This window comes from Mixophyes fleayi, chromosome 1, assembly GCF_038048845.1.
Source record: "Mixophyes fleayi isolate aMixFle1 chromosome 1, aMixFle1.hap1, whole genome shotgun sequence".
Classification (NCBI taxonomy): Eukaryota; Metazoa; Chordata; class Amphibia; order Anura; family Limnodynastidae; genus Mixophyes; species Mixophyes fleayi.
The window spans coordinates 231,700,431-231,772,519 of record NC_134402.1 but is presented as its reverse complement, the minus strand read 5'-3'; the positions used below and the strand labels follow the sequence as shown (position 1 = coordinate 231,772,519).

The window sequence follows — 72,089 nt, the reverse complement described above, 5'->3', positions numbered from 1 at the left end:
GTAATGTCTTGATTGCTTCCTTTACTGAGGGATGGTGGCATGGTTATTGTAATCACTATTGCAATTTTGTCTCGTCCCATAATCCTGGCTGACTGAACATTTTGTGTGTGCACAAGTACAAATAGAAGGGTCACACTACAAAATTGTTAGTATTGAAGATTACTGCTAGGACTTTTTTTTTTTTTTTTTTTTACATGTAATAGGTATACACTCCAAATTATACTGCAGAAAACTATGCTGGAATGTAAATCTGTTTGTAATACAGGTTTACCCTGATTGGCGAGGGGAGGGGACAAAACATTCATGCTACCTGAAAACAGACAGATTGTAGAGAAAAATCAAGTATTAAATAAGCAACTTTTTTATTCTTATTTTTCTTTGTTATGACACAAACCATAAAACACAGGCAAATAAAGATACAATTCACAGTACCAAAAAAAAAAAAATAATTAAAAGAATTCAGTCCCCTTTATCCAAAAATCAATGACAAAAAAAATAAAAATATTTCTTTATACAGTTAGGGATTGAAATTGCATTGCAAACACATCAAATGTTCACTAAAAAGCTTTTTTTTTTGTATAGGACACATTTATTGATCATATGTACATACAAGGTAGCGCTTATTTTATATACTTTTATATACATAATCTGCCAATAAATAGGATCATTCGACATATAAAGCCAGTGTTTTACTTAGTCGGGGTAAGGCTTGGGGGAGCTTTAAGAAATGATGGGCCCAAGTGTAGCATGCACACACACACACATACAATCTTCAGGTCTGAAAGCCGAATATATCACGGTCATAGAACCAGAACAAATTTAAAATAAATTTACATACCCCATTAATTGCTATGGGAGAAAAAATAAACAAATAGAAAAAAAAATAATAAAACCTCTGAACCTTCAAGATGGCTTTTTAACTGTCTTTATACAAGTACTATATGGGAGGTTTTTTTTTTAATTCAGTGTAATTATTAATAAATGTTTCTTGTGCAGAACTCTGTTTTCTATAATTTAGTGTTATTTTACGGACAGAACTACCAAACACTCTACAACCATACACCAAAGTTCACTGCATAGGACAGTGGTTTCCTCTACAGTCAAACAGTTAATTTGGGGAAAAAAAACAACAACAAAACCCTATAGGGCCAAGTACATTTTTCAAAGTTAATAGAAAAAGTTAAGAGCATTCTTATGGTATAGGTCAGTGTTGGCTAACATGTTATACTCCAGGTGTTGTGAAACTACAAGTCCCAGCATACCCTTCCAGCAATAAGCTGCTATATATTGGTAAAGAATGCTGGGACTTATAGTTTCACAAACACCTGGAGTGTCACAGGTTAGCCAACACTGGTATAGGTGGTGTGAGGACATATGCTTAGTAAGAGATATAATCTCATGCATACGTTTTATTGCTTTATAAAAGAAAACCAAAGCCTGACTTTCTATAGCACATGAATGAGATGAAATGTACCTTATTGCAGCATTGGAGTGGATCACTTACAATTAGATAAGATCATTACTATATATTGTTGCTAGAACTTATTTGTAGCCACAAGTGACATATCTATAAAACTGTTTCCTATGTGGTAAACCACATTCTAGCTGCAAAAAAAGCAATTTTGTAAAAAATATGTAAAAAAAAAACCCCAAAAAAACAAAACCGATTTCAAGTTTTACAGAGGCAACCTGCACATGCAATTAATTGCTGCTATTACTACTACTTACAGCTTTTATTATAAGAAGTTATCTGGGGCAGCTAATCAAAAACCTTTAAATGGAATTTAGGTCTTTTTATTTTTCTTCCGACACTTTTAGTATTAAGGCTACGTAAACATCAGTGTTAAAATTCTGTTTTTAAGATGCATTTTTAAACGCAAGATGCATATAAGTTTGTGAAAATACAGAAAAGTCATTGTACCAAATGGGACTGTACATATTTATATGCGTTTGTCTTGTGATACACTGGAGTGTTCTTTTGAATGCTTCTTGCTCCATTTCAGTACATCCGAGGTGCCTCGTAGTTGAAAACGTACATTCATCTCAATGGGAGTGCATTGTAAAAGCAATGAGAAGTGGTTAAGAAATGTTAATGCTTTTCGTTGTGTTCTGCTTTGCCACGATAACTTTCTATTTTGTCACATGAGAAAGTGGAATGCAGTCTATGCTTTTATACATGCACTCAAATATGCTTTGTAAATACCAGTGTACAGCGCCTAAAAAAAGGTTAGCAAACCACATCCAAAAAACAATTACAATACAGTCTAACATTGTGTATTTTACAGATTTTGGCAGCCTGCACTAACTATTCTTCCTTGCTGACTTTGGCAACTAAATTCAGCACTATAATTTTGTAATTGCTACTTTCCAGGGTTCCTGGTGCTATGACTAAGCAAATAGGACATAGCTTAATAAAATGCAATACAAGATTAAAAATAAAGGGGTACAGTATTCGTTTCTCTTTTTACAAGACTTAAATATTAATAACGTTAATAATTTCAGTGGATATTCACTTCATGCATCTCTGCATACAATAACTGTATGTAGTATCCCAACATTACTCACGATCCACACAAAAACACAATAAAAACTTTGTTCATTCTTCCATGTAGTGTAAGGGAATTATTTTTACTATTTTCTTAGTCTTAGATCTTATACCACCAAAAACATAAGTAACCTTTTCAGTATTACTCAAGCAAATTCACAAATGTATCCTTTAGATTACCTCAAATTGACCCTTATTACAATACGATTTCATAACGGAATTCATACTAGCTACACACTAGTTTTATTTTTTTTAAGCAAGTAATTATTCAGTTTCTCTAAACCTGCAATAGCAGCTGCTTAACTACATGGATGACACTACTTGGACAGCACTGTCCTAGAACTTGGACTAGGTATACCATCCATTCACCCTGCCATACAACATTCTACTCCTCTGTACACATCTCTCACACTACAACGCACACAATTATGTTATTGATCGCTAAAAACAACACGGGTGGGACATTTTAAAGGCTATTCCAATGATAAAATCCCTTTTAAGCAGAATATGGTAGCTCTGACCCTTAACAAGGGATATCAATATCAGGTCTTTGTTCTTTAAAAAAAAAAAAGTTTCCTTTTCCCTGATTAGCAGCAGCGGTTTGTGGGGATCACTTCCTTGGGATACCCACTGTTACTGAAATGCAAACCAAAGATTGTATTCTCCAGTTTTTGGTACATGGAAAACTTTGAAAGGAAACAACTTGTCCATATGATGCTGGCACATGAAAGGGAGGATGTTTCTCTCCTGCCAACACAGTCGAGAGACATGGTTGGAAAAGACTGTTTTGCAATAGGACCCCAAACTTAAATGGGCGGGAAGGGTTGTAAGAGGCAAGAAGCACCTGGAGGGGTCACCCGATTCTGTCAGTTTGTTCATAAAGAAAGTACTGGCCACACTGCGTCTTATGACTAGTTGTGACAGAGTTCCATGATATGCACAACAGTCACTGAAGGCAAAATCTACTTACATGAGAGTCATCTCAAACAAGCATCTTTTATGTAGCAGCATAAATAAGTAGCCATCCTTACTTTGGCTGATTTCCACTTACACTACACATATACAATATGGAGACTAAAGCTCATTTAAACAGGCGTTAAACATTATTTGTAAAGCCTATCCACCGAGGCAGCTCATAAGTATAAGCTCACATAGATGAAACAGTCTTCCTGGCTCATCTGTGCTCAAGCAGAGAGATATGGACATATTGTACTGCTGCACATAATGAAATTAATGAAAAAACCAAGTCCCTCACCGAACCGGCATAGGGGGAGACAACACTAAAAGCAAGCCTTTACTTTTGGAGATTCGTGAGCAGTTAATACAGGCAAAAATGGCGTTCATCAAGAGAAAATTCCACTATATCTAAAAATCACTAATCGATATTTGCGCACTTTGTTAAACCAGAAAAATGCATAACCACGTTAGATACCTATTTATTCAGCTTGAATTTATCCTTTCATTTTTCTAGGGCAGTTTAGAAAATGAAAGCAAACGTCTGATTGGTTGCCATGTTTTCTTTACAGTCATGTGTAACAGTTTTAATAAATATTCCCTAGTCTGTTTAAATATTTACATTCAATACAGTCTAAAAAATTGTGCCCAAGCTTAAAAGCAGGCTTTCTTTGCACAAACATTAAAACTAAAGGTTCTTTAGTATCCATTTGCCTCTGTTTAAAGAAATAAAAATAAATCTCATCTGAGTTTTATAGAATATTTTGAAGACATCTAGAGCAGGCCTGTCCAACCTGCGGCCGTCCAGGTGTTGTGAAACTACAAGTCCCAGCATGCTTTGCCAGTAGACAACCTGTTGATAGCTGGAAGGGCATGCTGGGACTTGTAGTTTCACAACATCTGGAGGGCCGCAGGTTGGACAGGCCTGATCTAGAGTGTTCAGTGTCCATACAACACCACATGTAGCTTATTTCATTACATGTCAACAGCACAATTATTCTGTACCACCCTGCAATCAGACATTTTCTTTCACAGTTTATCTTGCCCTAGACCAATCAGAGCTTACATTTGACAGGTCACACCACTGTATTATTTAAGCGCCAAGGTCTTTTCTTTCAGGAGACAATTGTGCTCGTTTCTATGTGCAAAATAGTATGGGTAAACATGTAACTGCAAAATGCAAAAAGTCGTAACCAGTATCAGTCAGATGTTCTAGGATAACGGTAATTAGAATCAAATTGGTTGCTATTTGTCACAGCACCTTTTTGCAGTTAACGGTACATTGCCACAGAAGACTTAACACTACACATTGAACACTAATTGAAACTCATCAGTCTAAACACCTGGGTTCAGGCAGAAATATGTTGGGATACTCATGACCACTTTGTGTACATTTTTAAAATACAAAAATGAGCCACTATCTGGCTTTTAATTTGTTTGGACATTTGATGTGCAAAAAAAAAGAAAAAAAAAAAGCTGCTACATGATGACCAGGAAAAGGAGTAATCTCTCTCCCTCTCTCCTTAGGAGGGCAGGAGACGATTAGAATCTGCAGTCCAACATTATCTTACAGGAACACGTGGGAACCAGTCTGAAGACAAAGACTTGATCATGACCCATAGATTTTCTTCTTGTAAGTCTTCTACATCACAAGCAACACCATATACTTCACATCAACCAATGATCGGAGGGGGAGGCAAATCGGAGGTTATGAGAGATTTTGCCTTTTTCTTTTTTTGGACTGAGTGATGTGAAGCAGGAAGGGGGAGGTGGGAATGCTCAATAGGTAGAAATATATGGATATGGATGCTTCAGACATCATATCTGTTGTGTGCATTGGGGTGACTCTGTCGACTATACTGAAAATGATCCGTCAGTACGTTGGTTCGACCATACTGGTAGTCCCTTCCAGGAGTGAAGGAAGAAATGCCATTCTGTAGCTTTTCAGGAAGCTCACGGTGGTGGTCCAATCCCTGGATTTCTCCTGATGCAAGAGGGAGTAACTGCTTCTTTGCTTCTTTGTTAGAATCATACTTGGCCTGCAAATATATACAATAATTATGTCAACCCATGATCAACGGGGCTTGTTAAGTCACCAACTCCACTGTGGAGAGGAAAGTAGATTAGGAAAAGCAAGTCGTGTTTTATTCCAGCTGCAGAGTATTAATGGGAAGAAAATGCTAAATATTAGTTTAGAAATACAGCCTCCTACTAAACTTACTGTTCCCCTCCATCCTACGTCACCATTTTTTTCTTGTGGGACTCTTTTCTGAACGTGGTGCAGCACTGCTAACTGCATCTCACACCAAAACATAGGTGAATGAAAGATTCCAGAATTTTAGTATGGTGTTTTACACCACAGCTTATGTGAACAGCAGAACTGCACTATCACCTGGATCAATCATCCCTGTGCCTGCTGTATTTCCTGGGTGTCTTTCCCGACATCTTGTTCCATAAGGAATGCAGCATGAAAAAATTATCTGAAAATACCTGAGCAGGGCTGACTTGATTTGTCCAGGGCTGGACAGATCAAGTCACGCTAATGTTAGTGTCCCCAGATTGCAACACCTTTAAATAGAAATCTATCATATTGGACCTCAGAAAGTTTTTTTAAACGAGTGATAGTTCTTGAAAATGTTGAAGGTTTTACTCCCGACTTTTCCACAAGATCTTGACTGGTATGTGAAAGCAGCACTCACCTTATTATACAGAAAGACCCCAAGAATTGCAGTCATCATTCCCAGAACATTGGTGCCGGTCACAGGATTACGAAGCATAATGAGAGACACTGTAATGACCATGATCCTTTTGGTGGCATTTGCTACAGAATAACTGAGAGGGCTTATAAGATTCAAGATGCTGAAGGCAATGAGGTTCTGAGCAAAGTTGCATGTTCCGCTGATCACTAGGAGGAGAAGTGTCCATGACCACTGGGATACAGAAGTCTGGATAGGATGACAACAAGCAGAGGTAAGTGCTGGAAAAATTACATACATGAAAACAAGTAGAGACAAGAAACAGGAGAAGAAAACAAGGTGGAAAATCTTTTATCCTGTGCTAAAGGGACACGTTACCATTGTTTTACAATTTCAAATATAGGGTATTGGGCCTGTAACATACATATCATATTTTTTTTTAAATTAAGTTGGACATATTTTGTGCTCCAAAGAGTGTTGTAAAACAGACAGCTCTCATTTTAAGTTCTTTTTCTCTTCACAGTCCAAGTGAATAAAGTACCTAGCCTATAAACAGCACTAACAACTACAATACAGCTGCCTATTGCTTGCAATGGAAAATGACCAATGATTGGAAATGTGCACTGTAAATTGCAGTTGTATCCGTTAATCTCACTCACATAATCTTTGCCTTGTAAAAGATATGATGAAACGTAGATCTAAGTTACACTGAATCCTACTATTCTATTTGTCATTTAAATATTTCCATTACACAGAGAGGATGTGCTTTTTTTTAGCTCTAAAATGTGCCTTATATGATGTTACACATCTACAATGAAGATGAAGTAAAAAGTGATGGGTGTTTTTTTTTTTATTAAGCCAGTGAAGTGATTAAGCAACTATAAATGATTACAGCATGTGACCCTGCATCCCACTTTCTGCTGCATAACACCAATCTTTTTCCCTAAAGTCCTCCTGTCAATCATATTAAAGGGTAATAAATGTTAGGTCTAGTTTGAACACAGTAATTTAGCAGCTTCAGCAAGTGCTCTAAAGAGGTCTATTCATAGACCTAATTTGCCCACAGATCACTGTGTATGAGCCCATAAACAACTGTCCATCCATCCCAATCAACATGTGATCATGATCATTCATATATCAATTGGGAGAGGTGGAATGTAGAAGCTGACCAAGTGCAGCCTTTTAGCATGTACAGTAATTGTCTGACCATGCTAACTGTGACCTAAGCTGGACTGGGAGGAAATCATCTACATCTGCAGTCAGACTGTGTCTGCTCATTTATAGGAATAGTAACTTTCACTAATTGGAAAAAGGCTGGACACCTATTATGCACTGTGCATTTCTAAATTCAGGGCCAGCGGCTGATTCCCAGCTGCTCCAAATAGTTCCCAGTCCTACTATATATCTATAGCTATATATACCAACACTACATAAATGTAACTTACCAGGTCACTCTCCACTAAAAAGGATGATAGGTCTAGTAGCACCCATGTGGGTATCATGAAAAAAACAGCATGGCAGCCAAGAAGGTTGAGTAACCGCAGATGATGTATACGAGAGTCCCTTAAAACCTGTAAAGTTTGACATCCGTTATATTAATAAAGATAACGCTATAAAAGGAAATTATGTCAAATTATGGGGCATATTCAATTAGGTCTAAAGATCGCGGATACGTGCTCCCACTGACAACGCGTTACCGCAACGTCATGGGTTTCCGTGCGCACCCCATAGGGTTGCAAAGGGAAATCCGCAATGTTGCAGTATTGTATTGTCACCTTACATGTGCAGCCACGCGTTATTGCAATCACCGGACCTGATCGAATATGCTCCCTACGTGTGTAACAGTAGATTTTTGAATAGGAATTAAAGAGATTATTTCAGTAAGACATGGTGAGAAACTAAAATGCACAGAGAACCTTACATTTCTGCTTACCTACAGCAATATAATTGAGAACTGCAGAGCAAAGTTAAATATCACCCATATACAGCAATACATCGGTGCCAAACAGCATGCAAATTGTTTTGGGAAAAAGTGCTATTCTACAGATGCTTATGTATTTCTCCAATTTCTACAGTCATCTTATAATGGGGCAGTAAGGCGACTCAGTGGTTGACTCAGACCAGGATGCCATCTGTGTGCAGATTGTATGTTCGCCCCAGATTTGTGTGTGTTTCCTCCCAAAGTCATACTAGTAGGTTAATTTGCTTCAGACCATAATGGCATGTGTCAGAATAAACTTCTCTTACTGTACATCACTGAGGAATCTGCATGTTCAATATAAAGAACGGATAATGCGTTTATTCAATACTGACCTTCTTGGAGAAGATGTTTTGCAGAGAAAAGCAGAGGGTGGCAGCCAAAGCACTGATCAGACCCCACATGTCAAAGGAGATCTCTGTTACTGTGGCCAGCAGGACCCCTCCTATAATTGGAATTAGGGATACGTACACCTAAATGAAGAAGGAATACAGGTTGTATCAAGGGACACATCAGATAATGCCCAATATGTTGATTTATGTGTGCTCTCGTGTATACTCACCTTGGTGGTCTGCTTTTCCTTCATTATTATCCTTGACAATAGCACAACCCATATTGGCATGGTGGCTTTCACTGGAATATAAAAGCGGTGGGGAATACAATTATGATTGGGCCACCAATCTCAAATTGAATATACCAAATATGTTCTATATTTGTGGATAATTTTTGCACAATTATGTTTTAAGATTTATTTCATTTTCAGTAATGGTTTTAAGTTATCAGGCCAGAAGATTGTACACCATTAACTTGCTCCACCTTACCCGCCATGGCTCAGCCACATGATCACACACACAAAAAACTCCTTCACAAACTGCCCAATTATTTTTATGAATACTGCCCAAAAAAAAAAATCTGATACAAAAGAGAATTATAAAAAAATAATAATAAAGAAGTAAAAAAAATATAAATAAATCAGCATCTACTTATTTTCTACAGACAAAATAGAAGCTTGAATGTTCTCATTCAATTGCAACCAAAAGTAAATAATTTCTCTAACAAGACAAAGTCCCTATAAACTTCATAGAAATATCCAGTTACTTGAATGGCATTCATTATACTTCTCTAAATTAAAGCCTGCCTATGCAAACAAGATTCAGCTCATGTATGTCTGTGGCATAATTTGTATGTGGAGAGAAATAAATGGAATTATTTCAGTTGTTGTTTACAACTAAAGCCTCCAATGGGAAAAAAAATGCCTCTTAAAAGCATAGGCTCTTGCAGTTTGCCCTCTTTGAACAGCATTTAGAGCATGTTCAGCATTGTATACCACATACTAAATGATATTTCCCTTAGAATACAATAATATTGTACCAAGCCTTCTCACTTATGAACACAAACTGATGCAGGGCAAAGCAGACAGAGGTCTAGATTTACTAAGCTGCGGGTTTGAAAAAGTGGGGATGTTGCCTATAGCAACCAATCAGATTCTAGCTATCATTTTGTAGAAGGTACTAAATAAATGAAAGCTAGAATCTGATTGGTTGCTATAGGCAACATCCCCACTTTTTCAAACCCGCAGCTTAGTAAATCTAGCCCAGAGTGTGTATGAGTCCATTTGCTTACATTATTTTATGGACCATCAGTTTAAGAGCACTTACCAGGCTTTATGAAGTCCTGCTTAATGGGTAATATTAATATCCATATGTAGGAACCCTAAAAGTTCGCAATCTAAAAATATTTCATCAGTTTTCATTTCTAAGCACTATTATCTGCAGCACAGGTATTTAAACTAGCTAAACACAAGAAGCTGCAGAAAAGAAAAACAGTTTTAGAACCATTTCTTGCACTGCAGGGCTTTACATTATCTACTCTTAGTTTATAACGAAAGGATAACAGTCATGCTATCAAAATATACTGGGACTCTGGGCAAGACAATCATATAATGTGGAGGAAACCCACATAAACACGGTGACAACATACAAACACAATCAATGGGTATTTATTAAAGTAAATGACAAATTAACTTTTACACGATTATGATGCCACATCTTTAAAATAATTAGCACAGGAACCTTTCATTTCCTGTACCCCAGTGTGAAAAGGTCTATCTTCCCTGGAAAAGGGCCTGATAAGGCCCAAAACATAATAACATAATATTAAGTAGTTGTATATTAAGTAGTAAATGCTACCCCCCAAAAAAAAAAAAAAAAAGCTTGCCCTATGTAATCAATAGAGTTAGGATTAGACCAGTGTTGGCTAACCTGTGACACTCCAGGTGTTGTGAATCTACAAGTCCCAGCATGCTTTGCCAATATATAACAGCTTTTTGCTGGAAGGGTATGCTGGGACTTGTAGTTTCACAACACCTGGAGTGTCACAGGTTAGCCAACACTGGATTAGACAAACCCAGGGATTCAATAAAAAAACGTAAGAAACCTAAGCAGGCACATTGAAATGACTATTGAGACGTGTAATGATTCCAGCCTATCAATCAGAAACTTTTCCCACTTACCAGGTGCTTGAAAAGTCAGACACAATGCATTATTTTAAAGTGGCCATATTGCCAAAAACAGGCTGTTGATGTGATTAGCAAAATTTCGCATAACAACAGACAGGTTAAAAATTCTGTCCTAATCCATCAACGAAGTGTCTAAAAGTAGATCTTACTGTGCAGTAGTGTTCCCTGAACCATATATTCCAGACCAATCCTATTGCTAGAATATAACTTCTGTTGCCATAAACTCATATTTAAAGGAACTAGTGACAGCTCTATGAACTAATCACATCTGTAAGTGTGAGCTTCAAGCTCCATTTTGGGATAATAGAGTCATCAGACGGAGCAGAAGAGACAATTTCAGGTGTTAGGGAAGAGTAGTAATGGGAATAGAATTGTGAAAAGTTGTGTTATGTAATACAAACCAGCATCAAAAGACAGGATGCAGGAAACAATATCTTTGAGTAACATGTGTTCTTATATGTTTATCTCTATTCCTCTCCTGTCTGTCACAGTCATCTTGGCTGTAGAAATCATTGTGGCACCTAAAAGAAGCAATTCTGAAATAGCTGGCACTGAAAATAAACTACAACTACCAACCTACTACCCATTTTGCAGGTTACCCAACTCTTCCATTTTTTTGGAAAGATGGTCCCTCCTTTCTATTCAAATCCCTCTGATTCTTCAGCCTCTCTCTTAGGTCTGATATTTTCCAACCCCTTTGTGATACTGTGCTGTCCGTTCAAATATATTAACATTTCAAATGTCGAAATAAACTTAGAGCAGTTGTCATTCCAAAATACCCCGGAATAAAAACATTTCTCTTACCGCTGACTTAGCTCTTCTTGATAACCCATCACATTCTCAATTGCAGTTTCAGCATGTCTCAAATGTACATTTTGTGAATGTGTACCATATGGTGTGGGGAATGCAGGACACAGTTGTCTGCACCATGTAAAATGAAACTTTCTATTAAACATCTTGTGGACATTTACCAGGAACCATCAGGTACACAACCTTTCCCCCATTACAAATAAAAAGCAGTTATTACTAAAGAGCTTTTTTTTTTTTTTTGTAAGGCCATGATGAGTTGAGAATTTTCTCTTCTCTCACACCTATGATAGTTTTAATGTTTGCTAGTTAACTAACTCTCTTTGTAGTAAAGGCCAAACAAGACAAAACATTGCAAACTTCCAGGACAAGGAAATCAAGTAATACAATCAAGTAATAGTAAACTATAAAATAGCCATCTTCTCAACACAATATTCTAAAGTAACAAATCAGCCATAGAATTGTTACTTCTTACAGTAAACTACAGAACACTACCGTAACTTCTCCCCTGACAGCTCACTCACACAATCATGGACCTACCCAACATAATTCAATGTCATCGCACGATGTGTACCTATTCAGATCGATCCAATTCCCATCTCATGTCCTGACTGATGCCATCTCATTGCTTACCATCATAGGATCACTAATAATCAGACTATGGCATTTACAGAGCAGCAGACACAAGGCCAGCAGACACATAGACACCTGCACGTATCCGACCATACTGCAGCATCTTCGTACTTCTGACCCCCAACCTCCCGGGCACACGTCCTACCCCTGCCCAGTCGGACACTTACCGGTATGTGCATAGGACACGGGCACTTTCCAGATGCTGAAATGTGCGGACACGGAGGCGAAGTACTTTCCAAAGGCCAGCGGGATGATGTACCAGCGGTAGTACCTGGAGGGAAGCTGGGTGTGGGGGACCCCCCAGGCACGAAGCATCGGGGGCAGGAAGCAGCAGATGGCCAGTATGTGAAAGAGAGACACAGTCACCGGGTAAGGGAAGTTGTTCAGGATGATCTTATTCACCACGTTGCCGCCGGAGCTCACCGAGTACCAGAGGATGCAGAGGACAGCCACCCGGGCGCCCTCTCGTACACCGGGCACTGGCACTGGTCCTCCGCCCCCTACACCTGACACCACCGCCATGACCCCGACCCTCCTCCTCCTTCCCCTCGGGGAAGCCGCTCACCGGCCCGGGACACACACACACAAGAAAGACGTGGAATTGAAGACGTCAAGAGAATGGGTGGGGATAGAGCCTTTTCACAATGACGCCACTTCCACTGGGATGATCCATTTAAACGAGATCGTCATTTCCGCCACACACACATACACTTCATTATTTAAGTTTGGTGGCAATATAGAATACAATTCACGAACACGATTACAGCGAGGGTGTATGTCTATCAGCTTTAGTACTGGATGGTGAACGTTTAATTAAAAATTATATAGAGTATATGTAGTGATCCATATTAATATAGCACAATCACGATACATGTGTTTAAAAAAAAAAAAAGGTGATCATGATTTATGTTTGTCTTAGGAACATCTTAAGTGGTCAAGATACACTTCGCAGATGCTCATTTCGTTCTGGGTGATGCAGAACACCAAATAGAAGTCAACGAAAAAGAGTTTATTTTGTTTGCATAGGGCACTCTCATGTTACATCACTTCCTGGAAATGTTAGGAATCGGCATAGCTCCCCATGGGCTACACTATGACAGCAGGTTATATCTAATGTGTGAAAAATCTCGACTGCCCACTTCTAATATTAATATGTACAGGATCAGTTCCCTGTAGCATCAAGGAACCGTAATATTAAATTCACATTTGACTTGATTAAGGCATGTGGATCATTATTTGGCTAGCTTCTTATTTACTTCCTATTCATGCTCCAGTATCTTATTCAGATTAGATTGACACAAAAGGGTGTTGCTTACACAAATTACAATTGTATTTAGCCTATCCCCATATGGGTTAAGGCAATCGGGTCACAAAGTGGGCACAGGCACCATATTTTATCATTTTGAATAAGTAGCTGTAGTTTCACAAAGGTTAAATCCCCGTTGGACAGCAACTTTGATAATGGGAAACAACAAAGGATAATCATTCTCCTACAACTCACTTGTCTATAGGCTGGCCCAACACCATTTTGGGCAGGACATCAGGTGGCAAAGTGGGCAGATGTGCAAACGGTCAGCATTACTGACACTTTCTCAATGTTAACTTGCTAAAACAGACATGTAACCTGTTTGAGACAAATGGCTAGATTTACTAAACTGGGTTTGAAAAAGTGGAGATGTTGCCTATAGCAACCAATCAGATTTGGTTGCTATAGGCAACATCTGCAGTTTTTTAAACCTGCCGTTTAGTAAATATACCCCAACGTATGAGATCTGTCTCAACTTAGAAACTGCCTCTACATTAAAGTTCTGGTCAACTTCTAAAATGGTCAGGTCCGGGGTTAGCATATGGTAAAGTGTAATTTATTTGAATAGTGGTAAGTGTGCATTGACATTGTTCCATTGGTGGCAATCTGAGAACGTACAGCCACAACTTTGCTGATATATGGAACTGCACCATGTGATAAATCCTGCCCTTATTTTGAACACTAAAGTGAAGCCCTCTGCCTGGGCTAGAGGTTAGATAATCCTTTAGGCACTTCCTTGAAACCCTTTTGGATGGAGGTTGGGTTAGGTCAGTGGGGTGGGTGAATTTAAAGAATGAACTAGGTTTTTTAAGGAATGAGTAGTTCAGAAGAATTAGTTAAAAAGTAATGAGCCTTGAGACGGAAACTAGATTTCCAGATCTCTGAAGGTTGAGATAGTGGGGAAATCTCTCCGGTGAAAGCCTAGATAAAGGAGCACCAATATGACAAGTATGCCTCTTTGGTTTTAGAAAGGTACTATGGTAAGTACCACTCTCTGGATCCCTACCTTACCTGTAAGAGTTCAATTGATGCAAATGGTAGAGGGGTTCTCCAGAAAGACCAAGGGAGTATCGTTTAAGTCATGCACTCATTCTACTCTAGCCTTTTGTCCTACAAGATACGTATGAGAGAGGATGGAGCAGTTTCTGAGGGAGAGTGCCAGGCTTGTTGGCCATCAGGCTTCTCTTGGATTTTGTGATAATGGAGGACGCGGTCAGGAGGGGGGTTGATAGTTTATCAAATAAGAAATTCTCAGACCTGGATGGTGTAACCTCCAAGTTTTATAAAACCTTTGTGGATCTCCTTCCCCTGGTGGATAGCAAGGGTGGAGGGTTACACCTTCCTCCACCCTTATTTTGGAGGAAAGACCGATCATCTTTCTCAATTCAGATAGATTCCAGAAAAGGTCATTATGGAAGATTTATGCCTATTGTTTTCCCCTTCTCAGCACTGTACTGTGAAGGGTTGAAGCATCTTTAGTGCAGTCCTTGCTATCCACATCTTGAGAGGTACGGTCTGCCAGTGAGGGTGGTTGATTGGTTACGTACCATTTATAGACAAGCAGAGAGCTTCCCTCTAGTGATTGGATTTAGTGGGCCCTACTTTTGGGGTGTCATCCGGAGTCAGACAAGGTTGTTCCTTAACATTTTAAGCATTCCATTTGGTTCCGATGATTATGCCCAGCGAAATTGGGAATTTAAACTGGCAGATGCCACCCTGAAGGTGGAGAATTGGAAGGATTGATTTCATCAAAACTTACTTGATCCCAGTTTTTTTTACACATCAGTTATAGGTCTGTTGCCAGAGTCAAGGTCAGTTCCTTGATCTTTTAGTTGTTATGGGGGAACAAGATGAACTTCAAGAGGAGTATGACATTAATACCGAAGGATGAAGGTGGCCTGGGAATGGTAAACCCAGCGCTGTTTAGTACTGCCTTCTTGAAGCTTAATCTTGGGAGTTACCTTTTAGAGTCTCCCCATCTTCGAGTAGCTGGCTTTGTAGTTCAGGCGCGTCCTTTTCTCAACGCATGGTTGTATACAGGTCCCATAAAATGTCTAAGAGTTAAGCATAGATACCTGTGGCCCTTTGATTCAAGGTTTGAAAAGGACAATGAAATGGCAGCTTGACCCCCCCCCCCCCCCCCAAACTCCTCTGACAGTGTTGGAGAGGATTCTGCGTACTCTGATGTGCACAAGTCACTAACGTAGTGCCCTGGGGATATGTACTTGACGGGTCAGTCTTTAAAGTTCAGAGAAATTTGCTTGGAATTCATTAGAATGGGATGCTTTATGTTAAGGGGGTCCTGAACCACAGGGGTGTTGATGGTTGTCCACAAGAGACATGTCAAGGAAAGGAGACAAAGAACTACTTCTTGCTTCAGTGTCCTTTTAATATGGAGGTTTACACGGTAGCGGCCCACTCTTTAGGCATTGTAGGGCTTAGTTAGCCAGAGTGAGTGTATGGAGCACTCAAAAGGTGTGGGTATTTTGATTTAAGCACTAATTTTTTTAGTTAGTACAGTTGTTCGATTTTACAGATTTTCAGTGTTTAGTGTCCATTAGGGGCAAAAATCCTTCCTTGTAGTGAGGTGGTGGCTAGTATTGTGAACAAGGTTTGGGAAATAGAGAGGGTCCAGATGGATGCTACAAGCCGGGGTTGGCTCTGGCGTGAGTTGAGACCTTCCTAAATTGCAGACAAAAACTGGCAGTCTCCCCTTTTAGCTATTTCTTCTCTTCTTTCACAATTAGATTTTGTGGATTTTTTTTTTTTTTTATTGTTAGTAAGTTTCCATACATTTAGGGGGGAAATTCAATCCCCCCCAAAGTAATGCAGCGTTAAACCTATTAACATTACTACGGTAATTTTAACCCTGCTGTCAGCTCAGGGAGCAAAAAACAGGCAGTGAAATTACCATATTAATGGTAATTACGCACACTATTACCGTAATATCGGTAATAGTGCACAGGCCACGTTACTTTCAGCAGTAACACGGCCAATTGAATTCCCCCCCCTCCCCCCCATAAACTTAGTTTTCATTTAGTCACAGGAAAAGGTGTATTGGTGGTTTTATAGACAATAGTTATTGTAATGCAGAGTATTGGATTAAGGGATAGCATTGCTTCGGTGTGTTATTTAGTAAGTGACACAGTAGTTTTTAGGGAAGGATTGTAGTAAAAGTGGGTGTTATAAGGAGAGTTTTTGTTCCTGTTGGTCCTTTTTAACCAAAATCCTCTGCTGATGTATATAATCTATTTTATTTTGAAAGTGATATGGTAATTTTTTGTTGCATTGTTTTAATAAAACCATTAACCCTTACAAAGCTAAAGCTACTTATTAAAAATGATCAAAATGGCACCCGATTTCATGCTCAAATCTTGATGTGTCAGGCAAAACACAAGTGCATTGTATGCAAATGACCACCCTCTGTTGATTTCTACTATCACATTTGTAGCCCAATTCGGTTCAAACCTTGCAAAAAGTACAGCTACTTATTTAAAATGATAAAATATGGCAACTGTGCACACTTTGGCACTTAATTTAATCCTCAAAACATTGTTGGGCGAGGCTAAAGACAAGTGGGTTGTATGTAACTGACAATCCTCTGCAGATATCCACTGCCAAATTTGTGTCCCAACAAGATTTAACCCTTGGGAGACTAGCTTGTACAAAATAAAAATGTGGCATGTATCCGCACCTGATTTCATGCCCAAACCCATGTTGGGCCAAGCTAACAACCACAATTGCCATTTGGGTAAAAAAACACCCTTTTGTGTTAATCTAATCTTAAAATCATTTAAAAATAACTTTTTCTAGGGCCGATTCAATCCAGCCACGTTAGTCTAGGAGGCACTATTACGGTATCTTTAATACAGTCATTTTAACCCGGATTTTTGCTCGTGGCTCACAAGCAAAATCAGTGTTCAAATTACCGGACTAACATTAATACTGCACACTTTTATGGTATAAAAACACGCTGAATTGAACCTGCCCCTCTGAATAAGCTAATTTCAGCCTTGCCATTTTTTACACATCTGTCAACTTACTGCACATTTTCTGTATCTTCAATAAAGATGTTTCTCAAACTAGGGCTTTTTTTTTTTTTTTTTTTTTTTTTTAACATACACAACTGATAGGGTGGGGCAAATAACACATTTTAAAGACTACTCAAGGCTACTGCTTGGACATCTTATAGAGTACTGTTAGACCTGCACAGAGCCCATAGCAAATGCACTTAGTAACAATCACTTATATGGCACATTTTATTTTAAGAGGCGCTTCAAGTGTTCTTTTATGTTTAAAACGGTACTGGTATGCATTTAAGATCAGTCTTTTATTTTAATAGAAGAACCACTGTGATGTGCAACATTTACTATCAATTTCTTGCTCTAATAATCTTTTCCCCAAAGCATTAACTTCATACCAGTTGGAACGCTGAGTGGCCTAGCCGAAAGGAAACAAACACATCCTTTCATTACAAACAAAAATGATATGCTTTCTATAGCGAATTAAAACAAAGTTACAGAGTGTTTATAGCCAGGCACAGAGCATATATGATTAAAATGTATCCTAGCCTAACCCCCCCCTCCAAATATATTTTGGCATTTAATGTGAATCTTTCCCTTATTTACATGGCCTGTCAAGGGTTTTCAAAAAGATAATGGTCAAGTTTTGGTATTAAAATGAGCATTGTGAATAACGAAGGAGCAAGAATGAATGTAGCCAAACATAAAACAAATAATGCCCCTTCTTCTTTGTGATCAGGTTAGTGAGAACAGTCACCCCTCAACCGAATCTGTGGCATTTAGCTCTACATGGATCTGAAACCTAGTTACGTGTTGATTAGTACAAGCGATCCACTCTGCCCCCAATTGGGCAGCGCTAAAGATGCATAGTTACTGACTTTCTATATGCACAAAAAGGGGTCTAGAACACCTTGCCCATTGCAGGAGTGGGGTGTGGGTGTATCTATATCAAAGCATGTCATGCATTTTTGCCAGCCTACACATGCAAGTAAACCACTAGTGGGTATTAAGGCCTTAAGTTAATTAATAGGCATTATAGCCAGTAAGGTGAAGCTATAAAGCTGCCACCTAAATAATTCAGAGCCACAGAATGCAGCCGACAGGAGGGGGGAAAAAAATAAATAAAAAAGGAAAAACAAAAATAGAAAGATACATTCATTATACTGGCAACTTGCAAATGAATTAGCTTTTCAAATTACATACATACATTGTGTTTGATTATGTTAAATAAGAAAAACCAAACAAAACAATGCTCCCCACATTACATTTACCAGAAAACATGACACAATAAACCAACAAATAGTTTCATTATGGATTTTTCAAACCTAACACTCTTCCATTACAGTGAAGTCACTGCATTACTCCATATGTACTAGAGGGTGAACAGTTATTGCAGGGAAAGAATTAAATTCTGCCTCCTCCCCCCCAAAAAAAGTGTAAATTTCCAGAGAATCTTCTATCCAAAAATAAACTCATGTCTTCCTTGCACTGTAGCATCATTAAGACACACGTTATAGTAATATTCCTTATTTAATTGACTAAACTTGGGAGTTTTCCATCTCCGAACTTTATTTCACCATCAGTTGTAAAAGTGAGGTATGACTTATTGGGACATTACATAATGGCACCACTACTGTTACATGGGGACATGTAGTTACACAATTATCAATTTTGAGGTTACAGTCATAACTCTAGTATCCTGCCTGTAAGCTACAAGTACCAATGCACTGCTATCTAGTTCCATGGTGGATTCAGAACTCTAGTTTGTTAGAGCTCACAAGAGGCCATTCAGGGGAGAGGTAGCAAAATAATTAAATGGACCACCCCCCAAACAAAAAAAACAAACCCATCTCCTTAAAGTGAGCCAGTTACTTTAGAGAGCTAGTGACAACCCTGAGGAACTCACAAGACCCAACTTCTATTTCTGAAGTGCTGGCTGCTAGTGGTTAGGCACCAGTGTCAAATATTTGTTCAGTCCATAAAATAACTGCCTCATGTGTAGTGCAAGATACCAGTCAAATGTTTACCTTAAGGAATGGGTCATAGCTTCAATCAGAAGTCTATTTTGCACTTGGATTTTTTTTTTACTATGGTGAAAACAACCGTAACAGAATGACTTATATAGCCTTTTTTGTTAGCCCAATACAGACAGTCCTTTGATATCCAGCAAATTATCCATTTGATTTGAGCAGAACACCTATCAACAAGTCTAAAAGGATAGTGTGCCCTCTTTCCTTTTCCCCTATTGTTTTATCACCAGTGTTGCCTGCACACATATACATACCAAGTCCAATTTGTATGTTATGTTTTTTCCCCCATTAAAATAGATACTGAAAATGTTATGCATTGTACACCCCGATAACTGCTCTATTGTCGGTACAAACATTAAAAACCAAAAACAGAAATCAAAGTCAAAGAGTGTAGACAAATATGGTTCTCTCAACAGAATGCTTGTACCGTTTGGATAATTATACAGGAGAGTGTGTATTGTCACTTTTATATAATAAGTATATACAAAGCTCCTGAGGAGTTTTGCATTTATATAAAAGAATAAGGCAGTCTATTCAATGGAGTCAGGGGTAGGATAACCTTTAGAACCCAGAAATGATGTTCTTGCTAAACATGTATAAGCAAATGTCCAATTAAGTACAGCCATCAACAATAGCGTCAATAGTATGGATGTCTTGTACACAGAGTGAATATTCTAGACTTTGCATAAGACTTGATTGTGGCGCAGCAAATACTGCCTTGGTTTATTAATAAGCTGCTTCTTAAGTACCATTATCCTAAACATATTCATGTCAAGAAGCTGCTTCTTTCAAAAAGTGACTAAACTGAATGCGAAGCACTTACCTATTGTTTATTTTATGGTCACTGGATGATCCTGTCCCCTCAATGTATAAATAATTTTATGGATATGCCTATATATAGCAGCTCTGCCTCAAACACATGCAAATGTGTATAGAAACAACTTCCTGTACATAAATGTAACAATAAGACTATATTTATAATCACGCCGACCATAGAAAAATTAATGTAAGCAATTTTGGGTTATGCTTCAAACAATAAATTCATATATAGACACACCTCACCATTTGAATTTATTTTCATTCCTTTCAATACCCAACAGGAATAATGAAAATGGTGCAAACATCATCATTCATCCAATTTAAGTAATCTGTCTAGACAGCTTTCACACAATTCAAATTTTTCAGTCATGCAAAATTTTGGAGGAGATCATGCCAACTCCAGAGAGAATAATTATTATGTTTTGGGAATTTTGGACTTTGACAAATCTAGATGATGCTTAGTAAATCTTCGCAAAATAGTAAATATGTTGCAGGGACCTTCGAATAAACATGAAACTACACAAATTGTATTTTTTTTTTATTATGGTTTCCACATTTATATCACAATTTGTCCACCGAGAGGACCAAAGTTAGCAAAGTTGCTCTCTTCTGCATATCAGAAATACAGAAGTCTTACTGTACATTCAACTAAGGCTTTGTTTTTGATTTTTTGATGTTTTATTTTTTTTGCAAAAAAAAAATAAAATAAAATAAAAAAAATAAATCGCGTTTATGATGAAGATCCCATAAGGCAGATTACATCTAGAGGAATGGTAGCAAGTAGTTTAAGTTTTATTTTATTTTTTTCCCCAGCATACAAACCGGCCCTGTCTTCTGTGTCTGGACAATTTAGAAGCTGGTAGCACCATCCGTCACCTTGAAGTTTTGGAGGTGAAGGTCATTTGAAGAAAGTGTGAGTAGGAGTAGAATGAATACAGCTCATGTTAGAGTTATGGAACCTGAAAACACTGAAGTAGGGTAATAAATTGCAGAATGAGGTTTTTAAAACTGGGTGAAAAAAAAACGAGAAAATAAAAACAAGTTTACTTAGATAGTGGGCTTTTGAACATTGATGTAATTAGTGATTAGCAGCAGCTTAGGGATCTGATCATATACAATGCTTTTAGATGGTAAATGAATAGAATACACCTTCAGAGGAGAAAGCAAACACTAACGTTTTGGGGAGGAGGGAATGAATGATTTCTAAGACTCTTCCCCTACTGACAATACAGGGACCAGTTGTGATGCTTGGAATTGTACACTTAGATTTTGCGCCTCTTAAGACGCTTTGCTGTCAAATTTTCAATGGAAATAAAAACAAAAAAACAAAAACAAAAACATTACTTCAAATAAATAAATGCATACTCTGTTATGGTAACTTCTTCTCAACTTAATTAAATCCTCTTTCACATAAGTTTTAGGTACCTGTCATATAATTTTTTTTATTTTATTCCAGCCCTTTTTCAGGTACCGGAAAAAAAAAATTCACCTTTTTTGCGATTTAAGGGTGGGTTTAAACTTAACACTTGAATTTTTCATGTATTTTATTATAGCTCGCTTGCTATAGGAGTTTTGAAAACTCCACATTTATCCCCTTGTACACCCCGTCCATTGCATTTCTTGACCCTCTTCTGTATTCCTTTGAGTTATCAGGTAGCAGCATTTAGCACAAAAGAACGGGTGTGGCAGACACAGGGGGAGCTCCGGCAGGGGAAGGCAATTCCCAGGATGTAGTGGACACAAAGCTTCTCTTTCAGGTTCTCTACAACCCCACCCTCCACATCCCCAGAAACACAGATTTCCTCTCTCCTTTAAATCTTCTGTATTGAGCAGTGGTCGCACTGCAACCCATGGTTTGCAGTCAAACCGCAGATATGAGAAAGCAGATTTGGGATAGGTGCTCAGTCTAGGCAGACATAAGGCAAGATATTTAATCTACCATTATCACCATGAGGGTCCAAGGAGATGCACTGCGTCCAATCATACCAGTTGCCCTGTGTATCATGACAGCCATTAACACCTGGCCAATGTTGGTCATGTAGTCTTTCTAAGTCAGCACTAGTTATTTCCCTGTTTCTTCCAGGCAGCTCACTGGGGAGGGCAAGTGGCACTAAAACATGAGTCTTTCTAGCTTCCCGCTTAGTGCATTCCTCCTGTTTTAAATATTCTGACATATAATAATGTGCACTCTGTGTCTGTACACCAGAGGAAGACAACAAGCTGCTCTGACGATTGAGATAGGACTGGATGATCTCATTTCGAGACAACTCCTTCCAGTTTGTCTGTTCAAAGGGACTTGGCAGCCCTAATTTGGGGTCCTGTTTGTCCGTCTCAGTCCTGTGCTGTTCTGAAGGGGCAGAACTCTCAGCCTGAGCTGGATCTTTGTGTGTTAAGGGCTTTATTTCCCTAGTATTGACATCAAATTTTAACTTACGATCCTTTTTTACTCGTGTCTGCTTGCCAGTCCCATCTACTGAATACCCTTCTTGCTCACCCCGATTACGGGATCTCTTTTTCTTTTGGCTGTCTGACCCAGATGCTGCGTCATCGCTGTCCATTTTTGAGGGCTCTTCTGAAAAGCCACTACGGGGTGTCTGAGGGTCAGTATGAGGATGACTGCTTCGGGGTCCATGTGGGGTGTGCTGCTGTGGTATCCTCGGAGACTGCTGGTGGTGGCAGTCAGTTGGGAGTAGGTGCTCCACAGACCTGTGAGGTGAAGAGACTGCTGCATCCCTTTTGGGAGACTCAAGTCTTTTTGCTATGGCAGGAGGTGTTGAAGGATGCACAGGGGATTGGTTAGAGGGTGTATGTGCAGTGTCTACACCCGGCAGCCTGTTGGAGGGGCTGGGCGCAGAACCCTTTGGTGCATATGTGGTGTGCTGCCTTGCCACTAGTTCTGCTCTAGTGCCACGAGGGCTGAAGGAAGAGCAGCGGGGACTTCGTGGCTGATGAGAATGGACATCTTCCAAACCTACACTGTGCTGCTGTAGGACGGCCACTTTCAATAAAGAGGAAGTGCTTGGGTGTTTTACAAGTCCAGGGGAATTGGTGTGAGGCCTGACAGCATTAACTGGGATTTTGCCATGTTTATCATTCTCAGCAGTCTCCAAACGATTAGTCTGTGAACCACCATCAAGCGGACTAAGTAGGCTTTCAGGGGGACTACCTCCAATACCATTTGTTGGTAGGGGTGAAGAGTTTTGGAACAGCTCATGACTGGGCTTGGCCACTTTGCAAGCAGGCCCTTGGGTACCATCTTTAAGATCCCCCTTCCTTTTTCGACTGGTCACCTTTTCACCCTTGGGAGAGTGCGCCTTCTGGATGTCATTTCTGACCTTGAGGTCCTGAATAGGCTTCCCACTTAACAGTGCAGTTGGATTGGTTTCCCCCTTACAGTTGTGGGCACCACCTCCATTGGCTGAACCTGGTGGATTGGGAGCGCCCCTGGCAGACTGTTCATTCTGTTGCACTGGCTCTATCAGCTTTTGCCAGCTACGCAGCAGTTTCTTTGCACGTTTAGCAAGTTCCTCGTTGCTGGTCTTTTTTCTAACATCGTTGATCAATTTTCCTAGTCGAGTTTCCTAAAGATTAAAGTAAATAAATATTAAAACCTTACATGAATTCATCTTATCTAACCTTTACTTGGAAGGACATACAAGAAAAAAACAAAAAACAAAAAAAAAAAGAACCCAATAAATTTTATTTATATTAGAAAATGTGTAAGAAACAAAACAAAGTACTCAGAATTCAAACTAAACCCGCTCACCAAAGCTTGGAATACAATGGTCTATACATATACGAATGTCCAAATGCCAAACACACCTCCAGTGCCTCTTTGGTAATGGGATACTTCTCCAAACTGGAGATCACTTCTAACACAGCCACCATGTTACGAATCTGCAGAAAGAAAGTGAAGCAAATTTTAGATCAATTCATAAATTTAGGTCACAAATGGAGCAAATTAATCCTGACTAAAATATTTTCAAGCCAAAGCCATCATTCTTGCGCACATTTTATCTGCAATTGTCCAGTAGAAAAACAATCGTGTGTATATGTTATAAATCAGTTATGTACCATGTGAGATCTGCTGGCATTCAAGCCTAACCAGTTAAGCAAAAAAAATTGTGAATTTTTGCTAAATTCAGTAAACCAGCTGCAATGCACTACGAGTCAGTGAATACCCAGTTTTTGAACCCTTTTAAAAAGGATTATAGAAAAGTATCTCATCAATATACCAAAGCTGTAATGCAGGAGATATAGCAGTTTTTAGTTTGTAACAGCAGTGCCCGTAGTGCTCTATGGCAACGGTGAAATTGGGTACTTTAACGGAAACCTTTGTTTCCTGCATCACGTCTCCAATTAAGAACCCATTCTGCAGATAGCCACTTCCCAATAGCAATAACCTAGTCACCGAGGGTACTTTTGATACTTCCCTGGCAGTCTGTACACTCCTTCCGATCTTCCTAGAGGTAATATATTTGTGCGCAAACTGCATTATGTGATATTCCAGCAGCAAAGAAAAACTTCTGAAGGCAGAAAAAAAAAAAAAAAAAAAAAAAAAAAAAAAAAAGAGGGATTTAAATCCTGCATCTTTGTCTAATGTACATATTAAGGGATGGATGCATGATAATCTGCTGGTTATAGAACTATATCATCATCATCATCATTTATTTATATAGCGCCACTAATTCCGCAGCGCTGTACAGAGAACTCATTCACATCAGTCCCTGCCCCATTGGAGCTTACAGTCTAAATTCCCTAATATATACACACACTCACACAAAGACAGACAGAGAGGGAGACAGACAGAGACTAGGGTCAATTTTTGATTGCAGCCAATTAACCTACCAGTATGTTTTTGGAGTGTGGGAGGAAACCGGAGCACCCGGAGGAAACCCACGCAAACACAGGGAGAACATACAAACTCCACACAGATAAGGCCATGGTCGGGAATCGAACTCATGACCCCAGTGCTGTGAGGCAGATGTGCTAACCACTAGGCCACTATACCTAGTTTCTATGATGAAGCTAGTAAATCTGCTCACCATTGTTGAGATACTCCTTCAATACTAGTTTATAAGGCCTCTCCATTGACTCATACATAGTTGCCCATTAGACTTCAGTGGACACAAACAAGATATCAGATGCAGAGCTAGTTCCCTGCTACAAACAGGTAAGCCATAAAAGATCCTGGGCCCTCTGTATCCAATAAAAGCTGTAGCAGAAAAGGCTGTTAAACTTCAGCTGTTCATTTGATACTTTACAGTGTCTGCTTATTTATGGCAGGGAAAACAATACACCAGGGAAAAAAGAAAACTAAAAAGTTAAGCCTGTATGAAGTAATTTAAGGGTGTTTATTTTAAACACATTAAAGAAATGTGCCTTAGACTAGTTTATGCATTGCAAATGTATCACAATATACTTTAAATATTACTGTACACCTAAACCCTGTCCTATGGTTATATAAAGTTTCAACTTTCTGTAGACACCCTTCCAGGTTTGGAGATATGAAGAAATTTTCCTATACCTCACGCACACTTACAAACTATGTTCCCTTTACGCTTCAGCAGCACAATTCTAAACATCTTAGCTTCGTAAACAAATACACAACCGTATTCTGATAGTTTCCATTAGAATACAGCAAGTGTATGTTTGGGAGCGTCTACAATGAATAACAACTGAACCTACACTGATGTTTATAGTTTCCAAGAAAATTGCAGCTTTAACATGTGCCTGTCATTCAAATACAAGAGAAGGAGAGCGCAACCTGATACACTTAAGGGACCGCAAAACTATAGAGAGCAGCCCGGGGTGGGGGGAGGGCAAAATTGAAGGCTTAGCGGGCCATTGTTGTCCACCACTGATCTGGACACTCATTTATGTGCTAGTTTTGGGAATTGTGTTAATCCATACACAACATGCCAAAACTATTCTGGCATACTTGTGCACATAAAGATTAGGAGCTAAAATTGAGCTTTGATAGGAAGTGTGGAGTATTTTACGGTCATGTTTCAAATATGAAAGTTTACATTTTCAAACCGAGGGGTAGATTTATTAAACCTCCCAACAAGGAAAAGTGGACAGGTTGCCCACAGCAATGAGATTCTAACTATCATTTATCTAGTACTTCTAAAAAAAACAAAAACTAGAAGCTGTTTGGTTGCTATGGGCAACACCTCCACTTTTGCTTGTAAGAAGGTTTGATAACTACCCCCTCCCTACCTTCTTTCATGGCTGCACACACATATATATATATATATATATATATATATACACACACACACACACACATACATATATATATACACACATACATACACACACACACTGAGGTGGCAGGGGTTAAAAAAAACAAAAACAAAAACCTTTCCATGATTCTGTCTTGTTATTTTTATGCAATTTATGTTCCCACAATTACAAGTAACCGATTGTGTAGTCAAGGCCTCATTTAATTCTAATGTTCAAGAGTCAGACTTGCACTATAGTTGTTTAAGATTAAATTGTTTACTGATGGCATAACGTGTCTATCCAGATCAGTCAAGAAACAGTGTGGTCACCATCTTTTCATAAACCATTGTCCTATTTGTCGCCTATTTGTTATGTGAAGTGATGCAAACAAATGGAGACTGATAGCGTTTGTTCCGTAAAAGCCACCCAATGCCAGATCATTATAAAAAAAACAATGACAAGGTACACTGAATGCCTGCTTTTAACCCCCTTTAACGCTTGTACACACATTTTCTGACAAATGTTCCCTTTACATAAATTGCAACATTTCCTGCAGCATTCACCTGTGTTAGCACCAAATACTTAGTACACTGTACTGCAGAGAGGCATTGAGAACACACTTTCAATGCTCTGTTAAAAATAAAGGCGCTTTATACACCTGTGGGTACAGGGCCACCGGGCAGTAAATTAAGCACCCTCCGCCCATTTTGCCAGTAAGCCTAACTCCAATCCCTCCTACTGCAATTACCCTCCTTGTGCAAATATCATACTGTTAAATATCCCATTCTAAAACAACTGCCACTCATAGTTCAAAGTCTTTTCATACACAGAAAGTCATCTAGACATGTTGTACAGTATACTGAATAAGTGCATCTATAATTAGAAAAAAAATAAAAAAAAATACTAAAAAAAAAATTGACGTAATACTGTCAGTACAAATGGCTGGTGTAAAAGGCAGAAGTGGGATGCTAGACTCAAGTTTTAATAACAGAGTACAAACTATAATCAATGCCAGCTAGCAAGTAAATTAAACTTTAGAAATTAATAGACTTGAATATGCAATATACACAAAACACTGGGCTTGTGGGCATTCATCGGGACATGTTAAGGAGACTACCATTGTCCATAGGCAGTAGCTAGAAGGCTAAATAGCGAAATTAAATAATGAGTGTGCGCAACACTTGTACATAATTTAAGTACAGTCATGTTGGTGGTGCTGACAACAGTAAACAGACTCCCCTTTAGTTTTTGTACTGCAGTTTAGAAAATTAAACACTGACAGGATGCGATAATCAATCCAACCAATTGCACCAGTTTTTTTAAATGCCCACAAATGAAGTCACATGCAATTCTGCCCAAAGAGGAATGAAATTCACTCTACAATACTTTCACAAAGCCAACCAATTGCATCAAAATCTGCACTAATGCAAGAACACTAGTTTCCTCAGCAGTGAATGCATTTCGGAGTAGGGATTAAACCCAACACAAAAAAAGTAGACCCTAATACTCTATGAAAGGGAAGGGGTTAAGTCTCCACATAACAGTGCACCTTAGTCTGTTTACAGTTCACGGCTGCTGTCCCATCATGCCCTGGGTCAGACCTCTATTAATAGTGAGCTGAACGCTATTTATAGGACCGATCAAGTTATAACTGATTAGCACAAACCAATGACAAGGGACAGTGCATGAGAGCTTGTGATGTCCAGATGAAAAGGGATATAAAGAACATTAGTAAAGCAAACAAGTTTGCAGTAAAAGTAATGCTCATTTCACTATTAGTACATGCCTCAGTCCACTAAGCTTATTAATCTAAATGAATTTCCTTTTAAAGATTGCAAAGAGGTACTAAAAATAAAAACCTTACCACATATTCAAGGAAGCAAACATATACTAAAAAAAAAGCAGCCAAGTCATATTATAATCACAATAGACAACAGTAAATATATGGGTACATTTGCCAGTCAAATTCTAACTATATCAATTTAAAGATCAAGGCAATAGAAAAATAAACCCTGTTCACGTTCTCTTTAGAAGGGCCACAGACTCTTGATCAATACCAGTGTGACAGTCAGATGTGTGATCCTGACACCCTGCACTACTGTACAGTCTACACAAACAATCTTACCAAGTTTCTCCCCATGCTAGGCGAAGCCCCGAGGGCTGCCCCATGCAGCATTTCTCCCCATGTTCTGAATACAGATCTAGCAACTTGATTCTGATTGCTACTTTCACATGGTAATCTCTTGACTGTGGCTTGTGATTGGTTCTCCAGCTCACACTTCTCACTGGTGTTTGGATAGAGTTCTAATAACCAGAGGAGCCCTGGGAAACAGGGCTGTATGCTAGGGTAGGAAGAAGCTTAGTAAAATGTATTTAGTAGATGGTAGTGCAGCTTTCATTTTCAGTGTGAAAAAAAAAAAGAAAGAAATAAAAACAGATTTGAAAATCAACGTTTCTGCCATAGAGCCAACCATAGATAACCATGATCTCTCTCTTCCACAAGTGGCCATCACTGGATGGGAAATTCTGAAATTAAACTTGTAAACGGCCCATAATGATAGACTATAAATGCTCTGCTTCAATAGATCACAAAACAGAAACCACAAACCAAATTAAAAATCCTGAGTGCCCATTCCTTCTTTTATGAGATTACAAAGCTATGAAATATCACGAACCTGAAATATTATTTCCATACATTTATAAAATCAGACATTCTGTAGCATTGCCAGAAAGCTCATGCTTATAAGCTTAGCACCTAAATGACAAGCATACATGACACAGACTAGTTGAGGAGGGTAGGATATAAAATTGAGGTTTTGGATAATGATAGGTAGTGATCGCATCCTGTGTCCACTATATCAGAGTTTCAATTATCTCCTTGTATTACTACACCAGGCCATTTATGGATTTCCTTAATCATGAAAATAATTTTCTTAACGTTGGCCAATTATCACTGTGGGAAATCATCTTACCTTGACATATGAGGGTATTTGAGTAGATGAGAAAGTATACCAAAAGTTAAGAGTTTTGCTGCAGCGATTTAAGCTGCTGCGACAGCGCTAGTTGTGCCCAAAACTGCTTGTTAGAGAAACACTGCCTCCCTAGCATGGTAACCTGATGGAGAGAAGTAAAATACCACATGGATAGTCAAGTAGAAACCCAGTTTGCAGGTGTATTATTCAGCTCAAGAATTTACAGTCTTTTAGATATATTAAAATCTTGCCTTTACTTGCCCTTTAAAAAAAAAAATAATAAAAAAAAATAATGAGACTGTTTTAGACAACCACTTTTACTAAAACCTCACCCCCCCCCATATATTAAATAATGCTTCCCTCAGGGACCACCCTTTATCTGAAATCCGCTTGCTTATGTTCACTGCAACTCAAAGCCAGATACTACAATGCAACCAGTCCTCTTTAATAGAGCTATATAGAGTGATCCAGCATCATGAGCATCCAAGAAAGTGATTGTTATTTAGAAGGAGGCCATATGCTTTAGTATGAGGTGAGTTGTGCAAAAGTGGATAACCCTATAACAACGGGCAATCATTAGATGCACAACTTCAATGCCTACACAGCCTGCAAGTTGTTATTTACTAACACTTTTAATCTGGGACGAAATTTTTTTATTTGTAACCATATGACAAATGTCAGACTCTCCAGCACCAGCTTGAAGCATTTGCAACTGCTGGCAAGCAACAAATGTAGCTTGCTCCATTGATAGCTAGTTGCTTTAAGTTGTCCCAGTATGAAGGTTGTCACTTTGGTGGGCAATTATGTAATGTGCATGATCACAGTTCAAAGTCACCCATGTAGTCCTTGCATTACATTTCAGGTTTTATAGATATCCCTCAAACCGTTTCACAGCTTCTTGCCTTTTTACCAGCCCTGGTGGGCTAAAGAGATTTTAGGACATCCTCTGCGAAATGTTTTTTTCTACACCTCAATTAAGACAATATACATTATGGATATGCCAAGTATACTATTTGTCAAAGAACCATGCTTTTCAGACTTTTGGTTAAGATCAGGTGTCAATGCCCATGCGCACACTCCCTGTAGGTGTTGGTCGGAGCAACAGGTGACAACCCACGAGCCAAATCACTTAAAGCCCCTGGCAATGCCCAAAAATTTCACCACATGCACAAAGTAAGGCACTTTGTACTACAACACTTCCATTTTTAAGTGGTACCACAGTTTTTTGCTCTAACCATGTGCAAGGGCAATTTTTATATTTCCAACCCAAAGGACCGATAGATAATGGCACTGTGTGTGTCTAGTGTATACACAAGGTTCCTGGGGCCGATTTACCCAAGTGCACAGGGCAATAGTGTGCCACTAGAATAAGACATCATTTACCATTTGAAACTTGAACTTATTTGGTTCTGATCACTGATTTACACCTTCATTGTGTCATCTCTACACTTGGCACTGCAGCGAGTTTGCTCTGCATACGGGTGTCTTCAATAACATTCTGCACAAACACTATTTACACAGTAGAGCAAAGATTGCAGCCCATATATTTTTCTCTAAATTTACCTTTTTACAAGTCTGCCTGAATTTAACCATCTTGAGGCCAAGTATGAAAAATTATTAGAGCATGAACTACAGCAGGAGCATAATCAAGAAACTTTGTGCCACCAAACTGAAGGCTCTTATTGATCACAAGACTGTGTAACACTAAACAGATAAATCCGTAAAGCATTATATCCAGTGCTAAAAAATGAAACTATTTTTGCAACATTGGTATGTTTTAATAAAACTTCTATTTGACAACTCCATGGCGAAAGCCAAATGGAGAGAATTTTTCTCCATTTGATACACATTATTGCAAAAAATGGCATAAAATAGGCAGGAGGAAAACAGATCAGCTCTTTATAACGGTAGAGTAGATAAGAATATGCATCAGTTTAGGGGATAAGGAGGAAGGTATAAATATATAATGAGACAGAACATCTGTGTGCTGTGGATATCAGTTGGGCAACATCCTGATATAGAACAGGAAAAGGCAAGGTGTGTTAAAAGTGGTCTACTGCGCTTTGATTAATCAAATTCTTTCCATAAGCCAGGTCAGGAGAATGGCAATATCTGGCCCCCAATTTCCTCAGGAACCTCCATATGGCATTTTATTAATGGGAACATGCCAAAGTACTTTCATATGAACAACTGAGATGGCACTGTGTTAAGACTACAGATATAGACCCTTGCCATCGGTTCACACATTGGGTGGACATTACCAATATCTTAAAATGAATACCTGCATAGACTTCATTTCTACAAATCGGGAGTACATAATGACTTCAAAAGATCTATTCTATTTTCTAAAACACTTGAACAATTCATTTCCCATCCCATTTAACTGAATTTGCCATACCTTAAAGGGCCTCAATAAAGGAGTACCTGATTTACAGTCCTTGCTGCAGGGGAGTGTACCGACAGGCCTAACTTTAGATGCTTTCGCTCACTGATAAGATTAGGAAAGCCCCAGCTACCAGTACCTGCAATTATGTCAAGTGACTACTGTAGAGGGAATGCCACAAAGCTGGTGGGTCTGACATTACGTTCTTGTATCAAGTTGCACTTGTCATGTCCTCTTTTGTGACGGAACAACTTCATCAGGAGTCTCAACGGTCAGGTAAGGGGGCAGGTGTTAATTTTGAAAATGGAATTAGCCTCTAAGTAAACAGTTCAACAGTGTTTGAAGATCAACATTACTGTTGGAAATCATATATAAGTATTTTTTCCAATGTAGCATAAAGTAAGAGGTGGCAACACAAATTAGATACATTAGGAGACCTTTGAACTGCTATAAACTGAATGAGATTTTTTCCATCTCTTTGGATAAAAGATCAAGGGGTAGATTTAATAAGACTTCCAAAAAAGGAAAAGTGGAAGCAATGCCCATAGCAACCAATCAGATTCTAGTTCTAATTTTTCTAGAATGCATTAGATCAGTGATAGGCAACCTGGTTAACTTTGTGAGCTGCATGTGTAATATAAAGAGATATTTTCATAATATTTATTTTCCACTATTAAGTTTCATATTCAAACATCAATTAAAAACATTTTCACATGCATGAATGAATGAAATTGTGCTCTACTGCTGGCGTTCTGTATTACAAACTGAAATGCTCTCTAATTAGATCAGTAAATATTGAAACTGTCCTCACCTTATGCATAAGATCTTAATAATGAATGCATTTTCTAAATTGCATAAAACCAAGAGAACATTTTCCCATTTTCTACAAGGTAACTATATAAAAATCTTAAATATATTTATAGAAATATTAAATTTCAGTGTTCTCCCCAGAAAAGTTTTCCAGCTGGGTGGCATTTAGAAGTAGCCGGGTGGGGGCAGTGTAATTTTTTGCAATAATGTTGAAAAATGTATTGCCCACACCTGCCAGGACTGGTGGTCAGTGGTCTAACACACACTGCTGACTGTAGTGCTCACATAATGCCCTGTTATAATAGGAGAAGCAATTGTTTATTCTATTATAGTAGGACTCTGATGGGCTCCCCAAGAGCCGGGTGGCAAGTAAAAGCACCCGGAAAATAGGCGCTGGGGAGAACACTGAATTTTTAAAATCTTAGCCCCTTCAAAACCTGACCAGCAATCTTTCAAATAGTCATGAGGAAATAACTGCAGAAAGGTGGAAACCTTGTCCTCATCTCTAACACTCGTGCATTCACTCTAGAGAAAACAAACCCTCAACTAAATGTATTAGTGTAGTCATTTCTGCTCACTTGTGACTTCACAGGAGGAAAGAAAAACATGCCCAGTTTTGGCCTGGACACAAGGTGATTTTAAACAAACAAAAACAATGTATTATCGCTAAGCCTATAGCAAAATGCCTATCATTTAGTGTTTTCATATGCTGGCGACAGGTTTACTTGTAATATGCACTACAGATTTTAGGCACTTTAAAAATAAACAATAATATGTGGTATCAAATGCTCTAGTTCAGCGGTGGCCAACTGTGGCTTTTTGAGCTTTGAAATGTGGCTTCTGCCCGCGAGCATCAACGAACTATAGTTGTCCAGGGTAGAATGGAAAACATTCAACTGCTCAACTGACCGAGAGCAGCCAAATCTTGCAACCTCCTCTGAGCAACGCAGGGAGGTCACAGACAATCGAAAGAGGAGAGAGTGTAGTGTGATCTTGCTCCTTCCTCTGCGTGGGCAAGTGAGATGTGATGGCATTAGGGGAGATCTGATGGAATGTGTGTAGGTCTGTTGGCATGTGGTGAGGTTGATGTGCATGTAAGGGGTAGGCGTGATGACATGTATGAGGAATGTGGGGAGACTGATAGCCATTAATGGGGCATGTGGTGAAATCTGGTGGCAAATGGTGAAATTTATAGGCATGTAAGGGACATGTGGGGAAGGTGTGATAGCATGTAAGGGACACGTGGGGAGGTTGGATGTGTGTGTGGAGAAGTATAATGCATGTGGGAAGGTCTGGTGGCAATTAGAGAGGTCTGATTACATATGGCGAGGCTGTGGGGCATCTGGGGAGATTTAATGGGTATGTAAAGAGGTCTGAGGCAGTGTAGCAGTGTGAGCTACTGTGAAGAGACAATAAGTAGCCCTTTGAACCCTCCTCTGCTGAGCAAGTGCAGAGCTGTGCTAATTTTACGATTATTCTGAACATTTTGGCACTGTTGGATATTTTCTTTTTTGCTTCGGTTATACTTTCAATGTATGGGTGTGGGGTATGTAAGCACATGTTTATATTGAGTGCATGTATATGCACACACATATACAAGATAGAGTTAGTTCTTTGCAGTATCTACAGATATTTTTTGGCTCTTGGTCTCTGACTGGTTGGCCACCCCTGCTCTAGTTAGATTCAGTTTAGTATAAAGTAGAATATTTGTCTTTTCCATTGCTTTACAGTTGAAAATGTATACTACAGCACAGCTTCTGTAACTTTCTACACATCGGGGCTGTGCATAGGCCTAAAAGGTAAACATTTTGTACAGGTGGATCCAAACACAAGATAAAACGAATGAGGTCAGTTATTTTGCCTTCAAATTTGCAGGGACAGGAAATGTTTTTCTGTATATCCCAAAGCAACACAGCTTCTGTAAAGGTCTAGGAACTGTGGGATATATCATTAGCAGATGGGGCTCTAAAGAAGAATACAAATAAAAAAAGGAAGAGAGGCTACAGTGAAAGAGTATAACCAAACAGTACAATTTTACCTGCATGGTTCGTATAGAAAAACATAAAATATAGGATTTCGGTGTCATGTTCTAGTCCCTCATGGTAATATTGAAGAAAAACAAGTAACTGAGGACAATGATGGCCTTGCTAAAACTATCAGAAATAGAATACCCATATACTAAGTAGTAATCGGCAAAACCCACAAAAATCTGCCAATGCACGTGTGGAACATGAAACAAAAAGTAAACGAGGGAGACCTGAAAAAACAAAACAAAAATCAAAGTTTTAGGAAACATACATCGGAGCAGAGGGCAATATCACTTACAAAGCAAGCAACATGTCACTGTAAAAATATAATGTAAGTTCCTAAAAGATTTAATCTCTTACTTTTGTCAAAGTTTAAGTAAGTTCCCAATAACATCTATTAACAGGCATAAGAGATATATGGGGTAAAGAATAGTTACATATAGTTAAGTCACAAAAATAATGGTTTATTCATTTCAACTACACTTCTACACACACTTGTTTGTCATTGATGCCACAGAACTAGTAATTATATAAGTGAATATGATATGCTGAATATCTACAGTAATATAGGAAATACAAATAAAATATTTATCTGAACAGCTGATCAAACCAAAGCTGAGAATAGAAACGCATTGTTTCCAACTCTAAATGGTATCATCATATGCCAAAAACATGAGATAAACAGACAGTTTGTTGGACCTGAAGACAATCTCAGAAGTGACATTATGCTACAAATTAACAAAAAGCTCAGAGTAAAGATGTCAAACACATAGAACAGTAATGACTTTCTGAGATACACACAGTAAATAGACTCAGAGTATAAAGGTACAACACATCTACACATCAGAAGATAATCAACTTTAAATACACTTTACATACAGTATTAACAAAACCAGGTGTTGAGCAAAGTCTTACATATACATATGTGGGTCACTTGGCAAAATATGAATTAAAGAAAATATAGTAAATACTGTAGTGATAATAAATATGGAATTGAAACGTTACACTATGCATTGTGCCCATTTATAAAGTGTCACACGAAGCTATAAAACACCAGGGCACACTGCTTAGATGGCCTCACATCATTTCGGGTCTCCTGGCAGCTGGGCTCCACCTCCAAGGACAAGCTGCATCTGACTGGCCACAGTTAGGCCTAAGCCTCGGTCATTCCTCTAAGTTACAGATCACCAATACCGGGCGTGGGTAATGAGCACGACACGAGGGAGACAACACTCACCCACTCTCCACAGTGAGTGCTGTATGGGTTCATGGCCGGGTCTTCTCCCTCAGCACACCAACCATACCCCGGTGTTGTAAGGGCAGGCTATGTACACTCTTCCTAGCCAGGCCGGCACCTCACATGTCTGACACTTCCTGTCACTCACTCCTGCCAGGGTCCCGGTGTCACTCACACTGCCCCTCACTCGGGTAAGTCCCTTCCCAGGGCCCCGGCAGTCACGTTGCTGGGAAAAGTGTGGCCGGACACCGCTGACCCTCTGCCCGGGGTGAGCGGCCACTGCCAGCATATGTGTGCCAGGTACACTGGGTGATGTGCTGTCCTCCGACCTCTCCTGACCCCCGGGGTCTGCTCCCGCTACCCTGCCGCCGAACTAAAGCTGATGTGCTGCTTATTGGTCCCCATGCACCCCCTGCCCCGTCACTCACATTGCTGTGCGGATCGATGGCCTGCAGCAGCCTCTCCCTGATCTCCCGCGGGGATACCGGAGCCGCTGTCATTGCCTCTGTCCGGGGATCACTGCGGAGGGCGGCGCGGCATGTTCCCGGAGAGGGAGGGACACAGTGGCCCGGGTACCAGGAGCCCTGGACACCGGAGACTCCCAGACGCGTCTCTCCAGCTGGAGTTGAGCGACCGGGAGCCCCGAGGCACGACGGGAAATCCGCCGCCGCACGCTTTGTGACGCCAAAGAGGCGACGTCCTTGCGTCACAATTCCTTTGGGCAGCACGCACGTCACGTACGCGCGTAAGCACGTACAGTCCCCCTCCCCCATACAGGAAGTGTCAAGAACAGCATTGAGCTGTCAAAGGTTCAAGCTTAATGTGCCCATCTACTTAATGTCTCTCGTTACTCGGGAGATGTAGGAAGAACACGTGCTGGGTGGAATAACATTGACATTGTCTAAGTCATTTTTCTTTCTTTTTTTTTTCCTCTCTCTCATATATATATATATATATATATATATATATATATATATATATATATATATATATATATATATATATATATATATATATGTTTATATATATATATATATATATGTTTATATATATTACACATACATACACACACACAGTGTTGAAAGTGGAATTTTTGGGCTGTATTGGAAACGTAAGTGAAAAGAATTTCAATGAAGGCCATAGGATAAGAGGCAGTATGGCATACCGCTGTTTACATCCCCTCTTCAAAATGTGTGTCTCTCCATCTCTAGATATATAAAAACTGGCAATTATACCTAAATACTTACATATCCAGAAAATACAAATTTTCAGACAAAATATATATCTTTTAAACACATTCTGCAGTTGTATGTTTGGGTTTATTTATACAGTTTTAGATGCTGGAAAGTAGACACATTTAAAAGGAAAATCAGTCTAACATTTCCAGTTTATATTTGCCACTCTTCCCTTGTACCATCGCCATTATGTAAAAAATTGCCACAAATATCAAATCATTAGTTTAGTTAATTCAGATTTAGCTTAAATAAGTATTCATCATGGTCAGGTATAGACCTTACAGAATCTTTTAGCTGCTAGCTTTGTAATATGTAAGTAATTGTATAATTTCCTAAAATAAAATATTAGCAGAAAAATACACTACAATACCAAATAAACAATATATCAATTTCAACAATAATAGCATAAATATAAATCTACAAATAAAATAATTTTCCTTTTAATGTAGAAGTCCATTATAAGAGCATGCTGCTCCCAAAAGGATCCAACCACAACCAAAAGACCCATCTAATATGTATAAAGTAGGATTTGTCTATTTTACACCTAGTAGCAGAGTTACATCTTGTTTGTATTTTAAGACAATAAGTTTTAAAAAATATTTTTACCTTGTGCATAATGGAATACGTGGCACATACATGGGTTTTATAGAATGTAATGTAAAAAACTTTCAGAAACTACCGCCATTATGTCCCATAAGGGAATAAATACAGGCCAAATGAATAGAAGGTATTTACTTGAAGAGGGCATTAAACACCTGAAGCACAAAGAGTATATAGTAAAAAAATATAGCATATAACTTTGCCTCCCATTAAAATCTAATTAGATTTTGGGGTTCTTCTCAAACATTTAAAATCTTTTTGTTAGCATTTTGCAGCTATAACAACATTGTCAACCTTATTTCAGCTGTGGCTCCAAGTTTCAGTGTGTAATTTTTCTAGGACCCCAAAAGGTCTAGTGCCCAATAGAATGTCTTTCATAATTGAAAACCAGGAGACCCCAAAAACAGGTTCTAGGATCCTGACAGGGGTGCTTTCCCACAGGTTGAGCATGTCTGACCTACACAATAATAGGACAGAGATTAGAAGTAGCCACAAAACATGGGTTTTGTAGCCCTGTGTGGCATCATCATAGGGGGCAGAAGTGAGTAATTGGGATGCAGTCATTTATAAACAGATACATTTGGGTGAAGATTTAATCATGCTTTTTCTGTAATTAAGAAAAACAACAAAGCAGCTGCTTTCTATTTATAGGTGTTGGAAAAATGCTATACTTCCAACATATACAAGTACTAATGTGTTGTCTTTATACTGATGACAAGCATGTGGTCATTCTATATTGTAGGAGTCCACAATCTGAGCTTTGCTTGTTAAAATTATTGACCTTCTTTAGAAAATTGTGATTTATTGGCTTGTTTACATTTGTTGCCTCAATCACATAATGCTAATTAGAGTAAAGCAGAAAGCATTTTAGGTTACTCTTGCAGTCTAGCTAAAGAGACCTAACCATTTTCGTTATATAAAGTGAGTTGACGGTCCTCCTGTTTAATCTGTTTGTAATGTACTTGTCAGAAAATATGTGAAGAGAATAAGTAGCAAAGGCACAGTTAACACACACTTGGATGGATATCAAATTCACAAGGAAGAAACCAGGCAGAGGAAATACATACAAGGAACCTTCTTTATTAATTTACTTTACAGGAGCTTAAAAATTCATCACTCACAAGGATTTCTCTTCAAGACATGTTGGCATGAGGACATTTTGGTTCATTTTGTGTTGCCTATCCTTGAAAGATAACCCTTACCTCACTAACAGCATGAGTTAGTGTTAACATACGGAAGATGTTCATTACTAATAAAGAAGCAGGGCATATTCAGGTTTTGAAATATTATTTAGCATAAAAGTAATTTCACATATCATATTATTTCTGATTGTGGCTCAAACAATTCTATTTAACATTCCTGCTCCTGCCAAGAATTCATAGGTTTGTTGACAGAGTCTTTAGTTTTACACTGCAGAATTCTGCAAGTCACAAAATAGTCCCTTATATACAAGTATACAGGTTTCAGGTATCTGGAAATAAGCTAGGCCTTGGCCCTATAGAAATAGTACACTGGTATCAGAGGGAGGAGCCGAAGATGACTGTGGTTTACAAAATCAGCATAGCCAAACAAGAACTATTCACGGAGTCCATCGAGTATATTCATGAACCAAATAACCTGAAAACATAACATAAGAAAATTAATACATGCCCATCAAAGTGAATTGTACAAAAAATGTCAGGCTACATCAAGGCCATATTTCAAACATGGAGAATAGACATAGAATTCATGCATGCTTAGTGATCAAGTAACATGAAAGCCTTAGCAATACTGGGCTTATATAATTTGCACTAGCTACAAATGGACATAGATGACAGTATGATATTGTAACCCAACCGGAAATTATCAAGACACTACATAATACGGCAATTATACAGGTGGTGAGCAATAGCACAGTCAATTTCACAATATTTTATCGTGCTCTGAATTTTGTCACTTGATGAAAACTATTTTTGTAAAATATAATCACAAAAGAGAACTTTCTATATAACATCAGTTACACATCTAAAGAGTTTGGCCTGAGTTTAATGAGAGACTATTTAGAATACATGATATTTTAAACACATTAGCAGCTCATTCCTGCCAGCAGCCAACTTAGTGGTCATACATGTGGAATGTGTTTCATTCGAACCGGTTATCAACAAAATTGTTTTACTGTATTGTAAAGAACACTTCATATAAATTTATAATAAGGCAGTTCATTTTTTAAGATCGTTTAGAGCGATTTTTGGTCTTTACATTCACATACTTTTGCACAATTGAACAACGTGCACACAAAAACTGGGGGCAAAGTCTTGCCACCATGTGAGCAGAGAGTTGAAAGAAGTTTTTACCTTTTATTTCTATATTCTGCATGTTTTTAGACCTTACAAATCTCCTTTGCACAGTATAATTTTGTAGAACCTAAATAATCTGATCTTTAATCCTATGGCAGGCAGCATATAAAATTCTATTAGATCCAAGATATATTGAATCTTATAACTACACAAGCTGAACCTGTTGCTTAGGCTGAGCACCAGGATCTGTGACCAATTTGGCTACATACAGATTTAGCCAATGTTGACGAGATACAGGCATTCTGTACAGAGGTCAAGCAGCCACATTTCTTACGACTTCACTAAGGCCTGTTAGTGTGGTTGGAAGATGAAAGCACAGGTAGGTCAATAGCTGCCATCTTTACAACGCATGTACCAACATGCCTGATAATACTCTAATTGATTTTGATTGATGATCAGGCTCCTATTGGGGTTCAAAGCAATGCAATGTCAGGACAAATGCATAGTGTAGCTTAAGGACAGTGTCGTACTGGCCTTTGTTTTGCCATTTTTTCTCCTAAAGAAAAATAACTTAAATATACTTAAAACTTCAATGGTATTGAAAGCCTTCAAAAGTTTTCCTGTCAGACTAGCATTTAAAAGAAGCACTATCTCTAAACAGTTTTTTGTACTAAAGCTACTGTGAGGAATTTGAGTAAAGTAATCCGTGTACAAATACTCGACAATGTATGCAAAGCTCTGTCAGCTACTCTATATATATATATATCCAAGGGAGAACAAAAAAGGCTTATACAATTTTCAGTATAATCTAAACATGGCATTTTTTAGCTGCTTTTAAAGAGTTCCTAATTTTGCTACAGGTTTGTTTAGCACAGCTTTAAACTGCTGAAAATGCGGGCTTGCAATAGGCCACTGAATAATATATCCAGTGTTCTCAGTCTGATCACGCACATCCCAGTTATTCTTTCGTAGAGAAAACAACCTCAAACATAGTATCTAGTCATACTTACACAATCATACAAAACATCATAAAAATGTTCCACAAAGCGATAAAAATCCTGAAGTAGCGGAGACTGAGCAGGAACTCCCGAATGTTCTCACCTGAAATGGACAGGAAAAAACCAAATATAATTATAGTTGGAGAGAAAATGTGACTATTCCTCTGTACATAGATACCCACATTACGCATTTGTGAACTGCTCCTGTAAATCATTGTGCACCTACGTTAGCAAAATAAGCCTATTACTGCTTTAGGAGCATCCCCCTCATTGAATTTAACATTTTGATATGGTCTTCATAATTACACTCAAAACTAAAAATGTTTTGCGTGAAGTTAGGCAAGATAAATAAAATAAGAAAAATGTACTTACCTCACCTCTGCTCCCATGATCCACTTGTGCGGCGAGTGCCCCTGCTGGTTATAACGGTCCAAGTAGGTGACTCTCGTTTGGGGTGGCTGTTTTGAAATTTCTAGCAATGTTTTCAAGACCTTCCCTGACAGCTTCCCATCCATACCAGCAGGTCTGCTTTGACCTTTAAGGCTATTGATGTACCCACTGGATTGAAGGATTGAGGGGAATGGAGTGAAGTACTTTTTTCTTATTTTTATTTATCTTGCTTTACTTCACCCAAAAGTACAATTTCATATTAGGTTGAGTTATCCTTTAAACCATGCCTGTCCAACCTGTGGCCCTCCAGATGTTGTGAAACCACAAGTCCCAGCATGCCCTTCCAGCTATCAACTGGTTGTTTACCAGCAAAGCATGCTGGGGCTTGTAGTTTCACAACACCTGGAGGGCCGCAGGTTGGACAGGCTTGCTTTAAACCCTCTCAGGTGATGGGTCCACACGTCTAAATGTTTATTTGCTTACTTTTCATGCCTCCCTGAGAGATGAGGAGGGGAGGTACGAAGGAGAAGGAAATGGGTGAGATGTGATTATGCCACTGGCATCATCAAGTGCGTGGAGCAAGGCATATGACAATGATAATTTTGTTATTATGCCCTTGTCCATCCAGTGTTGAAAGCAGGAAGTGACCCTTGTGGAAGAATTGCCTGCTCTCTTGGGAGTCTGGAAGGTCTCTCACCCTAATCTGGGAGTTTGAACATTCCAAGGGAGTAGACAACTATATCTAAATGACATAAAGGATAAAAAAAAAAAAGCAATGTGCTTTAAACTACCCAAACCCACAAACAAATGCCCTGTAAATAGATGCCTTATAAATAAGATAATGTACACAATTATCAACTACAACAGTCCCCACGTGTCTGATCTTAGTTTCCTGGTTATTTTAAACCACTGCACTGCAAGCGAGATGCAAATTGGAACTTTGTACAATATATTACCTTTTGCTTGCTCAGCGACTGTTGTGCCAAAAGGAGCTAACTTACCCACTGTTTAGAAGGATACGCCACATACGCACATGAAGATTAGCTAAGTGGGGCCATTATAGTTCTGGCACTTTGCACTGATTTAGAAGACCGTATATTTGAGGCTCCCCTTTTTGTGAGTCGGTAGTTTAAGCAAAATATTTTTTTTCCATATACAGTAATGTCACTTTTATGTGGCTCGTAACATTTCAATTCAATCCATCGTAACATTTCAATTCAATCCATCGTAACATTTCAATTCAATCCATCGTATTTGACTGTTGACTTCCAAATACAGATATGGTATTATAGAAGATGCCTCAAGTAAGGTTGTGGAGCACACAGGCCAGAAAGCACACATACAAGTTTTACTGCTCATAAGATTCCTACAAATGTAATGTGCACATTGTCGCATTCACAGGGCACATCCTGACACATGTGAATACTTTACAGTGCTTTTGCATGTTGTATAAATATAGAAAGTATTAACCTTGCGTTTTATTACAAATACGGTTTTCATTATACATATTAAATACTATTATATTATTTTTTGACCTTTCTCTTCAAGACATTTGTAATTGTTTTTTTCAGGATTTTTCAAATTACAATGTATAAGGAAAAAAACATGAATAATGAGGGGTGTTAATAAGACCCAATACATCAATCTAAAAAAAACAAAACAAAAACATATATTATTAGCATTCTCAAGGCCCTTCAAACATTTGATATCCCCCAGCTTTCCTGAAAGCACTATAGAAGCTAATGGATAACAATTTATTTTATAACTATTCTACCTGCAAACACGTAGCTAAAACATAAATACTGCCATCTTCATAATAATATCTGGACAGCACAGACTTAATGCACGCACTACAACAGTGCAACTGAATCAAGTTAACTAAAGTGTTATGTTGTAGAGCAGGCTGAATCCAAAATTAGGCACCCCTGTTCCTTCAAAGAAGAAGGAATTAATGAAAGGTAATAGCAGGGCTGTTCTAGCTATGGCACTTTTATAGCATTTTACTGAGATAGAGGGAACCCCCCAAAAAGGTTGTTCGTCTTCTAATAAGCTAATTTCTTATTAACTGATGGCATCCATTATCATTCTGACCAGAGAAAGAGGTAAATACCTTCTTATAGCTTGCAGATGTCACAGTTGGACTACCTATTTTTTGCATTTGGCTGATCCATAGACCTTCCCACTGACAACTGTAGAAACAGATTCACCTCCAGGCTACAGTACACTAAATGGCAAATAAAATGTTTTACAGACTCATGACTTTTTAATGATACAGCACTCAGTAATGGGATTATCCTTCCCCTAATAAATATAAAGTGCACTACAATGGTATATGTTAAAATAACAATACTGCAAAATACCGTTTCTGCTTTTTTTAAGCTTGTAGATACTGATTGCAAAAGCACAACATATTTGACAGTCTTGTTTTGTTTTACCACACACCAAATGTACATTTGATAAATATACAAATGGTGCACACAGACTTATATCTGGGTAGTAATAACAGCCCAATGTACAGTCTCACATGAGCAGACGAGGGATATTTCCCCAATAGGATTATGTTAAGCATGCTTACATCTTATCTACTGAACATCCACTTAATGATGCAAGAAAAAAAAATGCTTTTGAACTGGTCCATTGTGTGAAACAGCCGGTTAGAGTCAGTTGCAAAACTGCAATCTCCAACATCAAATTCAAAGAGACTAATTTGGTAGGAGAAATGATGACGATTACATACTGTAATTATAATATTTATCACCAGTGTAGAGTGCTTTTGGCATGTTGCGCAGGGAATGCTCTAGTAAAATTGACGGGGAAAAGTATGGAATATCAAACACTGGATAATTTGTTCTATAAGTGATTAGACGCTCTATTGCTCAGTGGTTTAGATTAATTTTCTAGGAGAATGTATTTAATGGTGGCCACAAGTGTTTCAAGGTTGTGTGCATCACTTTGCATACATTCTGCAAATAACCCTGTACCACCCCCCCCAACTGAAATGATCAGCATGACAAATTATTCTCACCAGGGATTTCACTGTTGACGTCAGGTGGATGGTAAAAGTAGTGGACTGACGTAGGCAGAGGACTGCATGTGATCCTTTCCTTGGACGACAAGATACACTCTTTCAACAATGCACCATGGATTGACATGGCAGCGTGAAGATACTCCCCTTAGCTCCCTCTTCAAATGTCGAGGTACTTACCTTAAATCCCTTAATTATTGGAGAAATAAGAAGTCTTCTGTGGAAGGATTAGGAAATTGGTTAATATTTCATGAAGAGGGCTGTTGATGTGGAGCTGCAACGTGCCTCCACAGTGGTGCCAGACAATCTCTCTGGACTGTGGGGGCCGGAGCAATACAAGAGTACTTGAGTTACTTCCGCTTCAAATTCTGAATAATTTTCCGGGTCACATGTATTGTTGGCAAAAATAGCCCTCTCTTATCCATGATAGCTACACCGAGAAAGCTCTGCAAATCACATTTCAAATCAAGCAGCCTGTCTAACGGCTCAGCGGACACAGGAGCAGAGCTAAATATTAGAAAGTATCTTAGATCATTGCCTACCAGAACATACTTTGAGGCATTTGTAAGCAGAGTGAAAAATGCACACCGCAAAGATTAGAAAATGTGCAGATGAAAGAGTGAATGAGATTGAACAGCCCCACATAAAACTGATTTTGATAGTGCCATGGTTAGAATCCTACCAGACACCTTGCACATGCACAGGGATTTGAAACTGCTCCTGAACCTAGTTAAAAGTGAAGGTGCTAAATATCAATGAGGTACCTTTTAATAAAGACCAATGGGGTACCTTTTAACAAAGAAGGATTGCTGCTCAGCCATCTTATGTACCCAGGGATCTTCAATTGTTTTCTCATCTGGATCTCCTTCCCAATGATGCCCAAATTGGCTCTCTGTGTTATGTCTACACCAATAGGCATCTCTCAATATCTAAAACACTGCAGACCAACAAGAATGGCTTTGCATCTGCTCCTCTGACTGCAAGGACCTGAGAGGCTCTCATGCTCATCTATATATCATACCCAGACTATAACAAAGACTGTATGTCATGTGCTTCTAGATCTTTGAGCACCTCATTTTTACAGGAGAGGTAATGGTGTACTGTAATTCTTTGTTTTAATGGCAACATCTGGCCACCATCTTATTCCTGATTATTTGTTGAGGGGAATATGGAGCTCATCTTCGTCCCAGATGGAAGAGAATAAAGAATATCAATGATAAAGAGTAACTTGCCAGGCCACAAGCCCTAGAGTACAAGTCTATGGTATACGGTTTCAAAATCTACTATTTTGACCTGAATAGAGGTGCTCATCCACAACCTACTATCTACCCATCTGGTGACATCATTAGAAACCTCCTGTCTCAGGGACATTGTCACAAAGTTTGTGACAACTTGCAGAGCAAAATCTGGAGCTACCCAGGGGCCTTAATAACATGGAATGGGAAGCTGAAACCCCTGGGCACCATAACCAGTTAAGATCTGCCTTAATCAGTTGATTATGTTTTGTTGGTGGAGTATTATTTCTCATTTATTCTTTTCTCTCTTTTCCCTTTACATACAAACTACTGACCCTCTCCTTCCATAGGCTTCTGGGTAGAGTGTTCTATGCATACACTATGGGACTAGCTATGGTATGACATATAATTCACTCCGATTTATATTGTTTCAATAATAGTCTATTTCAGATCAGGTGCACATCTTTTCATGTCCCTCACTAACTCCCCAATACGTTTTGCCCAGCTACAAGCTTGAGAGTATCTCATTTTATACAAATTCCCTTGTAGCAAAGCTTCCTTGGCCTTCCCCCTCCCAATTGTACAAAAATACTGTGACTATGGCCCTATTTTTCTCTCCCTGATTCTCTCTTCTCCTCCCTCCTGGAGATTGAATTACTTACTCTTGCAGGACCCTGTATAATATAGGCAAGACAGTATTTTATAGAGACCACCACTCTTAATGGCACTCCTCTTACAATCTAGAAGGCGGATAAGGGCAGTATTAGGGGTACTTTAATAAATATGATGCAATCCTTAAAAAGTAGAGAAAATAAGGGTTTCTCGAAGAGGTACAGTAACAAACCCTAGTGAGAAGGGCATTGCCTGAGATTCCCTGATCGGCAAGAGCTCAATTAATTTTTACACTAATAAATCCTTATCAGTGTAAGCATGCCTTTTATAAATATGTTAACAAATATTGTTGTCTCCTGGTCAATGTTTTGAAACAATATATCACTTTCTAGATTCTCATAACAATAGACACTTCACTTCTGAGAGGGTCATCAATATTGTTCAACAACATTACACCTCACTGGATAATATTACATCTTCTTAGCTCCTCACATCTTTAGGTAGCTGGAATGCCTTTCCTGTTGAATGTAGATGCCCTGGCCTTAGGAACGTCTATTACAGAAATGTAGTGTTTGGCGGTCATATAACAGTTACACTGCCTTACTACAAAATCTATAAAGATCTACTCGTCCCTCGCTTCTTATACATTTGGACCAGTTGGGTCGTGTCCCCTTTAGAGAGGCAAGAGACAATACTACCAAAACGTTATGTCTCATACAAAAGATCCCACAATGCTGTTGTCAACTGATGCAGAGAATACATTCAACAAGGTGAACTGCGCTTTCATGGAAGGTGTTCTAAGATTCGTGGACTTTGGTGACAACATGATGAGAAGGGTCCCTGTCCCCTATTTATACCCAAATGCTGGACTTCTAGTTATTGCAATCCTCTCACCCCATTTGATAATATCTAATGGGAAGAGACAGGGTTGTTACCTATCCCCAGTGATTTTTATTTTCACTTTAAAACCCTTCCTTAGACGGACACATTTGAAGACAGATATACAGGCTACCTAACTTGGGAATTCTCAAAATTAAAGAAACCGCATTCACGAATTACCTATGTTTCTTTTATCTCTTCCCCTTCCAATAATAACACAGGCATGTAGCAGTGTTGTTTATGCTCCCCCAATTTGAGGATTAATTGCAATACTTCCAAGATCATGCATCAGGCCATAATATCAGCCTCCTTTTCATTTACTTGTGCAAAGAACTCTATAAAATATTTTGTAGACCTATCCAAAATATTCCCAGTGAATTATATCCTCTTTCCGGCAACAGTTATGGTGGACTTAAGATGGTGGGCCCAACCACTGTTTTCGTTTGAAGGCTGCAATATCATTAAGATGAATGTTCTCCCCCAACTCTTATACTTATTCCGAACACTTCCATTTTTTACCTGCCTTCCTCATTTCAATTCACTGTTCAATCTCACTTAACTGAATTATATGGCTGGCAATGTGTCCTATACTTAATAGAAACTTTAGGAGTACTCCTAAACTGTCTGTGGGCAACAAGGAGCAAGATACTATGCAAATGAAAGGCACCATTCACTTCAACCTGGCTCCCATGGCTTGATTAAAAAGAGCCACTATCCTAAAAATTCCTTTACAAGTAATGCCTAATCTTTCTAAACTAACTTACTTTAGAAACGGACATCTTGTTTCCTCCTGCCCATTTTGCTTTTATAAAAGATGATTAGAGGAAGTGTAATTGACAATTCAGGAGATTGGTGGCTACTTCCTTGATCTCTTCTATATTTTTGACATGCCAACTATAGGCATCGAAAGAATGTGCTAACAGTCTACTAGTTCTGTTTAGGATGGATGAAAGTTACCACAGTGCCCACTCCTATTCTACCCTTTCAGCTTTCCCCTTATAACCCCTTTAGGCTTTCCCCTTCCTGAAGAATCCCCTTTCCTACCTTAGAAACACATCTTTGAAATCATGAACTGATTAAAGTATTACAACAGTGTTTCCCAACTCCAGTCCTCAGGCCCCTAACAGTGCAGGTTTTCCAGGTCACAAGTGAAATAATTATACCACCTGTGGATCTTTCAAAATGTGTCAGTCAGTAATGACTACACCTGTGCTCCAGCAAAGATATATGGAAAACATGCACTGTTAGGGGTCCATGAGGACTGGAGTTGGGAACCAGTGTATTACACCATATAATGTATTGAGATTTTTTTATTTTTTTTTCACATCCTCATTTTCCTGTTTGGATTTACATTATAATGTACAAAAAAAATAAATAAACAACATGTCATTGTTAAAGAAAGTAAAATCTTAATTACAGAAATATAAGTTGTAAAATACTCAGCTTGTTTTCTTCAACTATCCTTAAAAATTGCGCTCCTCCTCAGCATAAGGCAAATCGGTGAATTATTTATCACCAACAATATTTCCTTACTGACCTGTGGTTGCCTCAGCAGGATCATCTCCAAATCCTTGAGATTCTCTTTTCTTCCTAAGAATATAAACAATGAAAAACTTGTAAACATCCATTGAAGTAAAAGGTTACTGCTATTTCTCATTTAATTCTGTAACTCCAAACCAGCAGGTTAGGACACATTCATGTGTCACAGTACAGAGCTGCAGGTGTCATTAAAACATAAGTGCGATAGATGAAAAGCTTGATAAGAAATTAAACATACCAATATATAATTAGGGTATGTGAAATGGATTTTAATTGAATTGAAGTTTTATCACAATACTATAACATGTTACAAAAAATTAAATACATGGCTGGTATATTGCAATATGAATACTTTCTAAAAGATACATCCTACTGCCATATTTATAGTGCCTCTCCAAATTAAATCATCATCATCAACATTTATATACCGCCAGCAAATTCCGTAGCGCTTTACAATTGGAAACATCTGGCAGGAGAATTTTAATTCCAGCACTTCCAATATATTGATTGTTCTCATGTGTCTAGAGCACTGACTGAATGGCTGTAGCAATCATTCAGTCAGTGCCCTCAACCCAAAATAAGCCCCAATTTATTGGAAGCACTGGACACCTGTCATTCTGATAAATAGAAAGGGGGGGGGGGTTATTAAATATTTAATTTTGTTGAACATCTCTTATACCATCAGCTTTTATATATTTTTTAGCTTAAAAATATACTGTGCATCTGTGTATTCATACGTACATACTCCTAGAAAGGAAGGGTAAACCGTAAAAAGATCTATCCAGGCTAAATAAACAGAAGACAGAGAAATGGAGAGGCATAATACAGAGAAAGGCTGCCACAACTAGGAAGATAATGAGGTCAACGGCTTCTAACGGACTGCTTTATAAGATCTGAGCAGGAAACTAGCACAGTGGATGAAGAAGAAGAGAAAAGATAGAAAAAATATATTTCCATTTATTTAAACAAAATTGAATTTGAAATGTTAACAATATTTGGAAATGCATACAAAAATATTTTTATAGTTCAGTTCCCCTTTAAGAAAGCATTTTGCACATCATATAGACCTAAAGATCACGGTACACCACACAACTCCTATAAGTTCATATGGAAAGTATATCCTACTTATTTTAAAGAGTATATATATCATCAACATTTATTTATATAGTGCCAGCAAATTCTGTAGCGCTTTACAATTGGGAAATGTGTGTATATATATATATATATATATATATATATATATATATATATATATATATATATATATATATATATATATATATATATCTATCTATACACACACAAGTTAACCCGTGCATGATACTCATGCATTCTAGTCAAATCAAGCTACTTAGGGTGTTAAAAAGGTTCTTGTCATGCATTTGGGCCATAGCCCAGGCCTCCTCAGGGGAAGAGCGTTACTTCCCGACGCAAGCGCCCTTTTTTAACGTGGTTTTGTCCACATGTCACCACCTTATCATTTTTCTCCATCACCTCATCCTTCATCAAGCTACTTAAGGTGTTAAAAACTCCCCACTGTCACCCCTGGCAACCACCAACCACTTCTCCTTCAAGAAATATATAGGTCAGTGTATAACTCTGCCCAGCAGGTGGCGCTGCAGCTTGTTTTGGTTTTTTTTCCCCACACGCCACTAGGCATTTATATAGTAGAAATATAAATATACATACACACACACACACATACATATACACATTTACACAATCACATATATATATATATATATATATATATATATATATATATATATATATATAAAATTTGTTGCCAATTGAGCCAAGAGCACTATAGAATATACAAATGTAATGTATACGTAACAGTGTAATTAGCCAAGCAAATGGAGTAGGGACTGATGTGAATGCATAAATATTTTCTGCAAAGCACTGTAAAATGATGGTACTATAGAAGTAAATAATAATACTGCAGCCATTCTTCACAAAATGTTCTGATTGGATAGTACTATTCTATTGATGTGATTCCATCTAATATCATCAGGGTGATCAATACGGTAGCTTACATTTATTTAAAGCAGATGTGAAGAGAAATAATAAGTGTGCAGAATAAGGTATGTTCGTGTATTTAATTTGAAATTATAATAAACACAGAACAAGGATTCTCACCCCCAGATCTTAACTACCCAAACAAGCTATGTTTTTAGGAATTCCCTCCTTCAGAAATGTGAGTTCATTTTAGACCCAGGTAAAAAAAAAAAAAAAAAATGTATTGTTGCATGAATAAGCCTGCTAGGGTAATTAAGGTCTAGACTTCACAATATCATTAAAGTGGAAGAAGCACAATGTAAACTTACAGTTTGAAGTTTAGAACTGCTCCTGCATTCACCAGCAGTGTCCTGCCATGGAGAAATAAAAACAGAATACATATGAAGAATAACAACAAAAATAAATAAAATAGATGAAAAGGTAATTGAAATAGCTTGCTTTCTTTTGCTTTCACTCTAATTAAAGTGATTGGTTCAGTGCATTTGGTGTAACCCTATCTTTTTTTATTGTTATTTGGACAGTTTGCCGCAGATTTTGCAGTTACAATCCTGTTACTCCAATTTGGTGACATATGTGGGTGTCCAAATTGGATGGAGAGTGGCTAGATCACCTTTGACTGCGGCTGAAAAATGACCACACACAGGCTGATAGCGGTCATCTTTGGACTTCACAACATGCCTGATACAATCCTATTGATTTCGATAGAATCAGTATAAAGTATTGTGATCATATTCCCCAATTGTTCCGCCTCGTCCTTGGAGGGTACACGTGTTCAATGTATATTAAATTTAGATGTAAAAAGACAAACTGGAGGTAGCTGTCTCCATTGCTCTGCCAATTATCAGACAAGATTTGGTATGCTTAGATCTTTGGACAATTTACACAGATATGTTTGGGGCCATATTGTAGAGATCTAATCATGTTGTAAACACAATTAACAACTATCTAGCTAGCAACATTCAGCACAATTTCAGTGGGTGATTTCTGACCAACATGATAAACCATTTCACTGAGTGGAGACTCATCAAAACAAATCAAACACCAATTGGAATTGATCAGGTATGGAGGGAAAACAGGCAGATTGATGAATCTTGTTGTACATGGCTAGGATCACTGTTAATTCCAAAACTGCAGGAGCACATGCCTGAATTGTGATTCCTTAGATCAGTGCATATCGGCTATCAACACATCTGGCAAAAATGTTTACAGATTTGGATGTTTGGTAATTAAAAGAACATTTCCCGTTTGCTTTTTGAGGCTATAGGGATCACCAACCAAAGAATTATTATTAAATTGGGTTATAAATAATCAAAGATTATCTGGTTGGGTACACAACATGCAAGTTGGGTCAATTTTGGACGGCTGATCAGATTTGAACATGTGTGGCCCACTTTCAGTAGGCGGTAAATCAAGTTCCTTGACCCGATCACTAAACAACCGAATCAGCTGCCATTCTGACCAGACGTGTGTGTTCGGTCTCAGAGTGCCAAAATGGCTGCCAAAGCCTCCACTTGTGTGGCCACCCTTAGGCTTCTAAACGGAACATTGTAATTTTTTTGTTGCGTGGCCGTATTTATACATCATTGAAAATATGGCTGTTGTGTATGTGTTTGAGACAAGCTACAGATTACACCTTTTGTAAAACAGGTGGATCCATAATGTCATTTAATGGTGTTAAAGTTCCAATTATATTGGTACTCCAAATAATATGGGACAGCATCAATGAGAGACATCATGTACATCCTCATCTCTCTCTGTTGGTGCCAAGAAGTTGAAGTATGTGTGTACCATGTGGGATATCAAGCACATACGATAGGGGTCAAATTTCCACGAGGAGGCACAACACAAAAACCTTGGCAGTGTAACATCACAAAACTGTATTTGTGGACCATTTACCGGTACCTGTGTCAATTTGAATAAATAATCACAAGTAATACAATATATTTAAAAAAGGACATTAAAATATATGTCACTTGAAATAAAGGCAACTTTAATGTACTTTTACTTTCAGGAACATAAAGGGGGTCAAACAGGTTCATAAAAAAAATTAAAACTGTAATTTAATAAGGGTATGGGTGAAATGAAATAGTAAGTTGCAAACTGCTGACCTTTTCAATTGCGCAACATAAGCGCTTTTGAGTCTCACCTTAAGACCACAATGATCACAAACATTAGATGCCCAGATGGACCATGAACTTGCTCAATTTGTGTGTGCATCTGTGCAAGCATTGACTCACAAAAACATGTATATACACATATATAAATGCACTGCATAAATCATGCTTTCCATATATTATACCCACTGCCTCTTTTCAGAAATGCTACGATTAACTAGCATTTTAACCTATTAAAACAGTTTTGTAAAACAAAGCAGTATTAGTGAGATAAATTATATACTTTATATAACTGAAGTGTTTACATTTTTAACAAATCCTGCCCAGCATACTGTGTCGTTGCTGAAGGATGTCTCTTTTAAAGAAATTAAAGAAAATAAAAAATAAATATTGTTCACTTAAGATTAAAAAGCATATACTCCAATAATCAGTCCTACAGTCATTTTCTGATTTCATGATCAAAGTATATAAAGTGGTTACCCAATACTCAGTATAATGTTACTTTCCTAGTATCCATCCATGTCATCATATTAATGGGTTAACTTCCTGTACCTGAAAATAGGACAATCTCTTCTTTATGGTAGAATACAAATGGTAAATAACTGGTATTACAGAGAAAGGAAATACAAGAGAGGGCCAAGATGCTGCCCACGTCTTGCAGTCACAAGCGAAGTTTTTGCATAACCTGCTCACAATGCAACTATTTCCCTAGTGGAATGAGCTTTTGCTTCCGGAGGGGTCTCTTTTCCTGCCATAATGCAATCTTAATAATTTTGCAATTTCCATTTTAATACACAGCAGGTATTCTAAACGCTACTTGACTTCTCTTTTTTTTACAACTGGAATGACAAATCATCAGAAATTCTCTACAGTTCTGATTTCCCAGCATAAGTTCTAAGGTTTCATAGATCCTAGAAAGCTGCTCTATGTTGTATCTGAGAGAATCCTGAGGTAAAACATGCAACTACATTAACAGGACATCTCTGCAAGGCGATAAAGAGAATATAGGCAAGGGAAAGGAAATGATGGCTGAATAATGAATTGTGAGTTGTACAAGTATAACTAGTATTATTATAAAAACCAGATAACATCCTGGAACAATAACGTTAAACATTCATCTCTAAATATTTACATTAGGAACATACAATGAGAAAATTAAATATATATATTTCTAATACAAAACTGGACTGCAGAAAAAACCCTAAACCTCTTCTCTGGGAACTAAATGGATTACCTAATGTTCCAGTAACTGATTTTCATATTAGTAATTTGTCTTTTTTCCTCTTGACCTGGGTATATAGGTGTGAATAAAGATCTTATTTTGCAGAATTTTTGAACTCAATAAGACAGTTCTCAGAAATCACTAATGAAACAGACTTGTCTGTAATAGACTCTTTACAGGTATGCTTAGGTGAACCAGGTCGCCAACACAGCTTCTCTGGTTTGACATATCTTCTGACTGACTTTAAGGTATCTTTTCCAGCAGTTTCAGATTCTGACTTCTCACTATTTCCAAGCGCCTTTGGCATACTCCCTTCACAGCTTAAAAGTCATGGGGGTATATCTACTAAACTGCGGGTTTGAAAAAGTGGAGATGTTGCCTATAGCAACCAGATTCTAGAAAATGACAGCTAGAATCTGATTGGTTGCTATAGGCAACATCTCCACTTTTTCAAACCCGCAGTTTAGTAAATATACCCCCTGGCCTCAATCTTACTGACCTATACATGTTTCCTTTACATCATTCTGACCAAGTCAACTGTCACAAATCCGATATCCGGTTAAGTTCATACTAATGCTCACTTTGCTGTTCAGAATTGAATGCTTCTTTTAAATTGCTAATCCAAATCTTCAATGAATTTGCAATAGAGGTGAGAGCAAATTGCTGAATGAGAAGAGAATGAATGCAAACTACAGAAGTTCTTCAAATCTTCTCTCTCTCTCCCTAACATCCTTAAAGTTGGTTGGTTCCTCCAGTGGAATGGTCCCATGTTTAGCCAGTCGAACAGCAGCTGCATCAACTACTGGGACAGAATCCCATTTGATCTCTTCCTGATATTTAATTGGCTATAATTTACAGAATCAATTAAAAACAGACATATTTTTATCTGCCTTTTTCCGCTCTTCCAGGATAAGCTTTTTAACATTTTCCAGCAGCGGAAAAGAATCCTGGTTGGCTCTCTTCTTACACTACAGGTGAACGAAAGCCACCCAGGAGTGAGTATAGTGCAATCATGCCAAGTCCTGGCAGTCCGGGAGCACTTTTTCCTGTTTCTTTCCTGAGTGGAGGGAGTAGGGCAAAACATTTTTGAACATTTACATAGTGCACTTGGTACTAATAATTGGAAGATCTAATTCTAAAATACTTTTTTAGTAAATGATTAGTACAAACACAGAAAAATCTAAATATATTATTAGATTTGAGATTTTGAGCATGCACAGTAAAAACATTGCTTAATTATAATCATTCAATCTGCCCAATGTAAGATCCTATGGGGGAAATTCAATTATCCACTATGTTCAGCTGCGCACATTTCTGGATAATACCGTACCCCAACATTGCATATTTTGCTGTGCACCTCTATTGGGTGCAATGAAAAATTTGCAATGTGGTATCACCACAGAGTGCCCTTGTGACAATTAAGGAGGCACTCAAAGTAGTGAAAATATTTGTGCCATCACTTTCACAGTGAACTGCAGCATTGTTAACATACTCATGTAAATAAGCTGTTCACTTTGTCTGACCAGCACTTGTACATTCATGGATATGGGTACTTTATTATGTTAAAATGTATACTTAAATATTAATTTTCTGTTAAGCATACATTTTATCTATAGCAGCAGACATAAATACATATCTGCATGGCTTATAATTTACTTACCGCTCCCAAATACCCTAACTTTTGCTTGATACATCCGCTGGCAGATGGCAGAATGCCATTTCCTCTCCTAATCTTTGTGGTTACATTCTACTCTCCTATCTGGGTTGCCCATAGGCTTGCTACTTGTGAATATCGTTTTAATGCTTAGTGCAAATAAAATAAAAATACTAAAACTATTACAGAAGCTATTTTACAACATATATATATATATACACATACACACACACATACTAAATCACTGATTCAACTTTGACACCTTTCATATGGATACCATAGATAACGTAGTGTTAAACTAATGTATGACTCTGAACTTCATGATTTCCCTGAAAGCAGTTGGTCTGACAATAGTTATAATTGCTATAAAAGGTAAAGTAGCAAAATGACAATTGTTTTGCCAACTACAAAATTACCCATGTGCTGCCTATGTAGAAAAATTAAAAATCAGCTACATTTAATATCCTAAAAGTAATAATATTCCACTATATAGTAATGGAGATTTAACAACACAGTACATAGCAACAGGACACGCAGCTTCCGGTGACATTAGCACAACACGTCTCCTGTAATGCACTGATAGGTGATAGGTGTTGGGGGACGCAGGCTGTGTGGGGAGGCCATGTACCAAGAAAGATGTATAAATAGTAGCACTGATGACCTGTAATGAGTGACAGTGTTATATTTACACGTAGGGTGACCATAATACGTGTCTGTACACGGATGACGTGGGAGTAAAGCACTACGCTCTAACGTTACACGTACAGCATCAGAAGCCCCCTCTACCCGCTCTCACCCGAACAGCAATAGGTCCCCGATCATTCTGCCACATCAACCGTAGGTTAGAGCTAGTTCCTATCCTGCAGAGGGACCTTCATGACGTCACCGTCATGTGACTACGATCAGTGACGTCACTGTGGCACGTGACCGCCCTTTGGCTGCAAGCAGCTAATGGAGATTGGATGCAAAAGTCACTGTGATCGTTAGTGGAGTCTTCATAGGCTGTGTAATAGTAATAATGTATGCTGGAGAAGCTGTGTAACATGCAGAGTGTGTTGTTCAAAGCATGTTGGGAGGGAATGTTGTGTAATGTATGTTGTTGGGGGAGGGGTTGTGTAATTTTCAACAAAGTGTCAACATGATGTGAGTGAGTTCTCTGTATAGCGCTGCAGAATTAGTGGCGCTATATAAATAGATGGTGATGATGGGGCATTTTGCTGCTGAAATAGTGAATTGAAGTATGTCACAAGTGAAACTGACTTATGGGACATTTGTAGCATTAAAGTCCCCAATCACATGTTTGTGGAGAGAGCAAGGTGTTGGGCATATTGAAAATAAACATTAAGCCCACTTGTTATCCTTTCTTCCCCATATTATTGTATTGACTTGTATTAGCATGTATGGGGATGGTATGTTTTCACATGTATTGTATTACTTGTCCTTAAATGTTGCCAGGTGGGTTCTGTAGGTACCAATAGATTTTGCAACATATTCCCTAGGAGAGTTTCTTTCACCTGGGCTATTACAACGATTACCTGGAAGTACTCAGAGAAGTTGTGCCAACTGCTTGCTAAGCACTTTTATGGGACTTCAGGAATGGAACTTGAGTTTAAGTCATACTTACCAACTTTAGAAAGTTGTTTTCCGGGAGCCTGCCGGGGGAGGTGGGCGTGATGGGGGGGGCTCCAAAATGCACGTCATTTTGGACCCGCCCCTCGTGATGTAATGACGCAAACGTCATTTGACAGCGGGGGGTGGGGCCAAACGCCGCGATTCACCGGGAATCGCGGCGTTTGGGACCTAATTCTGCCCACTTCACTAGGAAGTGGGTAGATCCGGGAGATTGCCACACTCTCCTGGGAGTCTGTGAGACTCTCGCAAAATGCGGGAGTCTCCCGGACATTCCAGGAGATTTGGCAAGTATGGCTTAAGTGAGTTAGCTTTTATGGCTTAACAAATGGTTGGCCATTGTTCCTATTCAGTTTTAGGCAGACTTTATGGAGCCTCGAGAGCCTGCCGGGAAACACACCATTGGTGTGTTCCTGTCTGGGTATGCAGTGTCGGATTTCTTTGAATCGGATTAAGGTACCCAGCCCCATTTCACATATCATCAATACGTCTTTTAACAGTATCGGCCGTCAACAAAACTTTGCTCACTTCCTTAGCTTCATTAGGCCCAAGCATTATTCAAATTATTTTCATGCATTCTGGTTTAATAAGTCTTTCACTGATAGTATGTGCTTTTCTGACATGCAATTAATTTTGCAACATGGTAACTAGCTTCTAACGCTTTGTCAGAAACTGACGGATGACCTCATAAATTGCCTCTTTTAGATTTTGGTTTAAAAGCCGCTGAAAATATTGTTTGTCCTTGTTGACGCAACTAGAATGTTTTGATTCTAAATGGCGAATCAGTTTACTTGGTACCATTGTCTCACTTGAAAGTTGTTCTCTGCAAATTACGCATTCTGGTTTTGGAGCTGCTTATTCACCCCACCACGAAAATCCATATTAAATGTATTCTACATTGTACTGCCTTTTTACAATCATTGTTTTTTTTCTACAACACTGCTCATGCTGAGCTCATCATTATTTGTCGATGAGGTTGGACATTCTTTCCGCAAAAACTTGTCCATATTTAAAATGAGGGAAGAGGGCCCTGCTCACTAGAACAATCCAACAACAATCTAAAGGGAACAGGCAGACAAATGGTTGACACATGGGGGTGAGCCAATGTAAGGGGATCTGAGGGAAAAAAGCAAGAGTTGGAGAGATGGAGGATGAAAGAAGGTGAATTATACTACATGATGAAATGTCAGAGAGTGGGAAGGGAGAAATGGAGATTTCAGAAAGAGCACATTGATGGGAGAAGACTATATCAAGGTAGTGACCGATACATGGGTGGGGGAGAAGATCCATTGTGTGAGACCAAAGGAGGAAGAAAGGGCAAGAAGTTTGATGGACGCTGGGTCGATTGAGATGTTAAAGTCACCTAGGATGATGGAGGGGAGGTCTTAAGAGAGGTAGTGGGAAAGCCAGGCAGCAAAATTATCAAAAAACTGGGAAGTGAAACCAGGGACGTGGTAGATGACTGAGACACGGAGATGGATGGCCTAGACAAGACACATAGAGTAGACTTCAAAGGAGCAGAATAAAAGGAAGGGTTTAGGGGAGGTGACATGAAAAGTACAATTGGGGGAAAGGAGGTTGCCCACCCCTCCTCCTGGGCAGTCATCAGGTCTGACAGAGTGGGTGAAAGAGAGGCCCCCATAGGAGAGTGCAGTGGGGGGAAGCAATATCAGTGGAAGAAAGCCAGGTTTCTGTGAAGGCAAGACGTTTAAGAAAGTTGGGGATGAAGAGGTCATGGATAGAGGGTGTCACGAATCGGAGTCTTAGTCCTGTTTACACCACTCGGCGGTACCATATCATCGTACATCTCCCTTTTGGTTGAAGGCAGCATTCTATTCTGGGACAAGTGTGACTTCTGTCTGCAGCACTGGAGGCTGTCATCTTGGGTGAGACATTTGCTAAACACCCTGTTGAGTCTGAACACCTGATCTCATCCACCAATTAGCTTCCTGTGCAGACTCTAAAAGTCTCCTCCTACACTCAGCAAATTGCCAGTGCAACACTTTTCTAGTTCCAGAATACCACAATTGCTGTTTGTTTGTTACTTCATCCTGCCTGCTGTATACAAATTTCAACCATTTATCCTGTGAGTGAAGAGACCCTCATCCTGTTGCTAATACATGGACTTCAACTATTTACTCGCTGAGTGAGTTTATTCATCCTGTTTGCTGTTGTATGGATTTTAAACAATTAACCTTTTGTGTGAATTCAGCTTTATGTTGTTGCTGTTATATGGATTTTTAACCCTTTGGACTAGATTTACTAAACTGCGGGTTTGAAAAAGTGGAGATGTTGCCTACAGCAACCAATCAGATTCTAGCTTTCAATTATTTAGTGCATTCTAGAAAATGAAAGCAAGAATCTGATTGGTTGCTATAGACAACATCTCCACTTTTTCAAACCCGCAGTTTAGTAAATATACTTCTTTGTGTGAATTCAGATTCATTTTGCTTGCTAAAATAAAGACTTTGGCTATTTATTCCTCATGTGGATTCACCTTCATTTTATCTGCTTGTGTACAGTTTCCAGCCGTTACTTTCTGTGTGGATCCTCCTCTCATCAATCTATTCCTACCTCTCCTACTGGTTATCTGGGTTAGTAGGTTGTTGTTCTGAGTCATACACTTTCTGGAGCCATCTGTGTGTCTTGGGGTACTTACTTCCAGTTCCAGGCCTACCTCAGGTTCTGAGTTGTCCAGTGCCAGCTCCAGGCTTATTCTGTTCAGGAGGTTGCCACCCCCTGTATAGTCTCTGCCTGAGTTCTGCCTCTTCCCAGTCCCAGTTGTGGTACTTTATTCCTCTGAGTTCTTGGCGGTATTGAGTCTCTGGTCGTGGGGTCAGGTCCTTCCTGTTCCCACGTCCAGATTCCAGTACGGAGTCCAGTCCAGTATACCTACTCCTAACTTCTGGTATACAGGAATGGAGGTACCCCTATGAGCAAGACACTCATCCGGCCTCCCAGTTTCCACTACATCCCTGCCACAGCTAGACCCAAGGGTCCCGAGACGGATTCCAAAAACCCTATTGCCGTGACAGACGAGTTTATTGCAGATGGATCTAGAATTGCAGAGGGCATAGCAGAAAGGGAGAGAGGGAAGTGGGAAAATATGGATGACATTGGTGGGGTTGCTGGTGTGTGGTGGTGGGCAGAATCTGAGATGGAGATGAGGGCAGGGGATGAGTGTGGGTATTGGACAGGAGCAAGGAGACATGGTGAAAAACTAAGGGAGTATGGAGAGGTGGATGGACTAGGAAATGAGTGGGCAAAGGGTGCAGGGTTACTTGGAAGCGGATCAGGGGGATAAAAAAAAACCTGCAATGTGTATGTAACAGGCTGACTGACGTGTGTGTAATTGACTGACTGATCTGCGTGAGATTAGCTGACAGACTTGTGTGTTTGTTATTATGTGAATGCTGTTCCATATATTTACATACACTGTTTGTAGATAGTCTCATTAATCCCCAACATGCTTTTCACGTTTAAGAACCATACCTACTTAGTCCTTTAGATTACATTAAATAGCATACAAGCTACACAGAGTTCGCTGTACAAAAGCTACTGCATCAAAGCAGTATAAAAGCAATAATCACAATATAGATATCTGAAATATTATGTTATATAGCAATGTTACAGTTATCTTCATTAACATAATCTTACACACCAAACAGTAGTTCAACATAGATTATACAATATCTGTGTGTAGCTAAATATATATGTGACGAAGCGAGTTTCATAACACTTTAACCAGCCTGTCTCTCATTTCTCACATAATGTGGATTATAGCAAGTACTTTTTATAGCCCTTGCTTTTGTTCCCCAGCTCAAGAGTACAACTGCAGTGTCTAATTACATGTGGATGAGGGGACATTGTAGCTGATTGTGAATATGTATTTTGGTTATTGTATCTTGTTGATGTGGCGGTGAAGTTGTTATTCATTGTCCTTAAAGTGAAGCTAGGGGGGTTATGGGTAGGGAGCAGGTTGAAAGATACTGGTGAGGGGGGAGGCTAATTAGTATCCATTGTTCTTACAAGACTACTCCAGACGTTTGGTCTAGAATCTGGCAAGGGAGGTTCTGTGGAAGTACAGCTCATCTTCACTCCCCTCTCCAACCCACCTAGGCCAGGACTCCCAAATGTTTAACAAGGAGAGATCCAGGGGTTTGCCCAGGGAGGGGAAAGCACTGCTTAAATTTGTCCCTAGATATAAGGAGCCACTCCAGGGGGGAGGTGATATTCATTCTGGGATTTGATTGATGGAAGGTGCATTGTAGCTGGTTTTAAGTTTTCATTCACTACCAATGGACTGCAGCTGCAGCTAAGAGAAGAACTCCATGGGTCTTTAAGTCAGGACATCCAGGTAACTGTAGCTCCTTAAGCTAGTGTGGTAAGGGACAGATGATGTGGTAAGCCTGGCATTTATTTACTGTGTGTACATAATAATCTAGTGATTGTTTTTATTACAATAAATGTATTGCTTTACTTTCTAACGGCATTTGCCTGAGTGACTAATAAGAACCTTAGAAGGTACTGGGTAGGCTTCCCTGGCTTAGGAAGGCACCCGTGAGTGGCCAGCCAGAGTGAAGGGGTAGAATTAGGCCACAAACCCGGTATCTTCACAATATATATATATATATATATATATATATATATATATATATATATAAAATCATTTATATCTATGTGTGTGTGTGTGTGTGTGTATCCTAGATTCCATTACAATCCAATGTGACCAGCTCTAGCTCAGTATTCCCATTTAGCACAGCAATATACTAATACCGTTATCCAGCATAGATAATTTGATATTGGTGAGAAAGCATGGTGGCACAGTGGTTAGCATTGCTATTGCCATGGGTTCAGTTCCAGTCACGTCCTGTCTGTGTCGAGTTTGTATGTTCTTCCCCCTGTTTGTGTGAATTTCCTCCAGGTGCTCTGGTTTGCTTCCACAGTCCAAAACCAGTGGTAGGACAACAGAGCCTTGGGTGACCCCAACAGATACAGAAAGAGGTGGGTAGACACCAGAGGATGAAACGCTGAAGGAGTGATCAGACAGGTAAGAGGTAACCCAGGAAAGGGCAGTGCTGAGTGTCTAGGAGGAGAGCGTGGCCGACCGTGTCAAAATAGGTCAAGGAGTAGGAGCAGGGAGAAGTGGCCCATAGACTTAGCAAAAAGGGAGTGAATGGAAGGAAACCATAGGGATGCTATAAGCAAGGGAGAACCATAAGCAGGAGGGATGAAAAAGGTAGAGGTGGAAGAAGAGTAGGTTGTTGTCAAAGAGTGTGAAGCATAAGAAGTTAGAGATATCACACATAGAACACAAGGTCCAGGGAGAGGCCATCACAGTGTGTGGTAGAAGAGGTCAACTGGTTGAGACCATGGGCAGAGGTGAGGTGGTTGTTGATGAGTATGTTGAAGTTCCCAAGAGAAGTGTGTGTAAAGTATAGACTTTAGGAGGAAGGGTTGGAGTAGCATGGAGGGAAGGGAGGATAGTTGCAGGAGAATGACAGCAGACAGATGTGAAAATAGGGTAGGGCCAAGGGATGATGGAGGCATCACCTGCAGTCAGGAAGGAAGAGGAGTGTGTGAAAGCAGGCATTGACAGTGGATGGGAGGGTAATTTTGAGGAATCAATTGTGATGGGTGGGTGAAGGGGGTGATGGAAATAAAGCTGTAGGTGTAGAGGGTTGGACACAGGGAAGAGCATATGTGACAGAGGGAATGGAATAGAAGAAATGGTGGGGTTTATTAGTTTGAGAGTGGAGAGGTGAAGGAAAGTGAAAGGGAGAAAGGTGAACACTAGGAGGGAGGAGAATGTTAGAAGGGTTAAGGTAGCAGAACAGAAGGGAGAGAGTACCAGAGGTTGGTAAATGGCGATAGGATAAAGAAAGTAGTATTATGGGGTACCAGGGATGAGGGAGTGTAGATTATAAAGAGAAGAGGAAAAGGTCAGAGGGAAATGAGGCAGGTGGATGGCACATTTTGATCTTGTCTGATGGCAGGGGTGTAGAAGGCAGAGGAGGGGACACACCTCTGAAAGGAGTAATTGGGAGAATAGAATGCTAGATGGTGTTAGGGACAGCAGCTAGCTGCTGTTTTCATTTTGGCTGCTGCAGTGTTGTTGTTGTCATCCTGGGTGTGATCACATGAACTCCATTCACCTTCATCTCAATCTGACACCTGCCCTGATTGGCTACTACTGCTTTGAATACCTGTCAGTTTCATTGAGTCTTTGCCGATTATAGTGTTCATATTCTTGATATATCTCTGGCATGGAAGTTTGCTGTCCCTACCCAAACCATTAGAAGTTCCAGTACCTGCTTGTGGTTTGGATGAGCACCTACTTATGGGTGGAAGCATGCTGTCACGAGCCGCGGCGGTACTCACAGCCGCCGCGGCTCGCTTCCTGTAGGTCCCAACGTCCCGGCCGTCACCATGACGACCGGGACGTCATTTCCTTCCAACTCCCGACCGTTGCCAAGGCAACGGTCGGACGCTTCCTCAGCGCCGTGTCCTGGCAGCCAGGCGCGCATGCGCTCTAGGGACAATCAGGCAGATTTAGCCTGTGGCTGAATTAGCAGGCATTAGCCTGCAGGTGTGGATTTCAGTGCTAAGCCCTGATTGGTCTTGCTAGGTGCTGGCAATTAGCCTACAAGTGTGGCCTTATCTAGGGGCAGGTTCTGATTGGTTATGGGTTGTATTTAAGGCAATGAGGTCTGCTGCCTCATTGCCGGTTATAGCTTCTGTGCTCCAGTCTGCTGACCTGCTTGCTCCAGTTCCTGTTCCTGTATCTACGTTTTGACTTCCCGTGTATGACCCTTGGCTTCGTATTTGACTTCGCTTGTGTTTCCTGTGACCCTGATCCTTGGCTCGTTTACCCGTTCTGCTACTTTGCCTGTGACCTCTGACCTCAGCTTGCTCATCGTTTCTGTTACCTGCTGCCTACCTTTTGACCTCTGCGTGGACCTGACTCTTCTTGCCTGGGTTCTCCCCAGCCGGTACACACTTCACGACCCTCTGTCAGTCTGCAGCCCAGTCTGTCCCCACCATCAGGGGCTCCAGTGAACACCTGACTGGCAGAGTAGACTCCGGGTTGTGTTGTGCCGGCTGGAGGGGTTCCTAACATTATAACCGGCCCACTCACGGAGACAAGATTAGGATGGATACAAGTGGATCCACACCGTCTCCAGCACAAACTCTAGCAGGCCACGTTGAGTCCTTGTATCAGATGATGCAGGGATTGGCTGAGCGTATGTCTGTTCAAGAAGAAGCCACAAAAGCTTCACAACCGACTCCAGGTCCCATCTGTGAACCCAAAATGAACTTACCAGATCGGTTCTCCGGAAATAGAACCCTGTTTCGGAACTTCAGGGAGAGCTGCAAGCTCTATTTTCGGATGAGACCTCGCTCCTCCGGTTCAGAGCAGCAAAGAGTTGGGATTATTATTTCCCTTCTACAGGGTGACCCCCAGTCCTGGGCGTTTTCTTTGCCGCAGACCAGTCCGGCCATGCAGTCCGTAGACTCCTTCTTCGAGGCACTGGGTCTACTGTATGATGACCCGGATCGAGTGGCCTCCGCGGAAGCTCATCTACGGTCCTTGAAACAAGGCCGACGGTCGGCAGAAGAATACTGCGCTGAATTCCGTAGATGGTCACCTGATAGTGGATGGAACGACCCTGCCTTACGGAGTCAGTTCCGTCTCGGCCTATCTGAACAGATTAAAGATTCTTTGGTGCAATACCCGTCTCCTAGTTCTCTGGAGGATCTGATGCACCTCTCCATTAAAATTGACAGGAGATATAAGGAGCGGAAAACTGAAAAGGAAGCATCATCACCTCCATTCGCCTTCGTTCCTGTTTCCCAGGATGGTGAGGAGCCTATGCAATTAGGAGCATATCGTCTCCCTTCGGAAGAGAGAGACAGGAGACGTTTGCAAGGTCTATGTCTATACTGTGGCATAAAAGGCCACTTCTCCCGTTCTTGCCCAAATAAGTCGGGAAAAGACCATGCCTAGGGAATGAGGGGAAAGTTCACCTAGGTCTGCAAATTATCTCCCCGAAAAATGCTGTATTAATCCCTGCACAGCTCACCTTCCGGGCTCGCTCTGTGGACCTGTCGGCCTTCATTGATAGCGGAGCTGCAGGCAACTTCCTTGATATTGGGTTTGCCCGCTCTGCCGGAATTCCGATGGTAAAACTCAACTCTGCCATTACTGTCTGTGGCTTAGACGGAGGTCCGTTGCCTGGTGGCAAGATTTCCTGGGAGACCCCGCCACTACAGTTGAAGATCGGAGCTCTCCATTCTGAGTCAATCACCTTCTTCCTGATCGATTGTTCGTCGGTTCCTATGATCTTGGGCCACCCATGGCTTTCCTGTCATAACCCTGTCATAGACTGGGTAAAAGGAGAGATTTTCAAGTGGAGTACTTATTGTACACAGTCTTGTTTGTCACTGTCTCTGCGTATGATTCAGCCTATTCCGGAGCGGCTTCCCTCACAGTATCATGAATTCTGGGACGTGTTCTCCAAGAAGGCTGCTGATACCTTACCGCCACATCGTGACTTTGACTGTGCCATCGAACTTATTCCTGGTTCCAAGTTACCTAAGGGGCGTTTGTATTCCCTTTCTGCTCCAGAAACAAAATCCATGCCGGGTTGACCCAAGATCTGAGTATCACACTTCAGAGATTCCAGAAATTAGCCCCTGATACTACTCCGGAGCGACGTCTCTTTGTTCCAGTCCATCTAAGGAAGGCGGTTATTGCAGAGGCGCATAACAGTAGGGTTGCAGGGCATCCTGGAATTTTCAAGACGTTAGAAATCCTTTCCCGTACAGTCTGGTGGCCATCTATGTCTGCTGACGTCAGGAGTCATATCCTCTCATGTGAGGTTTGTGCCAGAAACAAAGTTCCTAGGATCCGCCCAATAGGCCAGTTAGTTCCTTTGGCACCACCTGCAAAACCATGGACCCACTTGTCCATGGACTTTATAGTGGATCTACCACCTTCTGCAGGACACAATACCATTTGGGTCGTGGTAGACCGGTTCAGTAAGATGTCCCATTTCGTTCCCTTACCCAGACTGCCTACAGCTCGGGATTTGGCCGTCTTATTCATTCAACATATTTTCCGGCTCCATGGACTCCCTACTGACATAGTTTCCGATCGGGGTTCCCAGTTCATAGCGCAATTCTGGAGATCTTTCTGTACCCTCCTCGGAATCAAGGTTAGTTTATCATCCGCATATCACCCTCAGTCCAATGGGCAGACCGAAAGAGTTAACCAGTCCTTGGAAAAATTTTTGCGATGCTACACGTCAGAGTTCCATGATAATTGGTCTTCCTTGTTACCCTGGGCAGAATTCGCCTGTAACAATTCCTGTCATTCATCTACTAAAACTTCTCCGTTTTTCTGCAATTATGGTTTTCACCCCAGATCTAACTCCCTGTATTCACTTAACCCAGTTGGTGTCCAGGAGATCCGTTCCACTGCAAGAGATCTCAGAGTTATCTGGAGGAAAGTACAGGCATCTCTGAAACAGGCTTCAGTTGTCGCAAAAAATTTTTCGGATCGCCACCGTACCATCTGCTCCTTCAAGGTGGGCCAGAGAGTGTGGCTGTCTACAAAAAACATTAAACTCAGACAGCCTTGCAAAAAGTTAGGTCCCAAGTTCATCGGCCCGTTCCTTATCATCAAGCAGGTTAATTCTGTTGCATTTAGGTTAAGAATTCCGGGCTCATTGAGAATTCCCAACACATTTCACTGTTCTCTGTTGAAGCCGGTATTATATCCTACTCAAATCCAGTCTTCAAATTTGCCTGAGAGAAAATCAAACAGATCACCAAGATACGTTGTTCAGAAGATCTTGGATTCCAAAAAAGTGCAAGGTCAGGTGCACTTCCTAGTGCAGTGGAGGAATCGTGGGTTAGAAGAACGGTCTTGGATCCCACGGAGACAACTCGATGCTCCTAAACAGTTGAAGGAGTTCTTTAAAAAATTTCCAAGGAAACCGGGATGTCGGGGTTCCTTAACCCCTCCTCAAGGGGGGGGTACTGTCACGAGCCGCGGCGGTACTCACAGCCGCCGCGGCTCGCTTCCTGTAGGTCCCAACGTCCCGGCCGTCACCATGACGACCGGGACGTCATTTCCTTCCAACTCCCGACCGTTGCCAAGGCAACGGTCGGACGCTTCCTCAGCGCCGTGTCCTGGCAGCCAGGCGCGCATGCGCTCTAGGGACAATCAGGCAGATTTAGCCTGTGGCTGAATTAGCAGGCATTAGCCTGCAGGTGTGGATTTCAGTGCTAAGCCCTGATTGGTCTTGCTAGGTGCTGGCAATTAGCCTACAAGTGTGGCCTTATCTAGGGGCAGGTTCTGATTGGTTATGGGTTGTATTTAAGGCAATGAGGTCTGCTGCCTCATTGCCGGTTATAGCTTCTGTGCTCCAGTCTGCTGACCTGCTTGCTCCAGTTCCTGTTCCTGTATCTACGTTTTGACTTCCCGTGTATGACCCTTGGCTTCGTATTTGACTTCGCTTGTGTTTCCTGTGACCCTGATCCTTGGCTCGTTTACCCGTTCTGCTACTTTGCCTGTGACCTCTGACCTCAGCTTGCTCATCGTTTCTGTTACCTGCTGCCTACCTTTTGACCTCTGCGTGGACCTGACTCTTCTTGCCTGGGTTCTCCCCAGCCGGTACACACTTCACGACCCTCTGTCAGTCTGCAGCCCAGTCTGTCCCCACCATCAGGGGCTCCAGTGAACACCTGACTGGCAGAGTAGACTCCGGGTTGTGTTGTGCCGGCTGGAGGGGTTCCTAACACATGCTAGAGAGTATCAGTTCTCTTACTCTGACAGTGGGATCACTCCATAAAGAACCCCTGCCATTTATCTTATTCGCCCACGTACCCTATGGTTCTGGAGTGCCCCAAGCTTACAAAGCACAATTCAGTTCTTGATTGGTCCAGAGAAGAATTGGTGGTATGGGGGAATACCTGCTAAGATTGCTACTGCTTAAGTCAAACCAGGTCCCACACTACCACTGCAATATCAAGATTTTGCCGATGTTTCTCTAAACAAGCTACAGATACTCTACTACCATATAGCCCGTATGACTGCATTATTGATAATCAGCCTGGCTGTAAATTTCCTAAGATTTTGTTACGTCAGACAGGAAACACCATGAACTTGTAGAACAGGCAGTAGAGGTCTTCACCTATAGCAGCCACCTTTCCCGTAGAGCTGGACGCGCTCACAGGTACTCAGATGCCCCCAGGTCTTAAACTCAGAGTGGTACAAGTTTATGATGTCACCGCAGCGCTGGCAAGGGCCAGATAGAAGGTAGTAGCGGAGTCCAGGCCGAGGTCAGAGGGCAATAGCTGGCAGCAGAGTGAAGTCCAGGCAAGGATCAGGGCCGGCAGAAAGCAACGTGTTGAGGGAACAGGCAGAGGTCAGGGTCACAGGCAATCCAACAAAGTCCAGAAGCAAGCCATGGGTGATAAACGTAGAATCAGTCAGAATACACAAGAGCAGGAGAAGGGAGCAGGAAGCCAAGCAAACAGGAAGGTATAACTGGCAGTAAGGATCGGTCCTCGCTGCCTTAATGTCAGGCGCTGCTCGGCGGCCGCCCGTCCGTCCGCATAGCGCATCTGGTTGCCTAGCAACCAGACGCGTCACTTCCCCTTCTGCCCGGCCGGCCAGCTACAGACCTAGGCAACGGGACGCTGCATGAAGATAGCTCTACGGCGCTAAAGGATGACAAGCGCTACGGCACTGGAACAATGACAGCACTACTAGTGCTGAGGGCATTGGCTAGCAGCACTATTTAAGCCTCTCTGATCCCACCTCCTGTGCCAGAGTTTCAGGTCCTTTCCTGTCCTCCAGCGTTCCAGTGTTCCTGTGATTATCTGTTTCCTGACCTTTTCCTTCCTCCAGTTTATTGCCGTTTGCCTGTGACCATTGTGACCCGGATTGCCTTAACTACCCTTTTGGATCTCCCTTTTGTACCTTGCTGTCAGAACGTTATCGACCCGGCTTGACTCACTACCGCTTCGGATTCTCCTTGTGTACCTGCATTGCCCGCACCGTTGCCGAACCGGCCTGTCTGACATTCCTCTCGTACTTCGCTATCTGACTCGTGGAAGGACCGCGACCTGCGTGTTTCCTGCAGCTAAGTCCATACCTCCTTGCGGGGGTTCCTGGTGAACACCAGGGGCACGTTAGACTCCACACCTTCCTCCGAGTAGTGCCAACGATAGCAGGTACGCTATACTAGTCATGACAGTAAACTCTGGAGATGTCTACCGAAGGAACTGGTGAACCCTCAGCCCGGGACCTTCTCATCCATTTGGCTCAGCGAGTAGAACAGCAAGAAGCAGCCCAAGCACATCTCCTACAATGTGTTCAAGGTATCGCTACACGCTTCGATGCTTTACAAGGCTCTCTGCCTGCTACTCCAGCCATTACCACCTCCTCAGTGGCGTCCTCTAGTGTGGTTACTGTATCCACTGCAACTTCTGGCATGCGTATCCCCACGCCTGAAAAATACGATGGAGATCCCAAGAAATGCAGGGGTTTCTTGAACCAGTGCTCCATCCAGTTCGAGTGCAATGCAGGAGCATTTCCTTCAGAGCGTACGAAGGTGGCGTTCATGATCTCCCTCCTGAGTGGTCAAGCACTAGCCTGGGCTTCGCCTTTGTGGGAGAATGGAGACCCTCTTCTTAATAACACCGGCTCCTTTATTGAAGCTTTCAGGAGAGTCTTTGATGACCCTGGGAGAGTAGCCTCTGCTGCCATCAGCTTGCTGAACCTGCGTCAAGGCAACTTATCTGTCGGGCAATATGCCATCCAGTTCCGGACCTTAGCGTCATAGCTGAAATGGAACAACGAGGCGCTGGTCGCAACTTTTTGGCAAGGTCTAATCGACCGTATTAGGATGAACTAATTTCTCGGGATCTTCCCCTCTGATCTTGATACCCTAATTACGCTATGTATTAAAGTAGACCTACGTTATCAAGAACGCACCCAGGAACGTCCTGTCTCTAAGCGGGTGGTTCCTCGTCTGGCTCCTCAATTTCAAAACCCAGTTTTGCCTATGGATGAACCCATGCAAGTAGGACGTTCCCGTTTATCCCCAGAAGAAAGAGAGAGGCGCTTCAGGCAGCGTCTCTGCCTTTACTGTGGCGATTCCGGACATGTTCTCAAGGTCTGTCCTAATAGACCGGGAAACCCGTCCTCCTAAACGGTAGCAGGGAGGCCGGTTTAGGAGTATCCACAGTTGCTCCCTACTCAAAAAACACCCCTGAGCTTCTTATGGCAGTCACCCTGAGCACCTCTAGAGGTCCCTTCTCCACCACGGCCTTTGTGGATTCCGGCTCCTCCGGGAACTTCATTTCTGCCACTCTCGTTGCTGGGCTTCAAATTCCAACTCTCCCCTTGCCTCAATCATTATCATTAACGGCAGTGGATGGGAACCATGTCAGCAGTGGCTCCATCTCCTTCATCACCTCACCTATTCGGTTAATGGTAGGAGCCCTCCATAGCGAGATGATTCAGTTGTTGGTGTTGCCAAAATCCATCAATCCCATTATCTTGGGGCTTCCATGGCTCGAAGACACTCTCCGCAGATGGATTGGGATCGAGCTCAGGTTACCCGTTGGGGTACAGGATGTCATCATAGATGTCTACCTAGTGTTCTGCCTCCCGGTTCCCAAGTTGTTGCTCAGTCCACGGTTACGGAATCAAGCCTTCCAGGTGCGTACGCCGACTTTCAAGATGTATTCAGTAAAACTGAGGCCGAGTTATTACCTCCCCATCGGCCCTGGGATTACTCCATCACCTTGCTTCCCGATCAACCTATACCCAAGGGGCGAACTTATCCCCTTTCTCGCCCAGAGACCTTGGCAATGTCTCAATATATCAAGGAGAATCTGGAACGTGGTTTTATTCGCAAGTCTACCTCTCCTGCTGGGGCTGGATTCTTCTTTGTCAAGAAAAAAGATGGGTCTCTGCGCCCATGCATTGACTATAGACCCCTGAATCGTATTACCATCAAGAATCGGTACCCGTTACCTCTTATCTCCGATCTATTTGACAGGATCAGTGGGGCTCAAGTGTTTACTAAATTAGACCTACGAGGGGCCTACAACCTCATTCGTATAAAGAAGGGTGACGAGTGGAAGACCGCCTTCAATACGAGGGATGGTCATTTTGAATACCTGGTAATGCCCTTCGGTCTTTGCAATGCCCCTGCCATCTTCCAGAGTTTCGTTAATGACATCTTTCAAGATCTGTTGTATACCTCCGTAGTCGTTTATCTAGACGACATTCTAGTGTTTTCTAAAGACTTGAGTTCTCATCAAGAACAAGTGAGGGAGGTCTTACGAAGACTGTGCAAATATCATCTCTATTGCAAATTGGAAAAATGTGTTTTTGAAGTTCTCCAAGTGTCCTTCCTTGGGTTTATTGTGTCCGGCTCTGGGTTACAGATGGTTCCCACCAAGGTGTCGTCCATCTTGAATTGGCCTCAACTGCAGGGTCTTAAAAGTATCCAAAGATTCATTGGATTCGCCAATTATTATCGACAGTTCATCCAAGATTTCTCTTCCATTATTGCTCCAATTACAGCATTAACTAGGAGATCTGCCGATCCAAAGATATGGTCTCCAGAAGCTGTTTCTGCCTTTACTACTCTGAAGAAAGCCTTTTCCTCG

At 40.3% G+C, this 72,089-nt stretch overlaps 3 protein-coding genes across 5 annotated transcripts; all 3 read right to left on the bottom strand.

Annotated features, from left to right (window-relative positions):
- Positions 1 to 3,106: 3,106 nt before the first annotated feature.
- On the bottom strand, positions 3,107 to 12,758 carry SLC35E1 (solute carrier family 35 member E1). The gene is made up of 6 exons (XM_075207285.1): positions 12,299 to 12,758; positions 8,736 to 8,806; positions 8,509 to 8,646; positions 7,641 to 7,766; positions 6,199 to 6,444; positions 3,107 to 5,538 (listed from the first exon to the last, which is right to left on the bottom strand). Exons 1-6 carry the CDS (start codon positions 12,651 to 12,653, stop codon positions 5,311 to 5,313), a joined length of 1,164 nt encoding a protein of 387 aa, XP_075063386.1. The 5' UTR covers positions 12,654 to 12,758; the 3' UTR covers positions 3,107 to 5,310.
- An 8,071-nt stretch (positions 12,759 to 20,829) lies between these two features.
- MED26 (mediator complex subunit 26) lies at positions 20,830 to 36,660 on the bottom strand. 3 transcript variants are annotated; one of them, XM_075207254.1, is made up of 3 exons: positions 36,394 to 36,660; positions 24,131 to 24,205; positions 20,830 to 23,889 (listed from the first exon to the last, which is right to left on the bottom strand). In XM_075207254.1, the coding sequence occupies exons 1-3, from the start codon at positions 36,463 to 36,465 to the stop codon at positions 22,210 to 22,212; spliced, it is 1,827 nt and encodes a 608-aa protein (XP_075063355.1). In that variant the 5' UTR covers positions 36,466 to 36,660; the 3' UTR covers positions 20,830 to 22,209. The 3 variants fall into 3 exon arrangements, with proteins under 3 accessions (XP_075063355.1, XP_075063373.1, XP_075063362.1); XM_075207272.1 differs by lacking the exon at positions 36,394 to 36,660 and adding an exon at positions 35,810 to 36,366; XM_075207261.1 differs by lacking the exon at positions 36,394 to 36,660 and adding an exon at positions 29,509 to 29,650.
- A 2,200-nt stretch (positions 36,661 to 38,860) lies between these two features.
- Positions 38,861 to 56,688, bottom strand: SMIM7 (small integral membrane protein 7). Its single transcript, XM_075207243.1, has 5 exons — positions 56,560 to 56,688; positions 51,082 to 51,123; positions 48,753 to 48,805; positions 41,087 to 41,177; positions 38,861 to 39,417 (listed from the first exon to the last, which is right to left on the bottom strand). The coding sequence occupies exons 1-5, from the start codon at positions 56,583 to 56,585 to the stop codon at positions 39,402 to 39,404; spliced, it is 228 nt and encodes a 75-aa protein (XP_075063344.1). The 5' UTR covers positions 56,586 to 56,688; the 3' UTR covers positions 38,861 to 39,401.
- Between the last annotated feature and the right edge of the window lie 15,401 nt (positions 56,689 to 72,089).

Excerpts from the sequence above, each read along its gene's own strand:
- SLC35E1 (XM_075207285.1), bottom strand. The coding sequence starts at position 12,653 with ATGGCGGTGGTGTCAGGTGTAGGGGGCGGAGGACCAGTGCCAGTGCCC. Across the intron at positions 8,807-12,298 it reads CGTGTCCTATGCACATACCG|TGAAAGCCACCATGCCAATA; the intron begins GTAAGTGTCCGA and ends TTTATATTCCAG. Across the intron at positions 5,539-6,198 it reads GGGTCTTTCTGTATAATAAG|GCCAAGTATGATTCTAACAA; the intron begins GTGAGTGCTGCT and ends ATATATTTGCAG.
- MED26 (XM_075207254.1), bottom strand. The coding sequence starts at position 36,465 with ATGACAGCGGCTCCGGTATCCCCGCGGGAGATCAGGGAGAGGCTGCTG. Across the intron at positions 24,206-36,393 it reads CCATCGATCCGCACAGCAAT|ATTCGTAACATGGTGGCTGT; the intron begins GTGAGTGACGGG and ends TTCTTTCTGCAG. Across the intron at positions 23,890-24,130 it reads TTACCAAAGAGGCACTGGAG|GAAACTCGACTAGGAAAATT; the intron begins GTGTGTTTGGCA and ends TTTAATCTTTAG.
- SMIM7 (XM_075207243.1), bottom strand. The coding sequence starts at position 56,585 with ATGATCGGGGACCTATTGCTGTTCGG. Across the intron at positions 51,124-56,559 it reads GGGGACCTATTGCTGTTCGG|GACACTGCTGGTGAATGCAG; the intron begins GTGAGAGCGGGT and ends TCTCCATGGCAG. Across the intron at positions 48,806-51,081 it reads GCAGTTCTAAACTTCAAACT|GAAGAAAAGAGAATCTCAAG; the intron begins GTAAGTTTACAT and ends TTATATTCTTAG.